The sequence below is a fragment of the Chroicocephalus ridibundus genome, chromosome 1 (genome assembly GCF_963924245.1).
Source record: "Chroicocephalus ridibundus chromosome 1, bChrRid1.1, whole genome shotgun sequence".
Lineage (NCBI taxonomy): Eukaryota > Metazoa > Chordata > Aves > Charadriiformes > Laridae > Chroicocephalus > Chroicocephalus ridibundus.
Genome location: NC_086284.1, coordinates 88,869,377 through 88,938,520, shown reverse-complemented (window position 1 = coordinate 88,938,520; position 69,144 = coordinate 88,869,377). Strand labels below are relative to the sequence as shown.

The 69,144-nt window shown below is 41.5% G+C and overlaps 1 protein-coding gene across 1 annotated transcript; it reads right to left on the bottom strand.

The window, feature by feature from the left end:
- Positions 1-16,427: 16,427 nt before the first annotated feature.
- On the bottom strand, positions 16,428-68,695 carry SMS (spermine synthase). The gene is made up of 11 exons (XM_063343082.1): positions 68,366-68,695; positions 50,762-50,882; positions 40,974-41,067; positions 40,140-40,204; positions 38,242-38,417; positions 36,196-36,350; positions 35,176-35,265; positions 33,979-34,093; positions 33,343-33,422; positions 22,407-22,522; positions 16,428-19,326 (listed from the first exon to the last, which is right to left on the bottom strand). Exons 1-11 carry the CDS (start codon positions 68,418-68,420, stop codon positions 19,284-19,286), a joined length of 1,110 nt encoding a protein of 369 aa, XP_063199152.1. The 5' UTR covers positions 68,421-68,695; the 3' UTR covers positions 16,428-19,283.
- Positions 68,696-69,144: the final 449 nt, after the last annotated feature.

The window sequence follows — 69,144 nt, the reverse complement described above, 5'->3', positions numbered from 1 at the left end:
GTGCCAAAAATCACAGTCATGCAGCACAAAGCAATAATCAGCACAACCTACAGAATAGTGCTGCTTTAAAAGCTAGATTTTTTTTTTTTTTATCCAGGCAAGATATTTCAGTCCTTGATGATACGCAATGAATCTTAGGAAGTGATCCTGTCCTTCCAAGTCAAGTACTACTATGAACTTAGTGGAAAATACCTATTTGGCACTTCATGTTGGTGGGGAATAAAAAAAAATAAAAGGAAAAAAAACAAACTTATTTATATGGATTTCTCATTTTCTGGCTTAGACTTGATGCTTTCTCCAGGTGGCAAGGTTTCCCTGTTCACCAAGTAACAAAATTTATCATTTCAAGATGAATTCTCTAACCTGACTGTGACATTCAGCCCTCTGAGGAGTTCTTGCTTCCTCCAGAGCGGGACTCCCATGCAAAACATGAGGATGCAGGGAGAGGCAGCACCATGCTCACCCTCCCAACAACAGTTTATGTGTCTGAGTTACTTCTACGCAAATTTATGAGTTCTTATCTCAGTCCACACCCTTCCTGATAAAAAAACCACACAATTAGAGGGAAGAAAGGCACATGTCACAAGGTGTGTGTGTGACAGCAAGGCTATCATTTTGGAGAAGGGCTTTTCCCTGTGAGCACCTGTACACAAGTTGTACTGGATCCCAAGGGGGCATAAAGGGAAAACCTACTCCACCCACAAGAAGTTTGAAGGTCTTGAAACTCCTCACTCCTCAATCCCCTCTACAGCCTGGCTGGGGTCCTGCAAACAAAATGCCCTTATTTCTTCTTCCCATCCTCTTCACCATTAAGTTCCAGGAGGTCATTCTCATCTCTGCTTGGCAGAAAACAGGAAAAAAACTTTTGTTTCTTTTCACCTGCGTACTTGTTCCACATTCAACCCATGATTTTTGACATCCATCACCTGAGGAAGAAGAGGGAAATGATGCCACAGAACTAGGAGGACCACATTCCTCCCAGTACAAAAGTTCCCATTCATGCATGAATGTGTCCATGAGTGTGAGCCGATGCCTGGTTATAAACAATTCCCAGCACAAGCCTGTTACCATCACAGGTTTGAGACGGTATGTAAGTGACATTGGTGCTATTGAGTCTTCATATCAGAAATCACTAGGATTCTCAAAGGCGCTGCCAAAAGGGCAGGGTGTTGACACAGAAAATGCATGGACATGCTGTGATCTCAACACTTAATCAATGTTGCCCATGATCCAAATGCTAAGTAAATCTCAAAAGGACACTTTGACAAGGGTTTGCTATTAGTTGCCCAATGATTTTCCTTCTATGTCAGTATTGAAACACTGACAGTACAAATACTCAGACCTATACATACTGTCCATCAGCTTTATATCCCCCCCAAAATATTAAATGATCGCATCCCTACTCCAATTCCCCCACACTTTTGAACTTGAAAGTTTTGCTCCCTAGAGAAGTACTAGCATGTCCTGAATATCATGAACATCAACACTAAATATCATTCACTAACAGCTTTTGCTTTCAAAGTATGACTTCTTTCTAGGACAGCATTGGGCCAGAAACCAAGAACAGCTTTCAACAGTGCAAAGCAGCAACCAGTTGTTTCCCTCAGGAAAATTGTGAGGGGGAAGAGCTAAAAACAGAGATAGAGAAGCAGATAAGAGGGAGAGGCTGGACAATTCAGTCCCCTCTCCCAACCAGCCAAAGAGAAGGTGAGGGCTATGGGAACATGGAGATATCCCAACAAGAACCAGCAAGCTCCAACTACAGGACTCCTCTGGAGAGTCAGCCCTAAGCAGTGCATGATCTTTCTGGCAAGAAAATCACACATCAGCTGCCAGCAACAGAATGACTTCTCTAAGTTTAGGTTTGTGGGTTTATTTACACTGTGGCATAGCATAAGTGTCCTTCCTCTGGCTGTAGAGCCTGGTTGTAGTCAGTAACTCATCTTGGTTTCTCCAGAACATACAGAACTATGCAATTAGGGCTAAAACACAAACAGCTGCAGGCAAAAGCTGCAGAAGTCCTTTTCTGGCAGTATTTGAAAGGTGCAGAGAGCACACGTGAATCAGCTTCTGATACTGCTGATCAGTAACAGAAGTTTGTGGAATTTGATACGTGTTTCTGGTGAGCGTGCTAGGATTTGGTTGCCTTGCTCGTCATAACTCCGGCAGCTCTTCGGCAGGTAAACCATACACGGCCACACTTCCTGCTGGAACTGCTAACAGTTCTGGCTATTACAGCCCAATAAGGCACTTAACAAGGCTGTGCAAGGACTCTGCTAAACATTCATAGAACATTGAATAGACATGGGGTGTAGTGGTGGGGGCAAGTAATAATTAAATGCAACACACTCTAAATCACTCTTCATTCACGCAGAATTGCCTCTGACGAAGATCCCACTCAAACAATGGGATCACTTATAATAATGCCAGGACAATGCAGAAACATTTCCACTCAAGCCCATATGCAAGAGCTGGCAAACCCTCTGGAACATGCTCCGGGCTGAACCACAGCAAGATTGCGCCAGCTTCTAGAAAAAGTCTGTCTGCATATGTAAGTGTCCGTGCATGCACATCCATATTACCTTGCTGTTTCACAGGCAGACGCAATTCCGTCTTCCATCGATTATGCCAGACAGGCAAGAGCGCTTGATCAGAGCTAAAATCAATAGCACTGTGTCAGCTTCTCCTCCTGTAGCTTGGTTTGAGGAAGTTCCCATTTCTTGAAGTTTGATCACTCAATAGACACACAAAGCCCCACGTTTTGACTACTTTTCACTGGCAACAGTCAAAACCACAGGTACGCAGGTGTCACTGAATGTCTGGAGCAACAAAACAGCCCGAGGCCAGCACATGTTCAGCCCAAGCTTGCTGAAAGACCTGCTTGCAATGAGTCTAAGCACTATAAAGCGTTTTGTCTTTCTCACATTTAGCTAACCTCAGAATGTATTAAAACAATTACTGATTCTTTTAATGCGGACAGAAAGAACAGTTCGGTTTTAAGTGTAAAAAACAAAATAATGCATGTAAAACATTGTAGGTTACACTAATACATTAGTTACAGAAGATGTTTCTTCAGAAGATGCTGTCCTCATCGTGCACACTAAAGACTTGCCCTACCTGGGAGGCAACTGACAGGTTACCTTAGAGGAATTAGTTAAGTTTGTCCAAAGCAGTTCACAATGAAAGCATCACAGCTTTGATGATGCCCCATCGAGCATTTTCAGCTCGTGATAAAAGGAATACTATAGCTGCTACCACACTGTTGGAGGCAGAAACACCAGACACAGCTTCAGCAGAAAAAGCAGAGGTATATGCTGGCTTTGTTGACAGAGATTAATTAGCACAGGTCAGAGTACAGGCCGTATTCCATTTTCTTTCGAGTGTTCCACTACGGGGCCTTGAACTGTTTTTTCAAACTATGCAGCTGTTGTAGCCAGAATTGGCCAACTGGGCTTTACATACACCCCATGTGCTTGAGAAAAAACCCGACACGTTACATTTGAAGACAGCTTGACCATTTGTCCTCAGATCTCTGAATCTTATAAATGATACTCTCTCGGCTACAATCCTTCCCCCCCCAGATTTCCGTGCTGCAGCCAACAGCAACCACACTCTGGTCCTTTATTCATGTGACAGATACAGCTGGAAATAAATAACTCCATTGTTTTCTACTGGTACAGCCACATCACAGAAGGTCTCTGTGCAGCTGTGAGAATGTGGGTCATTAATTAAGAGCCAACATAGAGCCAAAGGCCTTGCAGGGCTCTGAACATTGCTGGTGGCAAGCTTTTCCACTAACTATAATTGCAACTGTGGAGAGAACACCCTGCAAAGCAGAAAGCTTTGTCCTCCAACACTTAACTCCCCAAATCAATTTTTTTTTCTTTTTTAGTTCCAAGTAGGCTAAACTATTCTTGTTACTCCAAGAAAAACCTGTCCTTGCTATAGGAAACGTTGCTTTGTCTGACCAAGAGGTGCTTGTATCTAACCCAAACAGCAACTCAGTACAAAAGCCAACATCTGGGATGGTTAAAGTCAAACCACTCAAGTCTGCAAGCTTTTTTAGAGCTGTTTCTGAAAAAGCACTTTAATGAAACAATACATATGTTCTCGAGCAGAAAGAAGAACTGCTTTAGGCCTTCCGGCAATTTTTCTTCAAGAAGCAGATTAATTTATAGCTAAACAAAACACTACTTCTTCTGAAGGCCACATTCACACTATAACAAGAGTGTGTTTACATATAGCCATCACATATATATACTCCTCATCTGTCATCCTACCGTATAGATTAAACCTGGAATCTATGTCCAATGTACGTGCTGACATGGACTGTAGAACGGCATGTTAGTTGGGGATTAAGAAATACATAAAATACTCTGGAGTAAGTCAGAGCAAATTTTTTGCTTTTTTCATGTGATCTAACTGTGAACAGAAGCTGAAAAGGCACCGAAAGAGTTGCTGGGAAATGCGACATTTCCGATGGCCACAGCAGTAGGTGCAGGGGTGTAAAGAGGACACAACTATCTGTTGTGTCTTTAAAATATTGCATCAGGACCACCAGAGCTTTACTCTGTGCAGATGTTTTCTCACAGCTGTCCAAGACTATTGATAGGAACAGTGGAAGCAAGGAAGCTTGGTTTCCAATGAGTTTGAGTCTCATGGACAAATTTTCAGGTGTGTAATGAGACAAATATTCACCAACATTTGAAATCAAAAGAGGAGAGTGTGGAGAACCAGGCTTCTTGGTGCCGAATACAGAGCTACCGTGAGTTGGCAGAAAGTAGTAGGGTCCAATATGAGCAAGAGCGCAGCTTGAGCAGCGTGCCTGTCTTGCAGGGGCAACCAAGCAAGAGTTGCCTAACTTGCCTACCCTTGCGAAGGCCAGGACAGATGCAATGACTTGCAGTCTAGGCTTGCGGTCTAACGCTCGAACCAACTGAGGGACACCTGTGGTGAGGCGGATGCCCCGCAGCTCAATGTTATTTCAGCAAAGCCAGGAGAGCAACAGTGCCTCTGAACCAAACGTTGCGCAAGGCCCCGCCTCTTTGTTGACCGACAGCACAACAAGCCTTGTTAAGAGCCAATCGGCACATGATAAGTGACTTAGCCCCACCTCGCCAAAAGTATAAATCTCACATTCAGAAACCTTCATTTCAAGGACGAGAATTCCAACCACCAGATGGGTCGACGGGCCTGGACCTCTCCCCTCCCCAAGCAGGGACGCCTCTTCAGCAAGACTCACACCTCCGACCATGCTGGATGTTACCTGGGAAAATATTGTCAAATAAAGTGCTGAACTATTAACCTGAGCTCAATTTTTGCAGTAAATGTATTTATCAACAGCAATTCCAACCTTGTAATATCTACAGACTTAATAAATCACCTATCTTTTTCAACTTTGCAAAACTGTCTCAGTGAAAGCCCTTGGACGGGCTCTGAAACAGGCAAACGTTGACTCCAATAAGTGGCTACACCCCAATCCTTTAGACATAAAAAACTGACTAAGTCTGGGACTAAGACTGGATCAAGCTGCACCTTGACTCTTCTCTGAGAAAGAGTTTAGAAAGCAAGGGAACCTCATGACTCAATGGGGGGGTTCACTCAGCCACGTGTCAGACTCATACTCTTAACACAACAGAGAGCTACCAGACACACATGTGGCTGCTTTCAGCATCTACCAAAGAGATCCTCCTACTGTGTCCTCCTGTCTCTGAGGAGCACAACTGCCTCTCCAAAAGCAATGGCTCCTGCCTACTCTCACACTTGAATCTCCAGCAGCACAAATCCATCTTCAGAAGACGCAGATCTCAGAGACAGCCGAAGCCAGGAGCAGAGCAATTACTCCACAGAGGTGCCACTGAAGAGGTAACTGGGGGTACCCTGTTACTGCAAGAGGGTATCCACTCACTTGTGCTAACTTTTGTAAAAAACCTGAAAAAGCAGGGCAAAAGCTCCTCCAAGTGCTTCACTACCCAAGGCAGTAGAGCTCAGCAGTCCCATAGATAGCAGCTCTGGTGAAAGTTCTCCTTGCATGAGGGCCTTTTGGTCACATCCCTCTGCACGACGAATTCTCCTGTGCCCACCAAGGGCTGTACTCACACTGAAGCCTTTGTAGCAGAAACAAGGGACGTTTTCACCCAGGCAAAAAATTGTCAGAATTTAATATCTTTGAGCCCAAACCCCTTCTGTCAAATTTGGTTGAAGCTGGCTGACAAGGTCCAGCATTACTGACCAACGGTGGGTGAGGGGGGGTGGGGGGCAGAGTAAGGGAAAGCACAACAGCATAACCTCTGTTTTCAGAGGAAAGCGGGCTAGCCAAAAAAAAAAAAAAGCAAACCAAAACCAAACAAACAAAAAATCCCAAAACCAACAAGCCACCCAACCCTGCTCTTCTAGGGTATTGCTACAGCCAGCTTGGGATCTTCCTGAAGTTAGTTTTCTTTTAATGCGTTTCACTAAGTGTATTCTTTTTCTTCTCCTTCATCTCAAAATGAGATTACAATTAACTTTGCACACAGCTAAAAGCCAGAAAAACCCCACATTAAATATGATGTCCTAAATACAATGCCCCATGACAACATGAGATTGCGTGTCTCTCATTCAGTGTGGGTATTTCTAGCTATTGTCTCTTCTTGTCCCAGTCTTGGTGCTGTGCCAGTAATTTTGCCCATGGCTAATAATGATGTACAGCAGCACCTCAGGAGGGTTTAAATGCATTCGGTCATCAAGTTCTCGGCAAAGGGGAGGCCAGAGTCAGATCAGGTTGAAACCACAGCATGAGGTCCCACAGGACAGGATCAAGACAAAACATTTGCTTTCCTGAAGTCACAGAACTGCTCAAGAACCAAACAGTTAGGAACTAAATATAATTATCTTTACAAACCAAATTGCTATGTCTCTGACAGCCCTTCCCTGAAGTTTCCAACATCTCTATTTAAAATAAAGCTTTGGGGTTTGGTTTTTTTTGCTACTCACACAAGCCTATAAACCACACAGATTTGTCACTGCCTTACATTTTTACAGATTTATAACCAAACCTGGTTCAAAACAAAATAAAACTTTGAGAAAAACCTGTGAAAACTCACATGGACTATTTGAAATGAAGAGTGTACTAGCTTCAAGCTTATTGCAGTGCTTGGGTAGAGGATTTAGCTAGGACCAAAGAAAAACATGTAGTGATTTTCGTCTTTTGTGACTTACCTGCAGAGCGTTCTGGATTTCTTGGTTTCTATTTCTAGTATCACAAAAAATTTGCATGAGGAGAGCACACATTTGAAAGGGGCTTAAGCAAAAATGTCAAACATTGCTTCTGCTCTGAGCAGAATAATTTAAGAAGACCACTCATACCCCTGTAAAAGGCAAAAATGGAATAGAAACTTAGCAGTAAAGTTAAAAAAAGCATTAGAAATGGTGGTTGCAGCTTGTAAGGGGATCCAAAGACTCAGGGACGGTACAGTGCTGAAGACATCCACAACTCTGCCTTCTTAGCCATCACAGGCCAAAAGAAGAATAAATAGAATAATGAAAATTGGACGGGAAGCTCTGACAAAGAAAGGTGTGAGGCTGCAGCTGCTGAGAGGCTGCAGGACGAAAAAGTCAGTGGCAATACACTGTCGATTTCTTTATCTGCCTCCGAGGAAAAAGTGAAAGGCAAAACGAGCAGCAGAATGAGGATTTCTGTACTGAGCTTTGTGTCAAATGCCCCCAAAGTACTTGTTGGATATCAAAAACTCAATCACTATCTGATAAAATTTTCACTAGAACCTGAGAACAAGTAGCTGGACTAGGAACCCTCTGATGGAAGTGCCTCAGTATGGTTTTAACTAGCTACTTTTAGATATTTAAATAATTGCGAAGAAGTTACCAATACTCTTAGCAAAGCTAGTAACAATGACAAAAAGAGTTGTGATCAAGCATGCTTACAGGGAAGCAAAAGCATATTAACCAAAGCTAAATCCTTTTCTAAAGCAGAAAGGATCACGCTTCTCTGAAAAAAGTTTCCTCAGCTTCTTCAATATACACTTCTCAAGCAAATGACAGAACCTTAGTCCACTAAAAGACGCTGGTGAATTCACAGATCTTCAACAATTTGATGTTATTTCTGCTCATAGTTCTTTGAAATTACTGCAAAAGTGATCAGCCTCTTCTTTGGTTGAGCTGGATGACTGAAATGGGAGATTCATCACCCAATTTTACAACGATAGTTAAGTCAAACTGTCATGAAGATTGTGGGTTTAGTAAAAAGTGTTAGTTGTTGTTAAGTATCTTGCAATTTGGACTACGAACAGAAATAAGATTGGCCAGAGCACACTAATAGCATCTGCTTTACCTAGGCAAAACTCTACAGCCAGGAAATACATTTCCAAAAATGAACTAGGAGTATCACAGCCTTCAAAGCAGCAGTTAATGAGAGAAAATAGAAGCCTGTACAGGCATATTCTATCTCCACAACCCCAAGAGAAAGCACTCGCACCCAGACTGCATCCGGACTAAGACACACAAAAGAATTTCCTGCTGGCTTCCCAAACGTGACTTGAGTCCACATCTGGGCGCAACCCACACCCACGTCCAGGGTGGCCAGGGACAGAACACCACTGGTACAAGACCTTGATGAGAACTGCGGTGTGTTAAGGGCAGCAGAGAGATCGGGATCCCAGGCTGTGCTGTAGCCAGCTGGGACGCAGTCACATAGCCCAGGCTATCAACTATTGTTAAGTGCAAGACCTCCATTTCCTCGCAGGCCTTTCTTACATCTCCTAGAGCCTAAGAGCCGCTCCTCTTACACGGACACTTCCCATCTTCATCTGGTACCAAATCTTACCTCAGAAAAGCAGTCAGAACATGCAGTGCCATGTTCCAGCTTTCCACCGAGCTGCTGGCCTTCGCCAGAGTTAAGTCATTCCCTTTGCAGTCACTACTCACGCCTTTCAGAGCGCCGGAACAGGCTATCAGGAATGATGCCAACGCAGTTGATTTCGTTCTGGGTCAATCAGATAAACTCACGCTCCTGTCCAAGCTTTCATACTGCGATGCTGTGGCTGCACTCTCAGGGCATTGCAGCTTCTGCCTTCGGGAAACATGCTCTTAAAAGGAATCACGTGTTTTCAGCTTCATTTCATAAAATCGCTTGTGGCTTACTGTTCTTATTTTAACCATCTATTTTTCTTTACTGTATCGGGGGATAAAAGCAACTGTAAAGCACTATTTTAAGCTACATATAATACTGAGTGAAACACGTCCACTGCTGCATGAATCTGGAAGCACTATAAAACATTTAAAGCTATTAAAATGTATTTTGAGTGGCATGACATAAAACGTATTTCAGCGTGTCTGAAGTTCAGATGTATTTCAGCATCATTTGCTCACAACTGAACGCTTGAGAAAGGCCGAATTTCTGCCACTCGCTGAAAAAACGCTTCACCTGCTGCCACCAGGCAGCCTGGCAGGTCCCAAGCAGGCAGGTCACAAGCCTGATCCAGACCCAGCCCGTGTTCTTCCGCTCTCTCGAGTTAACACATGTTGAGTAAGGAGGAGCACTTCTGCTAGATGAAGGAAATCACCACGGAGTGCTTCGCCGTGGCCCACGCAGCTTCCTTCCGGCTGCAGCTCACTGAGCAGCTGCTTACCTTTGTAATAACATACAGCAGTACTCCTCCTGCACGCGGGTCTTAAACCACGTGGCTGATTTTGCCTGTAGTGAAAATAAAATTAAATAATAGATCTTGCATTTCTTTCTTTTTAAAGACCATAGCAAAATAAATCAACAGCCAGGAAGTTCACGTCGCGCGACAGCGGTGCTGCCCATGTATTCTTTAAAACAAACCCCTCGTCAGAAAGCGTATCTAAAACTTGAGTGGCATTATCATCATCGTTTTTAACCTAACAGAATAAAATCAGTCCATTTACCTGAAGTGAACTGGGAGACTTAAATTATTAACGTAAACAAAGTTTTATTTAAAATTTTTTGAAGGTGTGAATGGCAATGAGTAATTGACAAACAATACACTTCCCTACAAAAGCTACTTGCAGAGTATTGACACAGATGAAGCTCTCAGTTTCCATTAGATCAAAGTGACATGTGGTTTCTGCTGAATCACCTTTTAGCTGCTCCCAAAAATTCAAACTATTTGAAACTTCTGGATGATCGAAATCATAGAATCCTATCTCAACTTGGAAGGGACCCATAAATGATTCAGTAGATAGGATTAGAGAAAAAGCTACAAGAAAAAAAAAACAAAGGGTAACTCCCTTCGCAGTTCCTCCCCTATATTTCCTAAGCAGGTATAAACTACGACGCTGCAGCCTTTACTTTGAACATTTTTCCCTTATCCTGCACCTTGCTCTGACCTGCTCCCCCCATCACTATTTCCCAGGCCCGCGCACCACTCAGGTCCGTCGGCACAGCTGCGTGTCTGGCAACACGATGAACCACACAGGTCCATTTTAAACACAGATTGCTTTTTCATCCATTCATTTCAGCAGCGTAGCTGAAGTGAGATCAAGTTTCCCATCTCTTTAACATCTCTGCTCGCTCGTTTTTAACCTAATCGGTTTGCCACGTGGCCACAGGGGGGCTAGTTGCAACTCTCACAGCAAAGGAGCTCATGCAGGGTGAGAACGAAGAGGTGGGAGTGTAGAGAAGATGGCTGGGACCATTTACGTGGCGTAGATACCAGAAGAAATGCCTCCACAGCAACCCCTTCATGCAAGCTGTAACGTTGAGGGAACGAGGTTGAATAGATTTTCAAAAACACTCCATTATTCAGCCAAGAAAGCCTGAAATATTTTTGATCTTTGAGAAGTTATGGCTAATTAAATTTTCATACCTCTCTGCATATTCATGTGCATTTGCAGCACATCCAGAAATAGAAGTTCAGAGAGACAGGGGACAAGGGGGACTATACCTTCCAGTCTCAGCAAACCTAGCAGTTAGGTCTGTCTTGTGAGCAAGCTCTTACAGTAGTTCTAGCATGACCCATAGACTTAAGATACACACTACAAAAGAAAGGCTTTGGCAGCAGCTCAACTCATCGAACCACCGAATGGTTTGGGTTAGAAGGGACCTTAAAGATCACCTGGTTCCAACCCCCCTGCCATGGGCAGGGACACCTCCTACTAGACCAGGCTGCTCAAAGCCCCATCCAGCCTGGCCTTGAACACTCCCAGGGATGGGGCATCCACAACTTCTCTGGGCAACCAGTTCCAGTGTCTCATCACCTTCACAGTAGAATTTCTTCCTAATATCTAATCTAAATCTCCCCTCTTTCAGTTTAAAACTGTTACCCCGTGTCCCACCACTACACTCCCCGATAAAAGTCCCTCCCCATCCTTCCTGTAGGCCCCCTTCAGGTACTGGAAGGCTGCTATAAGGTCTCCCCGGAGCCTTCTCTTCTTCAGGCTGAACAACCCCAACTCTCTCAGCCTGTCCTCATAGAAGAGGTGCTCCGAGCATCTCAGAGCAAAGATGCTCTGAGCATCTTTGCAGCCCTCCTCTGGACTCACTTCAACAGGCCCATGTCCCTCTTATGTTGGAAGCCCCAGAAGTGGATGCAGTACTCCAGGGGAGGTCTCACCAGAGCAGAGTAAAAGGGCAGAATCACCTCCCTTGGCCACACTTCTTTTGATGCAGCCCAGGATGCAGTTGGCTTTCTGAGTCACAAGTGTGCATTGCCAGCTATTGTTGAGCTTCTCATCCACCAACATCCCCAAGATCTTCTTGGCAGGGCTGCTCTCGATCCATTCTCTGCCCAGCCTGTATTTGTGCTTGGGATTGCCCCAACCCACTTGGCCTGGCTAAACTTCATGAGGTTCACATGGGCCCATCTCTCAAGCCTGTCCAGGTCCCTCTGGACGACATCCCTCCCCTCCAGCATGTCGACCGCATCACACAGCTTGGTGTTGTCAGCAAACCTGCTGAGGGTGTGCTCAGTCCCATGGCCCATGCTGCCGATAAAGATGTTAAACAGCGGTGGTCCCAGTACCAACCCCTGAGGAATGCCACTCATCACCAGTCTCCACTTGGACATCAAGCCATTGACCACAACTCTGAGTGTGGCCATCCAGGCAACTCCTTATCCACCAAGTGGACCATCCACCACATCCACATCTCTCCAATCTAGAGACAAGGATGTCGTGTGGGACAGTGTCAAATGCTTTGCACAAGTCCAGGTACATCCAATGCTGTAACCCCATCATAAAAAAACAACCAAATTTGTCAGACATGACTTGCCTTTAGTGAAGCCATGTTGGCTGTCACCAATCATCTCCTCCTTTTCCATGTGCCTTAGCCAAGTTTCCAGGAGGACCTGCTCCATGATCTTGCCAGGCACAGAGGTGACACTGACTGGCCTGCAGTTCCTCAAGTCTTTTCCCTTTTTAAAAATGGGGGTTATGTTTCCCCTTTTCCCATCAGTGGGAACTTCACCAGACTACCACAACTTCACAAGTATGATGGATAGTGGCTAACTCTTTAGATTTAGCTCAAGAGAACAACCTATCTCATTATTAGGGATAAATCTTCTAAAAGTTGTCAATATTTTCATGTGTCCAGGCTAAGCAGTCAGCAACTTAAAAATGGCTGGGACTTAAAAATGGTGTTAATGAGGATGTCTCTTTCTCTACTTACCTTGAATAGCACTAAATTAGTCTCTTGCCATGTTTGTCTTCCCAGTCATTCACTTCTCAAGTATCTTTTTTTTTTTTTTCCTCAGGTTGAAGGTGTTCCAGGCAGGCATTCCTGCAACTTGCACTTGGTCCTCCAGAAGACCTCAGGTGACCCGTGTCCACTGTCTCACCCGCCCCCTACCAGCAGGGAACCCATAAACAGGCTGTGGGTTGCAGACTTCCCTTGTGGTGAGAACAGTGGTCTACCCACAGCCACCAGTCTCATTTTTGTCCCTCTTCCCATCCTGCAGCTGTCTCCTGTGCAGCTCACCTAGCACTCCCAGAAGGTAGGCTTCTGGGTGAGCACTGCACCTCACATATCAGTTGGCCCAATATACCCAGTGCTCCCAGACTGCTCTGGTCTTACTGCCCAGGTGCAAACAGCACCCACAGCAAGCCTGCCAACACAACGCAGCAAGAGGTTATTGATAGAAAAAGGGACCAACTGCACGCACTCAGGCTGGGGACAGACAAGCTCAGTGACTTCCCATTCTATATGCTGATGGCTTTGGATTGTTCTCAGAGGCAAGCTCTCCACTGTAAGGTTTTGGGCCAGCCTGGGTCAGCCTTCTGCTTTTGAGGTACCTTCAGCCATTCCTAGCCCACACCCCATACAGTCTCTGGAACAACAAAATACGTGCATAATGAAAACACAGCATCCTGCCTAGTATTAAGATCATCAGGTCTCCCAGAAACGTGGATATTTTCCCTGAGCTCACTTTGTACCTGCAAAAGTAAACAATCAACATGAGAGAGACTTAGCTATATGACTACAAGCTACCCATACTCCATGTCCTTGGTGTCACTTAACTCTGTTCATACATCAGCAGGTAGAGGCCAGAGACATTGTCTTTGCTTTCCTTCGCACTGTCTAATATCTGCTGCAGTCTTAGGCCCGCTCAACCATTTCTTCATTTGAGATAGCCAGAGGTGTGGCATCTGATCCCAGCCACCACAGAGGCAAAAGGCCACACAGGGCTTCACTAAGTAGGTGGTCAAGATCCCAAAGAAGTAGACTTGAAGTGCATCTCAACTATAACGTCTTAAGGCACATGGCTGTCTCAAAACCAACTCCATAAATTACGCACCAGTATTTTCCCTTTCCCTAGTAGTTAACTGCTATATATGGCAAGAATTTTATAATGATAGTACCAACTTCTTTACTACACAACACAGGTAAAAATTTCAAAAGGATGCCACCCTTTTTAAAAATAGAAGTCAATGCACGTTACTTTAATTGTTCTGTCAGTCTTCACTGGGGTTTTAAACAATGAACTGTCAAAAATTTGTTGCCTGAAGAAAACCCTCATTTACAGTAATCCTTCCACCCCAAATAACTAACCAGTGGCTATAAAACTTCATCAAAAACACCTAAGTGTCACAGGAGATGCCAATCATTAGGAAGAAATTTCTCAGAATGTCCTAATGTAAAGTGTAAGAGCAGAATTTGGACAAAACATGGAATAAGATAAAATAATTTTTAAAAAGCAAAAACATCAGTTTTGATTATTAACTAAAGAAAAGTTAAATAGGGATGTGTTAGATAACATTAGCAGCTACTATAAAAAAAAAAAAAGAGCTTCGCATAGCTGTATATACTCACCTTTGTTATTCTCATCTACCACTATTGTTTTAAAATTCCATTGCTGCTTGTCTTTGTATACACAAAGACTACTCACACCAAGATGTTTCCATTATACATCAATAAAATACTTTAGTCTTTGGGTCTTTCAAAGTAAAACATACTAATAGTGCTGCACAGGCAACATGGCACAGAATGTGTTGTGCATTCATCACTGAGGTCATGAAGCCTATTATCCTCCCCAGTAAGATATAATGAAATTGTCATGGCACTTTGAAGTCAGATGAAAAACCCTATAATGGCTGAAGCAGTGCTTTATTTTTGGCCATTTGTTTTCATACATTTGCTGGTTCTGATCAGTTTTCCCAATTCCACGAGCCGAGGACAGCAGAGATGCCATTGGTATGCTTCTGCCTCCCACCCTTCCGCGCTCACAATAACAACCCATGACTCAGTTAAATCCCACAGTTCCCTTTCCTTTGGGCCTCATGAATTTTGTAATTATTTGCTTGGGTAATCTGTCTACCCTAAACACTCCTTAATCTGAATAGTTTCCTTTTGGTCACCATTTCATTTCCAGCGGTTATGTTCTTTTCCTCCTGAAATACTTAGGAGCCATGTTGCAATCGTTACTCAGTAGAAAAAAAAAAAACCTTAACATTTCCAGTCTCTCTTCCTTCTCCATGATATCTACAAATGACAAGCTGGGCAGTGTGACCGGCACTCCTTTTTTATACATCTCAATGTGCTCCCCAAATTCCCACCGTATCTGTTGTGCTATCCTGCTTCTGGTTCCTCCTCCTGGCTCACTCCCCCAGTTCCTTCCCATCTTAACTGCTCTTGCTCCAGCATCTTTTCTTCCCTTGACACAGCACAGGAGTACTTGTCATCATGCTTCCAATGATGGAAGTGCATTTTACCCTCTTCTTCCCTTCCCTTCTACTTTCTCCACTTCTAATCTCTGAAGCTCAAGTTCACCAGTTCACCAAAATGTATGACCACTTGAACTTCTTCACTTCTCATATCCTTCCACTATTCCCATTCCACATTTCTAACTCCTTACTTCCTAAAGCATCCCGCATTTCAAAAAGGCACTTTCCTATGTTGCTCAATGCTATTATTAATCACTCCTGCACTCACTTCCTTTGCTAGTTCTCTCACTTGCTCCTTCAACATCTCCTTCAATGACTGCAGCCACTCTTCTTCTGTGGGCAAGGTTTGCCAGCTTCCTCCTATTAGCCTCAGGCAACATCATCTGCAGTCTCCTATTCCTAAATTAAAATAAGAAACTGAGTACTCTTCTGCTTCTCACTTGTCCCCTCGCCTTGTTCCTTCCAGCAAGCTGTCAACACCTCAAACTCTAAACAGTGAAAATAAAAAAGTAAGAGATACCTATCTTCCCTGCCATGCATGTAGGGACTCTAAAATAACTCTTTATCCTACCCTCAAAGTCTTTATGTGAGACCTTTTTTCCCCTCAAAAAGTTAAGCCTTCCCCCGTCTTTTTCCCAACTGCCAAATCATTTGCTATCACTGTACTTAGGACAGATGTAAATACTTCTCCTTTCCAGTTAGCTGGAACTTATGTACATCTCTCTACAATCTCTTTTAGAAGTCACATCCTTCTTCTGTTGTCTGACATTATTAATCTTTCTGAATCACACCCCAGAGTAACTTCTTCAATGGGCCTGGCCTGTTCATGCCCTTCTCTCTCTTCCTTAAACTTCTGTGCCAAAACTTGTATCACCTTTAATGTCTCACTTCTTTCTCCTAAGCCTATCTTTTCTCTATGCCACACAATGAGTCACACCGCCACCCAAAGCCAATTTGCTGCTTCAGCGTAAAAACTAGAACTTACACTTACAGACCTCCAAAGAATTCACATCTACAGTACTCTACCGAAAGTTGACTCTTTCTAGGCAAAAATCACTGAAGTGATCCTCCCAATTGCAAACATCAGTGTGCCGTTCCATACTATGGAATATTTTATATTATATGGAAAATAACTGAGTTTATTAATCTGAAAGAGACAGGAGATACTCAATAGAAGAACTTTTAACTACCTTTATATTTTCTAGGTGACAAGGAAAAGAAAAAAGAGGTACAATGGTAAGCATCATACCCACCAGTTCTGTCATTTCAACACTGAATCCACAAGATATTTAACAATTCAAACACGCAAGTAATAATAGTGTACCTTTATTTTAACACGTGCACTGCACCGATGCAGTAGATACAACGCCAGCAGTCTTCTCTTTGCACAAACTACTACCAGTCAAGTTTTTGAATACTGAAATCACATTTCTAGGTGGACGCAGCATTTAGTGCAAAGAATAATTAACAAAACCCTAGTATTAACCATATCTTGGGAACTGTTTGCATACATAGCGCAGCAATCACAGCTAATTCCCAACTGGCCTTAAACATGGAAAACTCATCAGCTATAGCAGTTTGCATCTGAAAATTCTAACACAAAGAGGCTTGTTGTCCTTTTAAAGAAAAAAAGTCTACGCTACAGCAACAAATAAATAAAGACTGACAGTGTGTATATATTTGCTCAGAATCAATTCAGCAACTTAAAAAAATATAAAGATAACATTCAGTGTTTGCTGAATTTCTTTATACTGCATCTATCAGTTTTTTTTAAAAAAAATCTACATTAAAAAAAAAGTTTAAAGAGAAAAAAATAATTCCTCCAACTCTCTTTATACTATATCAGTTGAAAAAGAAGGACTTGCAAGCACTGCTGCCTCGCACCTATCGATAAGTAATTCAGGTCCCTGGTTATTCCGGGAACCGATTATAGAACATCCCCGCACACCCAAACATCTCTGTGCTCAGGCAGCCTTGCGCAGCAATGCTAAAGAAAAGTGCTAGCCTTGGTACAGCAAGCACATTATGTCATCTTCCAGTTCCTAAGTTTCTTCGCTAAAAAACAACTGCCCCCACTTCTTGTGGCCGATTTCTATATCTATCAATCTCACTCAGGAACACATATGCCGTAAGCCCCGTCCCAGTGAATGCCTGTGTGCTTAATTTCACCTACACGAGTAATCATACTAGGAATCAATGGGAATATTCATGCTTGCAAAGTTAAGGATACACCTAACTCTTTATAGGACACCTGCGTTCATTCGCAGCTATACAATGTACTGATTGCAGTCCTGTATCATAAATGACGGGTCACTACTAGGTCATAGGCAATAATATCAAGGGCTAAATACTCAGGGAAATGCAAGACACTTCTCTCCTGTTTAGAGAGAGGCTCTGCTCTTTGACAGTATTTAGGATGCACCAGCTATAGGCCATGGAAAAAACTGTCTGCCATGTATATTAAAGAATCAACATTAACTGCAATAATTTAAAACAATGACTGAAGAATACTTCTATCGGCTCTCCAAACTGAAAGCATTTTAACAGCACAACTGTACAATACAAAAATAATTACCAAATCAAGAGCAAATTTTTGCAAGTTTTCCAGTATCACTCTGGAATTCTACATAGGCTACTCAGATTTCATGAACAGTTTACATATATGGGACGCAGGAAAATTTTTCTTTACGTATGATTTAAGAATACAGATCTCAGGAGTGCTGCTTTTGTTTGTTTGTTTTGCTTTCATTAGCAGTATCTTGGGGGAGGGAGGTGATCACCTTCCTCCAATAAAACTGAGAAAATGTTGATACTAGGTGCTGAAGGAAAAAAAAATCGTCATGGTTCAGGATTTGACTGTTTAGGGAAATAGTGCACTTTTTATTCTATCTTGGAAACATACAGAAATGCACAGAATGGTTATGGCCTTCCTACCTCCTTTGAAGTGGTGGGATCTTTTAAACACTGAAAGCAAAGATTTAGCAAGTACGTAGAACATTGTTAGAAAAATATAACTTTTCAGACAACATGACAAACAGTTAAAGAAAAATGCTTTATCTTTCAGAACAAAACTCCAACGCAACCTAGCTTCCATTGATTTTTACACTGAAGTGAATCTAATTCAGCAAGAGGCACACACAACATGATCGATCTAGGGCAACACGACCAGGACTTGCCCTACTGAAGTATATATACATTCAATATTTCAAGCATTCAGTACTGGTGCACGTGAATCTAGATCACACCCACGTTCCTTTGCCCTCTAAAGCAACCCTTCCTTCTTCGAGAACCCAGTGCTTCCCATAAGGCTGAGGAGTGTATGCCCACAAGAACCTCATTACACTCGATTTCTTGCACTGTGGTGGGATGGAAAACCAGCTTTAATTTTCATGCTGATAGAGTTCAAAGTGCCTCTATAACCTACTGTTAAATCCATATCAAAATCCAAATAATCAGAGTGGCAGCAGCTAAAGAATTCCATGAGGTGAAAGGTCAAAGATTCCTCTCCTGCAGAAGACATTACCGCAATGATAAATGAAACGGGAGTAAATAAAAATTAAGACTTTCTTTCTTCCCTTTGCAATGAAATGAAGGATTTGGGGTATCCTTTTAGAAGATCCCCCCCCCCCTTTTTTTTTTTTTTAAGTTATGCCCTTCTCTATATGGAAGCACTGTGGTGTTCATTTAAAAAAAAATCAAACAAAACTCCCTCCATCCTTAAAAAGCACCATAGATAAAAGTCTGGTGGAGAACAAAGCAAAAAAAAACCAACCCAAAAGAAACTCCATGGACAACCCTTCAGGGATGAAATGCTAAAGATGTCTTTTTTAATCAATCAGCTTGTGAAGATCTACAAAAAAATAAAAAGGATCACATTCTAAAGGTTCAGTGCATTCAGCAGCTATATAGTTTTGCTGCTAATTCATCTTTAAGTTGACTTTCAAAAATAACACCCTAGCTCATCAAAATATACATTTTCCATTTGCTTTTAAATTAAAATAATAATAAAAAACATTTAAAGAATTCACAATCAATAGCATGACTAAGTTTCAGGATCATCTACAGCGTATAATTTAAAGGTTCAAGATGCCAATATGCAGCACGTAGCAGGCCTATATGCTCCATGCAGCATGTACATTTAGGATAATCTCAAATAATCTTGATGTTCAGATGTCAGTTTGTTTCTTCCAAATAGTGTAGAATACCCATCTGGAGAAAATACGCAGTTAAGGGAAAAAAAAGCAATGTTTGCAATACACAGGTGGAATGGAAGTAGTTCTTTTCACTTACATTTCGATTCTGAAAACTTCTGGCAGCTCGTAAACATGGAGTAGGTAAAACTCTCAAAAGTGAAATCTCCTGGAATCCTCTTTTTGGCTTATCAGTTCAAAAGACCATGCCATTTCCACTGAAACCACAACCCTTTGCAATCCCATGTTTTTTAATTCCTGCTGCAGATTTTCAGGTGGTGCATTTCTTTGCATTGCAACCACTGAACACAAACTACAGAAGTACTTCGGGAAGAGCGATCAAAACTCTGATCACGTTCACCGAGTTGGGATCCCTCTTGCTCATCTTCTCAACTGTAAAGCAGCAAGCTTGACTAGGAAAGAATTTGTGAACCCCTAATGCAGACACAATCAGGCACAAAATTAATACTGAGATGTTCAGTAGTTGAACACTAGGTGTCCAGGTATCTTACTGGGCAAAGATTTAAATGTCTACTGCCTCTTAAATACCTCACCAGGGGTCCTGTTGAACACTCACTTAACATACGCATCTAAATTTTGCCTAGACTTTTCTCTAAAAGCTTCTGCAGTGTTTGCCTTATGGACTTAAAACGCTTTTCAGAAAGCAGACCTTTATGTCGCCCAGACTGAGCTAAAAGTAAATACAGAACAACCGGCAGCTGTATCAGTGCTCTTTTTGCTGCTTCTCCGGGGGCAGATGGACCCAGCTTCAGCACAGTCACACAGAAGGTATGTTCAAACCACAGTCCTCTGAGGTACTCCTGGCAGGACAAACAACTAATCCTTGAGAGCTCTCTTGCCGTGCTGGGCACAGGAGAGATATCAGTGCTACGTAATTCCACCTGCTTCTGGAGATATGAACACCACCCAACAGCTGCAGAGCAAGGCATAGAGTTCTGGGATTTATAACTTAATAAACCCACATAAAAATACATGCTTTTCTGTTTACACAGCAAGGTCACACATGCTCCAGATGGGAGCCTCCATGTTCACCATAAGGTCCCGGTGGAAACCTCAGATACACATATGCTTTCCTTAAAACAGAGAGCTGGCTTTTATGTCAACAGCTACTTAAATTTCAGACTACCCCCACAGCAACACTGGTAAACACCAGAATTTCAAGTAACAGTTACACTAGATAACAATTCTTGAAGTAGGCAAAACAAGTAACAATAAAAAGCAATAAGCCAGCTTAGCACTTCGGCTGCATTCAGGTACTCACGCAGGTAACTTTTGGTCAGATTACAAAAATGAACATTTGCCTAAGCGAAAAGATTTGTTCAATGGCTCAAGAGATTTCAGGCACTTAAATGAATGTCACAAGTGTGTCACATTCTTCAGAAAGAAATAAACCCCTAACTTTTTGATTACTTGTCACAATTCTACTGTGAACTATCAAATCTCTCAGTCACCTGTGAAACATTTAGGTATAATCTTTCATTCAGAAAATACTCCTCACTTGGAAATCTTTAAGTTGCAAGTAAGATGACAACCTGTACCTGAAATGCAGGTAAAAGCCTATCAGAAGTCCAAGGCCAAATTAGAGTATTCACTTTGGGCTAATCTGAAGTCATCAAGATGACTCCTCCTTTAACATTCCTGTACCTATACTATTATATCATTAACTCATTCAGAAAAAGCAAACTAATAAAGCTTGCTCCATTTCTCTAAGAACTGTTCACTTTCAAGCTCCATTATACCTATTTAACAGCCAGTTTTAATAAATATATTGCTAAAAATATTTCATACGTTAGCAGCATTTAAATGTATTTTTCAAAGGAATGAAGTAGCATTTCAAACTCAATTGATTTAGAAACGTTTTGCATACTTCCAAATAAATAATGCAATAAGTATTTAGAAGACTTTCTGAGGATGCACACTTCAAATCACATACATGTTGCATGAAGGCCTGGCAGTTGTAGAGGCAAAAATAACCAATTTCCCTGAAACTGTAAGCTACAAGGGCAAATATCTTCATATCCTATTTTACTCTTTCTTTCTTGTCTTGAAAATGTTAAGATCAAATCTGACTTTCACTGGAGAGCTGACAGTAATGAGAAATAGGAGGAGCCTGTTACAGTCAGTGTGGAGTCCAGAACAGCAGGCTACAGCATTAAACAGCGTCAAGATTAGAGACAGAGAAGGGAGGCAAAATGAACACACAGAACAGAAGAAAGACGGTGTCAGAGTTTCACACGCTTAACCTATTATGAGTAAGCAGATCCTGGAAAGGTCTCCCCTGTCAAGAGAGGGACAGCTACAGCAGGCATTACCCTGTAGAAACATTTTCTGGGAGATTACACAGAAGTGGTAAACACTCAACGCAAACGCAGCCAGCACAACCACCCTACAGCAGATCAAAATGCTCCTCTAGAGCTAATGGCTTGAAGCCAAAACTTCTAGCTCCTTGTATAACTTGCCTACCACCCACAAAATGAAGACATTCTGAAGAATTGTTTTTAAGCAATGGGATGTTGCCAAGAAACGTGTATACCGCTCCACTTGGAATATTTTTTCTAGGAACACTAACTAGTAATGATTGCTAGGAATCACTTCTTTTCCCTATTAAAAATCCAGTTTGAGCTGTATGTTCAACAATAGATCTATTAGAGAATACTTAAAGATCTGGATCATGCTAATCCATATAAAGTTAGTTTGGGGTTTTTTTTTGTAAAAGTAGAAAGGAAAAAGAAGATACAGCCTTGACAGAATTCCCAGGCAGCGTTACCCTCATCATACAGTTTATCCTACTTCGTGTAAACAATACACTTGGAAACACTCAAAAACATTAATAAAAACATAGCCTGATCTTGAAAGGTACTGATCATTTCACCAGCTGTGAATTTATGGCACCTTTAAAAAAGAATTCCTGCAATTATCCTCAAAATAAAACTGCAGTAGCTCATTTACTATAAAAAACATTAATAGCATTCAAATTAGAACTGCATTCTTGCTCTTGAGTTCATTACCTCCAAGCAATCTAGGTTTGCTTGATTTATTAATACACACTCTCCACTCTTTTTCAGTCTTTAAGGATACAATTCCATGTAGGAGGGAACGCACACAGTTTCTTTTGAAAACTCCACAGGACAATAAAGCCTGCTAAGCTGTTCTTCGTACAGAGTCAAGGCATCCGTCAGATTGATACAGTTTCCCTGAAGAAAAAAAAGAATAGTCCCAGTTACAATCAAACAAATACACAAAATTGCAGATGAATATATACATTTTGATATTAATGGAAGGCTCACACACGCTTCAGAAACAGATACATGCTGTTCTTAATATTTAATATTTACAAGGCAAATACTGAACAGCTTGTCTTCATTCTGCCTACAGCAAACAACAATTTGTATCTTTTCAAGAAAGGGTAAGTAACAGGGGATTATCTATCCTCCCACCAGCAGTAGCAACCATTACATTAGGGCTTCCAGTTAAAACGGACCACCATGTGTTGTTTACCTATAACATCTACGCAATAACCATTTTCTTTATGATTGCTTACATATATTAGTAAACAGTATTACAACATCCAGATTTTCTCAAGTATTTAACATTGCCTGGGTCTTACAACATTAAAATGCATGGTTTACAAATTACTCAGCTTTTGTTTTCCAGGTACAAGACGCCAAATAAAGACCCACCAAATACAAATGTGCTGTTGCTGTGGCACAGCATAGAGACAAGACGTTTTGCGATTCTGGTCAAGGGGAACACGATGTTAATAGTCCTTGGCAAACAGCATGTGCACATCCTGGGGCAGGATGAGACATCTTCAGGAGACGTGTGTCCCCATCCTTCCCTAACGGTTGGGTTTATCAGCTTATAGTATAAATGCCTTTTACCTTGACCTAGCACAAAGCCTACTTTCTTCTTATTTCTAATCAGTAGAAACAGAAGCATTAACTAGCATTTCTCCAGAGCTATTTTCAACATAAAAATTCTCAGCTTTCCCACACATTTTACCACTCCTAGTGGAGGAACAACGAACAATGCTCACCACAGAAGACAAAAAAAGACAATAAAAAAAGGGAACTTTCATGTTAATGAATACTCAGTTCCTACTAACCTAGCATATGAGCCAAAGTCCCACAAAATGATGGCAAGAGACCCAAGGCACAAAAGCTGCTATTTATCTCAGATCACAAGAACATTACCCTAGATGATATGAGCATATGCATTAGACAGAAAAAGGTCTAGATAAATCAAAAAAAATAAGCGAAGAAAGAGTTATTTACTAATACAGCCAGCTTCTTGGTTTCTAGATGACTCTTTCTGTTCATGACTAGACAGGCCAAAAGCCTTCCAGCGTAAGCACTTCCGAGCAGAGTACTGCTTTTGGTCTTTAAAAGCCTTGGACTTTGCAAGAAAGAGAGATATGAACGAGAAAGCCTACAGCAATAGACTACACCTATGGCATGGCAATATCTCCCTCTGCTCTGAATGCCTTCTGAAAAAGTTTGCCCATGCACACACGTGCATAATCTGGGGTTTTTTTTTTTTAGTTACTGAATGAGGTATCTTCTCCCTTCCTGCCCTTAGATAACATGTGTAACTTGCATCTGACTGAATGAATGCAGATGGTTCAACTAAGAAAAAAGAGCTAGTCCTAATTAAAAACCATAGCTCTTACAGTCACAGCTTATTCAATATTTTAAGACCTCTAACTTGAAACTAAGGTCAAGTTCCATAGGACCCCAGGAACAAAGGATTTATTCAATACTTCCAAAATATCTGCACTACCTATGTTTCACATGTGTGTGTTGCTCTGCAAACACATTGTGAAGCTTTTAACTCCATGAGAACGGTCTTTAAGAAAGCTGCGTTTTACTGTTTAACTTCTGCTTCTCGGTGCTCCCTGATTTTTCAAAATGGCCTTTAAATACTTAGGTGCACAACAGATGCAACTGAAAGTTAATTTTCACAGAGCAAGGAACTAAGATGAGTTTAACCAACAAATACTATCTGTGCTCTCAAACACAGTGTACAACGGGCAGAGGCCGTAACAAGCAGAGATCTTCTTGGAAATCAGTACATCTAAACAGCACATTCTGACTTCAGTATTTAAACTATGTTTTCTATTTCTTTTTATTGGTAGGATTTTTTTCATGACATATTTAAAACATTTATATTTCCAGAGGAAGTGAAAACAAACTTCATCCCACTGTTCTTCCTCCAAAATTTTTGCATCATGCTCAAGTTTTCACAAGTGGAAAAGAAAACCTCAACTTAAAAAATCCTATACACAGCATCTTTAAAAAAAAAACAAAACCCTGTATTCCTGAAAGCAGTCTTTCAAAAGAACTTGGATAAAACACTTGTTTGGTTATCATTTTGATCATATTCCGTGAACAAATGTCTACTTGGTTATTTGGTAAAGGAAGATGGTGTGCTTTATATTGAATATATCATTATTTGGATTTGGGTATCAGAGAACAGAAGAGGTTTGTAAAAAGGTATGAGACAAACACTAACTGAGCACAACTGCACAAAGTGCAATGAACAGACTACTGTGGCACTTGTTTAGTAACCTGTTATTATCCAGGGGACTGTAGCAGTTACTCGGCTCAGCCGCCCTTTACCAAACATGTAATTTTGTTTCAACATCAGACTAAATGCAAAAGAAACCTAAAAAACAACCTGTGTGTGCAATTTGAGTCATAAATAGAAAACACTGTGAGGTAATTTATGGAGCATACCACTATTACAGAGGAAGTTTAATAGGATACAATGAGATAGAAGTATCCACAGTTTCTTAGCCTGTCGCTTCAGTATTTCAGCCTTTCTCCCTTCTCCAGCAACAGACAAATCACTGCAGACAGCGTGGAAAGCAAATTACAGGAACAATAAGACATGCCAATAAGCAATTTTAACGTTTCAAACCCGCAACTTCACAATCTCCAAATCAAGATCTTACCTAAAGGTTCAGATACCCGACCTCTTCTCGAGACACACCATAGGATTTTTTCATAGTTCTGGACAGTTACAATTTTTTTGCAATAATTTGGCTTTACCCAACAAAAAGCTAAGAATTGGAAAAAAAAATAAATCTACAAAACTTAGATGAACTTATTTCCATAAAGAGAAAAATTATTAAAAATCACTTTTTAACACCCTTCTGTAAGAAGCGAGCAGCTTTATCAACTAAGCCTACAGTGTTGATAACTATGTCAATCACATTTAGATGTTCTTGTACCACTAAAATACGACACAGGGAACCAAGCCTGGAATACAATACAGTGATCAGTCTAATAACCTGTGTTCACTTTAACTCCCCTGTCTAATGAAAATAGTTATGTGGTAGAGCAATACATGTTTTCTTCCAAACAGCAACCATATACTCAAACAAAACTAATATTGAACAGTGTTTAATAAGGTTTAAAGCTGATGACCTCACCAATTATACTTTTTCAAAAGGAAATAAGCAAAATCAGACTTTCTTTTTCCTCCCACACTGCTCAGTCAACTTTCAACACATACAAACACCCTACCAGGCTCCTCTGCCTGCCCCCCCTTACTTAATCTTTGTACCATGTCAAGCAATTTGATAGATAAGAACACTGAATTTTTTTTTTTCCTCCTTAACAAGCATCTCTCTGACATGAAAGCAGCTGAAGTAGTTTTACACTTTGAAATTAACCAATCTGCATGCATAAGACCTTGTTTAAGACTGATGATCCCTGAGCTGTTTCACAGCCTTTGCATTCGGAGCCTGCTCAGTGCTTGTACGCATTTTGACAACTCATGTCTGTCTCCCAACACCAATTCTTCTGGGCTTTCGTAAGGCATACATTCTGTAGTACCATGGGTCTAGTCTCCATGTTTCCAGAGAATCATGCTGAACAATTTAAATAATAAAAACCGTTTCAGCCAGACAATAAAAAACATTCTTTAAAACGAATAGTAAAAGAGAGTTTGTTTACATTAACCCTGTAAGTTCCGGTTAACTTTACCCACCTATAAAGGGGATGTGTCCATCAACTGATTATAGGTTGCATTTAGGCCACTATGCCTCCTCCAACCTTGGAAAGTAAACTAGTGACCGGAAAGCAGATGGAAGTCCCCTTCCATACTTGCCCATTTCTTACACATGTCATTCTTCACCTCTTACCCTACATGTCACTGCTATAAAACATCCTTGTCTGTCTCTATACTAGAGAAGTTTAATTTTTATTTTTAGTTTAACATTGTTCCCTATTTTTATTTTGTAATGATAAGCACAGGAGCTGAACATGGCCAAGGTTTTTTTTCTTTCCTCACTTCAGAGTGACTAAGAAGCAAGCAGATACACACAGCATGAAAGACCTAGCATCAAAGCTAGGTTTGAGTTGTGGGTGACAGGGATAGCTTTTAAGGAGATAATGGAGGCAAACCTGACTGAAGGTATCTCCACTGGCTAAACAATCAATTAATTTAAAACTGAACTCTCAGTAACACAAGGAAATGAAAAGTCTGTTCCTTAAAGACTCCCAGACTGCCAAGAAATCACACAGGCTCAAAGGGACATACAGCCGTTCTTCCCACCTCCTTGCACACTGCACTCAAGGAGAACCCTGCTCCCTCTTTGGAAGTGCTAATTAGAAAACCCACACAGCAGCCAAAAAAAGGAGCATAACTATGGAGAAACATCACGGTGGTCTGCACGTTTTGAGGGCAGGGCCACGCCGTATTAAGAGAGTGGCCAGGAAGCGACAGCTTGGTGAAGGGCTGGGTGTGCATGTGGCAGACGTCTGATCCCCTGCACCAGTGGTTAGCACTGTTTACTGGAACGCAAACCTGTGAGTGGTCTGTTTCTATCCTGCCTGGGTTGGATGACCCAGACTAGGAAGCAGCAAATTCCTGTTCAGAGGTATTTTTAAAGGTTCCACTTCATAAACAAGCTGAAAATGATAGTTTGCTCAACCTCAAAGGATTAGGTCAGCAGAGCAAAAAGTTAGCACAGAAAAAGGCGTTTTCATAGCTACATGTAATCCACTGACAGGCAGAGACAACCTTACAATCAGTCTCTGCATCGTGCAGAGTGCAGTTTCATGACTGTTGGGACAATCCTCAGGTGCTACATAGAAGGTGCAGGATGGCGACGGTTCAGAAAAAAACCCACAAACGTATCACACTAGTATCTACAAGTACACATATTCCACTGAAGCTCAAAAAAATTACTTAAGCAATCTAAAAATCATACTGGCTTTTAGAAGGTCCAATAGCATAAGAACACTTAATGTTTTCAGAAACAAGTCACTGGGAAGGTCCATTAGAGATGAAACCGGACCTCAGGATATGCCAAGTTGTCACATCCTCAGTGACTCCCATTTCTCTCCCCTGTGATGGCTGGAAACCTGCACCTGTAACTGCCTCCCCCTGAAGAAGGCAACACTGAGCACCTCACAGACCTTGACCCATATTACATCACTAAAACGTCTAAAGCACCAGCTTCAGAAGGAGAAGGAAGAACAGCAAGCCATATGACCCTTAAGCATCACAGTAGCGGGATTATGTTCAACAGTAAGTTTTCGCAAATAAGCCTCAAGTCTTAAAAATACAGATAGGACTGCAAGTCCTGCAGGCTAAGGACACCTCCCTTCGTCCAGGTCTTATGTAGGCTGCAAGAGTCTCACTATGGACAATGCAGCTACAAAAGTAAGGACGTGAAAAGCAAGGCTGCTGTTCATTCAGGTAAGTTTTTGTTCTCATTGCAATTACTATTTATGGATGTGTAGAGCAAGTATGGATGTGTTCTTCTACCTGGTACACTTCAGCACAGACTTGCAGCAGCAGAGAATGAGCTCCATAAACTGCCCTTTCTATCTTTCCAGAACTGAAACAAGCAAAAAGTCCCTCCTTCAACCTAAAATTGGCCACATATGTTCTTCCATCCCCTAGGAATATGAATAAATAGTCTAAAAAGCCTTTTACAGGCAGAATCTCTCTATAAATATTAATAAACTGTTAAGCAATATTAGTTACCAGTCTCCACCTAGTGGTGAAAGGATATTCTGCATTAGCTTTTGGAGGCTGCTTTGAGGATCACCATGGCATCCTGAGGGAACAACCAGGTGTGTTAGAGTAGCATGCCAAAAAAGAATTCTTTTGATAATCTCAAATGATAAGCATACCTAAATAAATTATCTAGAAAAAAAGTAGCTTTTATCTATTTTCTATCAATGTGCATAATATGCTCTTGTATTTCATAGCCGATTACCAAATCGATGAAAACACTAATCACAACTTGCTCAGAAACACCTAGCCAAAAACCCACACCAAAACCCACCACACCTTCATTTTTAAATCTCCCTTCTCCTTTACACAGAGTTTGACTTTTGCTAAAGTTTTAAAAAAGAAAAAAATCTCCTCTTTATCTTCTCCACTACCTAACTTCTTGTTGTTAACTGTTCATTTCAGACCTCTGCTCTGACACACTCCTGAAATTACTAGAATGGCCCTCATGATTTTCAGCTGGCTTTGCATGAGAACTTCTCATTGCCTGGCTGCTTCTGGCAAGATCTCAAGTAAAGTCAGGCACACAGATCTGGGAAAGAAAGGCATGCATGGTGTGTCACGCTTGAGTAAGAATTATCATCATTACCAAAACTCCAAGTAATTTGTGACCTGCAAATGCTGAAGTACATACTACAATCATGAGTGTCGTGGGAAAAAGAGACTACTGACAAGCACAAATACTATTTTAGCTGTACAAAAACGTAACTGATTTACGTTCAGGAGGCAAGCTGCAAACAGATATCATCCCACAAGAAAATGTGATTTCATAATAATATGTTAACAGATCAGCCAGTGAAACCTAGCTTTTTGCTCTCCGCTTGACATTAGTGCACTCCTACCTACATCACGATTGGTTGCTTTTATTGAGCACTCCCAGGAAGAGTTTTGGTTTTGAAAAAATTGTTGGCCTAGGAGCACTTCTCAGCTCTTGGGTCAGGGTGCATACCCCATTGTTAATGCACTTTGGTCTTCATTGAAATAAAGGATATCAATCAAAGGAAGCTAACATACACCAGCGCATTTTGTCAAAGTTTTTTCTTTTGTTGGTAATGCACATACCATCCTAAAAATACACTATCTGCATTAAGGCCTACAAGATCTAATCAAAATCAAATTGGCCTGCCAATCATCTTTAGGAAACCCATCAACTGTGCAGCACCAGACAAGACTCTCAGCCAATTGGAGCAACGACACCAACCATTTTGTCATCTCCTGCAGATGACAAAGAGAAAGCAACATGCCATCTGGACAATGCAATTATGTGAAAACCAGATTATTTCTGTGCACTGAAGCTTTGATGAACTCATATTTTAAGTTAATTAATCAAAAATACCATTATGTAACTAGTAGGATATTAGGAGCTTTTTTCTAGTTAATGCACATGAAATTATTAACAACTAAGAGACAGGAAAAAGCTCTCAAAGTTCAGAGCTGTATCAGAGTGCCACAACAAAAGCCCTAATTCTCAGTTAGGCTGGAAACAGTACACAGAACTCTACAGGAAAGTATCCTGAATGGGAGTAGAAGAGGTTATGCTGCAGTCTAAGGAGAATTACTATTTTCTCTTAGCACTGCAAGGCCTATCATTATTATTTATATTGCTTCCATGTTATCAACCTACTAGCAATTGTTTTTATTTCCAGAACATGCCTATTTTAAAGACCATTTTCCAGACAGTGCTTCTGGACTCTGGAGTGCTGCGGTTAGGCAGCTCTAGACCCTGCCTTCTAACAGCAGTCCTGAATAATACTTGTAGCAGTCTGCTCCTAGTAATAACAGAAAGGTCTAGTATACTGTCTATTGTAAAACACCTCAAAATCAATTCATGTGCTGAAGAGAACACTTTCCAAAACTCGTGCAGAGCTCAATGAAGAGGTGATGAGCATTTCCATTTATTTTTCCCAGCAGTGGCATTTAGAGAACCAGGCAGCAATACAGTAGGTGAAAAGCTGGCATCCTGTGAAAAGAATTTCACTTTTGGGTAAAGCATGTCTTGAGCATTGACATAAATGACATTTTAACAAGACGCACAAGGTAACCTGTGCAAGCAGAACTATCAGAGAACAGGCCACAAACCACAAAGGACAGAAGTTCTGAATATTAGTAGAACATAATGCCAAGGCAGAAGCAGCAACTATAGCTACTGTCCAAGACAATTGCAGGACAATGACCCTTTTGCAGCTTCTCTCCTATGAGACATTTCCTCGTCACAACAAAGGCTCTAACAAATAGGTGGACATTCCCCCAACTGCTTTTCATTATGATATTTAACATATTTTATGTTTTTGAGAACCAAAATGCACTTTAAGAAAGCCGGGGGGTGGGGGGGGATGTGTGCAGGGAGCACACAGAGTCCTGGATTTTAAAAACACAACTGTCTTACAATGCATGCGATTCCTTCAGGAAGTAAAGTATACCCTGCTATCTAAGATAAGCATCCTGGAAGTAGACAGTTGGAGCAAAAGTAACTTAAACTTCCAATGTTAATACACAGAGCTAAAAAAAAGCTCATCATCAGAGCATTCAAAACCTTTTACCAGATCCCAGTTTGTGACTAAGCTCAGCTACCAAAGTCGGTAGTTGTCGCATCTGAACTTCTGTCCATGGTCTAACCCAATCCTTTGGATATCCAGCTTTAATCAGTTTAATTCAAAATCTAATTTATAGACAGATGATTTTATTTAAAGCATCCCTAAAAGTCTGTTCTTCCTATGATCAGATTACTGAGTTTTCGGGGGGGATCTTCTGTTTGTTCCTGTTTTTAAATTAGGATCAACTGGGAAGAGGCTACAAGGACCATCAAATGGGCTGGGTAGTGTATCAGCAGATATAGCAAAAGCTCTGATAGCTGTTCACCCCCATGTTAATTTTCCTTTTTTCAACACCCTCAGGAAGACTAAGTTGCCAGAGTGTACTGCTTCGACACTCCGGCCCTTTCACTGGATACCAGTGGCTATCAGTTAGCCACAAGTCCAAATTCAGTCTTCAATTTTAATACTGTTTCTTTCCCATCCTGCCACCTTGTTGCTTGGGGACTGTGAAACCGATATCCCACAGTTTCTCAATGGCTTAAACCCACCAGGGCTGGTGCAGTACTGGCATCCTTTCTTCCTGTGCAAGCAGAGAGGCTGGAGAGCTGGCTTATCTCCTCCCATCAGGGCAGGACAGGCAGCAGGACTGGGCTAGCCTAAACCTCTATTGGTTTCAGCTGACACAAACCCACCCCCCCTGTACCCTGGCTGCAGCACAGCCATCACTCCAGCTTCTTCCCAGGGTCCTTCTCCAAAATCTGACAGATACCTCTCCACAGACATACATCTACGTACTTCCTAATAAAGTGGGCTAGTCTCAGTGTGTGTGTTACAAGTGTGACAACTGCAACACAAATGCTTGCTCTGTCCAAAAGATGCAGTGTTCTTTCAATATCACAATGTCATAGATATTTCCACTATTAACAGAAGAGAAAAGCCATTAAAATTCACAGTGTGATACAGCCCTTATTTTACATTTCAACCCCCTATTTTACATTTCAAGCACAAGATAGTTTATCTTGCCCATGCAACCATAGCATTTTAAAATAAAGCAGCACATTAAAGATGCCCAAAACCTCATTCTATGAATTTTGCATTTCTTTATAAACCTACCCAATTTTACAGTAAACTAGTTCCTTTACACACCTCAGAAACTTTACGCTGATAGCAACAGAGTCCAAGTGTGTAATTTTAGCTACATTATTTCAGATCTTAACAAGATTGTTTCAAAATGCTGTACTTAGATGCTCCACACATCAGAAGACTAGTTAAGGTATGGTCACGACAAAAGAAATACAACTTCAGAGATTTGTACTTCACACAACCATGTGCTGGGTCCTGTCGCGTTTTTGTACACGTGCATGCAGCTTTGTGGCATTACGAATTCAGCATTACATACAGAAAGTATCTTCAGATGAAAGCTCTACCACTATTATCCATGAGGTGACTATACTGTAGCAAGTATACAAGTCTTAAATTACTTGGTTTTAAGTAGAGTTGCATTAAAAATTTCATACACAAGGGCAAAATCTTATTTATGACTATATTAAATACTTCACAAATGCCAAGCACTGTAAAAACATATTCAAGTGTTTAAAATCCATTTTGCAGAAGCCAAACCAGTGACTTGCATTAGGAGTGGATACCAAGCAAAAAGAGAGTATTTACTCCCAAATGACTCATCTTCTCGTCCCATTGCACCTATGTCAAATTCTTATACCTTTATGGATGACAAATTTTCATGTCTTACACCCTACATTATCTTAAAAACCTTGTATCTGTTTATAAAGTACATCTGCTTTTCCGAAATTGCTTACAGCTAAAATATTCTGTATGCCTAGTTGATTCTTGAAATTATACTTCTAAATTCAAAGATACAAGCGCTACAAATTCAGCTGAAATCATGAAAAAAGACAAGTCAGTTAGCAAAGCCCAAATTTCATGCAAAAATCCCTAAGGAGTTGTTAAAAAAGAGAAAACCAGCTTGCTAGTAAGCCTTGAGAAAAGAAGGCTCAAGGAAGACCTATCACCATGTTTCACTCTTTAAAGGGTGACTACAAAGTAGATGGAGACTCCCTTTTTAGAAGGGGTCACATGTTAAAAACAAGGGGTAATAGGTACAAGTTACTCCTGGGACGACTGCGACTGGATCCAAGAGGAAAATTATTCACAATGAGAACAATCAGCCATTGGAATAGTCTCCCCAGGGAAGTGGTGTATTCCTCAACATTGGACACTAATTCAACTCGACAGGGTGCTGGGCCATCTTGCCTAGACAGGTGCTTCTGCCAAGAAAGGTTGGACTAGATGATCCTTGAGGTCCCTTCCAACTTGGTATTCTATGATTCTAGTAGATTTTTAGTTAGTTTCGTTACCTTTTTTTTTTCCATCTGAAAAATGCAGATTGCAATACACATACAGCAATACTTTTTCACATCCAGATATCATACCTGTGTGAAGTATTTTCCGTCTTGTTTCAGGACTTTCATTGAGAGGTCAAGAATCAACCGCAGAAATTCCCATGTGGAATCTACATATGAAGTATGATTTAAATACAGAAATGCACATTACTGTTTTTTTCACTATTACATATTCACTTGCAACGTATTACATATTCACTTGCAAAGTAGCTATCCTATACTTAAAAACAAAACCCAAAATAAAACAACAAACCAGCAACATCAAAAAAAAACAGTTAAAAATTCCACACAACCCATATACAGTGGTAACGATGGTGGAAGTATCTCTGTTTTTCTTCACGGTAATTTTCCAGATGTTTCCAAGAAATTATACACTGAGGAAAAATCTACTGGAGTGTGAACTCCACAAATACTTTCTCAAGAAATAAATGAGTTCATATTATTTTGGAATAAGAGCACAGTTTAAAAAAGTCCTAGGCACTTGCTAATTTTTTCTAGCGTTCAAGATGAACAGATGTGTTACCATCATTCTTTGCCCCTCAGATTTGCTATTAAAAAGACAAGAATCAAAGTATTTTTTGTTGCAAACTGCCAACCATTATGCAGCGGAGGGGCAGAAATGTGGAAAATCCTCAGAAGTTTAGGAAAATAAATTAGAAGATTAACCTTCTTCTGGAGATGTGGAGATTGGAACAGCCGTCAGATCATTAATTACATAATCAAACATCCTTCCTTCTTTGGCATACCTCTTCAGTACAGGAATACAGTCTTCAATTAGAACCTGTGTAAGAATGAAATACTGTAGCTAGTCCTCAAAATACCCTAAAACTGATCAGGTAAAAGGAACAAATGCAGATTCACAGGAATTCAGAGGAGCAGGAAAGTACAAAATTAAATATGCGTTTAATTTTAGGCTCCATTTTCAACTTTTGACATCATATAAGGAGGAGGAACAGTAGTAGGAATTACGACAATGACAGTGTAGGCACTGCAGGACAGAATTTCCTAGCTCTGTCATTGATTGCTGGGTGACTGCTGTTCTACCTACCAAATGGTAACAACGGTTAGCAGTCTCCCAACACATGAGTAAAATAAGGTATTTGTATGAAGGGCCACTGACTCAGGCAAAGTAGCCTTCCAGTGACTTCTCCGTTAATTTTTTTGCATGCTTTTTTTAGCTCACACCTGTAACCTAGTACCTGTGAGAGCCTTCAGGAGGAGTAATGAAAACAGAAAGATTTCTATTGAGGATGTCAGGTCACACCTGGGCTAGTTTGTAAGCTCTGTCAGATGCAGCACATAAAGACCTTAACTGCAGGGATGCATGGTGGTTTGTGTTTGTTTTGGTTTTTTTTTTTTAATTTTTTAATACACTGGCCATGTAATGGTAAGAGATATTGCCTGCAAATTAAAAATAATTTTAAAATGCATATTACAGATTCAGATATTCTCAAAAGTACAGAACAACTAACTTAAGTACGTTTCCTCTATCTTTTCATCAATTTAATGTCATCAATTTAAAGAATGACATTTAACACTATCTTTACTGCAATTTTCTCTTTATTAGTAAGCTATGGCAATAAACATTCTCTTATTTCATATTCATTAAAAGCTATATATAATTATTTTTAAAAGAATTTGAAGACGGTGAGTTAAAATATTTTGACGCTAATGTATACTTGCAACAGAAATCCCACTGCCAGCTATTAAAATTTAGAAGTATCATAAAAAAGGAAAAAATCCTTCACAAAATTAAGAAAAATCAGAAGACTTTTCTCCCAAAACATTGCCATAGCAGTCTTCCAGGCTAGGTATGACTGTATGTGAAATATTACTTCTAATGAAAGAAAAACAAAGAATTACCTGATAGCACTCTCCTTTCAGATTGTCTAAGACATCTCCACATGTTTTACGCATGTATTTTTTACACCCGTCGATCACCATTTGGTCAATGTTTAAAGCTGGTTAAGGCATTCTACATTCCAGAAATAATACGAGTAACAGTTCCTATTTCTTCAGAAAGAAATTCTCAAAAAGGTGACATTCACAAAGGAATAGCGAGATGTGTATCTTGGTATACATATTGCAATAACTAGCCTCATACGTTTGCCTCCAGATTCAGTCAGAGGTTTAGGAAGTGCTTATTTTCATTTTTAACCAGTATTTCTAGTACCTTAGGTTACCATTACTGTGAAAGCTTGAAATGTGAACAATAGCATGGTGTATCTGAAAATCCCATAAAGCTAAACTAGGTTAAGACTCTTATTTTTAAATACTACACTTTAAAAACAATTATTTTTAATTTCTAGCACGGGAATCCCAAATCCTAGGATGACCAACATTTCATAGGGAAAACAACGGTTTACATTACATACTATTTGTACTAGAGAATGTTGAAAGCTTGTTTTGTATCAGTATTTTTAAGACAGGGCAAGAGTTGGTCATTTCTGCCCCCAACACAATTCGCCAAGTCCTGACATTCCTATTGATTAAACTTTTTTGCTTCTAGGGATTATTTTCTTTACAAAAACAGAAAAACCCAAGAAGGCGGAACTCAGCCCAAACTGCAGACTTGACAGACCTGCCTTCTGTTATCAGAGAAGATCGGTCTCATGACAGAAGTGTTCCTTTCCAGTTCTATGTAAATGGCTACTCGAGAGTTTTAGTATGGATTGGGAACTTGAAAGCACATGCTACGTAATGATGCGCAAATACATAGTCACTGGGTCTCTTTAAGCTGACAAAAAGAAATTTTAATTTTAGATCTTATCTCCTCACGCAAATTGGAACCTGACAGTTAATTCTGCTCAGTGCTAAGACATCACCAGAATACACAGGCTGAAAACTGTTGAAACAAACAATCAGTCATTTGTCAAAGGATATCTCTACCATAGTAACCATCTTTGGCTTCAGTTTGACTATCTCATACAGTATACCTCCATCACCACCTCCTAAAATTAAGACTTCTTTCCCAGTGTAGTCTTCCTTTCCGCTGCCCATTATGGCTTGAGTATATGCCAGGTCACTCTCTGCCAGATCTGAATGGAAGGAAGAGAAAAAGTTGGACAGAAGCATTATATCTTTAATTCTTCTTCTTCTTAATTGATATTAATTTGGTGTTAATGCAAAGGTGGTATAATACAGACCAAAGCAAGAGCTTGTACAGAAAGAACATAGCTCCCAAGAGACAGTCCAGGTAACAGGAGGCTGTTGATTTACCAAAGCTAATGAGATCCTCCTCAGAATCCCACACAGCATTTCTCTAGTTCTCAATGCAAACCCAGAAATGGCTACCTCAGCATTACCAAGCACAGTGTGTCAAGAGAAGCAAAGTCGTAGTGCTTTGTAACTGTGTAGAGACACGGGTAGTACTTAGGACTTCATGTCCACAGTTGATACTTCAGTGGGTTTTCACCTCAGGCTAGTGCTGCAAGAGACAAATCTGGGGGTTTTTTGAAAGCACACTCTGCACCCCAAGTAAAAAGAGCAACCTAGATGCACCCCAGTGGATTCCTGGATGGAAGCATAAGGATGACCGTTAACACCTAACTGCTGAAGGGCTCTGAAGCGTGCGTTCTGCTGACTTGCTCACCATTAGGTTCAGTAACATTCCTAAGCTGTAATTAGTTGTGAGCTACAAGGGCACAGCTTTGTGCAGTAGCACATCATAGCATATCCTAACATTCTGCCAGGCAATCAGCACTTTGCTTCTAAGTGCACAATAACGAAATGACACAAAGCAGTATTTTAAAATCCCATGGAAGGTAAGAAAAGTAATGGCTTACTTCCCTTTCTATGAGGTACATTGTAACAACGTTCAAGCAAAACCCCATCTCCATATGAAACTCTGATTAAAATTTCTGGCTAGAAGTACGGAATACCTAATTTGGTGATTTCAAATACAATTCTAACTGAATTAGAAAATACCTTGCTAATGAATTCAGTAACAACACTTTTCAGCTGCTATCTGCACAGAAGTACCCCTGACAGTTGCAGAAAGCTAACTGAATGGTTAGAGCTATTTCTGGTGACTTCAAAAAGCTATAGTCAAATTTCTTAATTACTCTACCATTAGACTGAAATTAGGTATTTTATCCCTAGACAGCAACGTCCCTCATTTACCCCAGTCAGTACTTTTCAGTGTAAGTACTGAGACAGTTTACAAAGCATACTCCTTGATGCCTAAATTTTCTAGCAAACAGCATTCTCATCCAGCTTAAAAGAACGGTATCCCATCTTTTCCCAAGTTCACTTTCAAAAGTACAAAGATCAGCAGGCACAGAGCACCACATCTAAAGACCTTCCCATAAAGGCTGGGTCACTCTTCTTAACATAAGAGTTCAACTGAGCATTTTGAAGACGACAGAGTCAGAAGATGTTCACCAACAAAACAGCTAAATGGGTTAAGATACAGCTGCTCTGTATCTCACCAAGCAGGTAATTCCTTTAGGGCATCAAGGGAGCAGCAGAATTATCCCCACGCACATGCTAGCTCTTACTTCTTCGTATTTCTTTAGAATTCCACTGTGTTTTAAAGACCAACAAGTAGCATGTTCTACTGTCAAACAGAAGCCTTCAAGAGGTTGAACTTGCAACAAACAGGTAAAAGCTCATATGAAAGAAAGGAGTAGAATAAGGTCTGCTAGAGAAGACTGACTTCGATTCTCTCTCTGTGCCACCTTCCACAGCAAAGATGACAACTTTGGAAGAAGAAGAAATCTTTTTTTGTATTCTAGATTTTACATTGGTCAGCCTTTCTGATTAAAATACTTTATATACGGGAGCAGGTATATGTGTACATGTATATATGCAGCTTCCTTTACCAGAACCATGATCCTTAGTAATCTATTAAAGCTGTGCCATAGCAAGATAGAAAACAACACTTCCTACAGTTTCATGCAAAAGATCCTCAAAGGAGATCATACTTACTAACATCCCCACTGAGGATAAGAATATTCCCAAACTGTTTTGAATGCAGAATTTTAATATTCTGAAAAGGTGAATCTTCATCATAAACAACTTCATCTATGTCGTACTCCACCAGGCGCCCATCAGCTGTGGGCCAGTATCTATCAATAACACCCCCTCTCAAAATGGCTGGCAATCTAGAAAGAAATAACAAGAAAAAAAGATCACAAAGCATTTGAGAACATTTACTATAAATTCCCTCTAAACATCCTGTGGATTCACCATAATAAACAAATAATATTAAGGCACAGACGAAATAAGCAGTTCTTCTTTATGACAACTTCTACAATGTGCACATGAATCTATTTCTACCCTAAGAGAGGGGATTTACGTAACATACCAGCCCCTGCAGAAGAATCAGCTCATAACTAGAAATGGATAAAATAAAAAAGCAGAACACAGACCCAAAAAAACCATGGCAAAACCTCTTCCACCTTCAGCTCACTTAAGAACGCCATTTTTTGAAATTAGTGGATCCCACCATTCTAAAGTTGTACTGAGAGACATTTTAAATACATACACAAAAAGCAAACTGTTATAGTGTTTCAAACTGAGTCAGGTCACCCTGCAAAGCATAAACATAATCCTTGAGATCAGCTGACAGTTTGCAGATTTTTAAAAATGGTTCAAGCAGCTGCATAGATTGTTTTGGGTTTTGTTGTTTGTGTTTTGTTTTTTTTTTTTTTTAATTCCTTTTAGAAGTACTTTGGTTCAAATCAGTATTTCACCTGTAAAGACAAACTACATTTGAAATAGCAGTGAATGATCAAAATCAAATCATTGCATTCCATTTTATGCAAAATGTGCGGACAGAGTTCATCAGATTTCCCACAGACACTTCAGAGTTATGGGCGAGTTTTTTTGTAGAGGAGGCTGTAGCAGAAGAGCAGACATAGACATGTTTCCTCTAAATGCACTAGTGATTCTCAATGAACTCTTCAACAATACTTTCTACCCTCAGTGAGCCGCAAGATGGCAGCACACGGTGAGAGGAAGAGCCTCCATTCACTACCTGAAGATAACAAAAAGGCAGTTACAACTTTTCCAGCAGCATTAATTCTAGTGGAGCTGCATATGTGAAGCAAACACTAGAAGGATGCAAAGCCAATTTAAAAAAAAAAAAAAGTTGAAGGGTATGTGACAAGATCCATGCCAGATCCACTGTTCTAGGAAGTTCATCTTCTTATACTAGACTAACCAGAATAATCTGGATCACTTCAGGTAGACTTTTTCCTGACCCATTTTTAACAAGTTCCTATCACAGGGATTACACAAACTTCCAATATTGTATTTCAGTATTAGAATATCCTCAAAGAGAGAGCTTCTCCCCCATATACACATATACAAGCTTATCTACATTTGCACACTGTGCGCCACATGAGGCTTTACCAGAACAAAGAAAGAAAATAACTACCTCTGTGTTTTACATACAGCTATAAAACGCAAAAACAACATTCAAGGTATAGTGTCACTTTTAAAATCACCGGTGGGATGGGGCCCGGTGGGTACAGTTCATAGCCTGGCCTATGCCTCTGCCACCCCTGGCTCCCCAGCCCCTTCAGAGCAGTCTGGCTCTTGCTTCCTGGTTGCCTTTTCTCCCACCATTTCATGCAACCATTGCAGCAGATTAAAGAAATAATCCTTGTCCAAAAGAACAATACTGAAGATGAAGCTTAACAAAGTGACAAACTTCACAGTATCTTCAATTCTGCAATAAAACAATGTTAAAATATTGGGGAAAAAACCAAATGCATAAATTCATACTCCAGGCTATTCATCACAGTACGGCAAAGCATAATTTGATTATCTTTAGCAACTATGCAGACAAGCCACATTCAGAAGTAGATGCAAGAACTTACCGTTTCACCCTTTTTATATTACCATGAAACAATTCTTTCATTCTTTCTTCTACTTTGTTTAGAAGCTGAAAAAGTAGCAAACAAAAGAGGTGGAATTTATAGATGATCGCTTAATGTAAAAATTAGGCTACTTGGAAGGCAATAAATAGTAGCACCTGCATTGAAAGTCTTTGAAATGTAACATTAGAAGCCTATGAATAACTAGCTGGTCACCTTAGCCTCTTTTACTAGCAAGAGTGTGCATATTGTAGCAGCTGTCATCGCTGTGTTTAGCCGTCCCCCAGGATAACATAGCCAAACCTTTCAGGGACAGCTGAAGGGGGAACACGAGAACCCTCTAAGGTTTCATTCCCAAATCAGTGGCCTATTCCCCTGCAATATCCAATTTCTGAAGCCTTCATGTCAGGGAAGATGAAATTATCTTTCTCCGTGGGGAAGAGGTTTGAGTATAGAGGCTCCCCACCTCTCAGATTAGAGAGGGAAAAAAAGTCATATACTGATACAGCAGGTTGCAGGTTGGACATCACTTCTCCCTCACTGCCTTGGGTATCTGAAGAGACCTGAGCCCTAACCAAGGCTGCTTATGTCTTTACAACTTTTACAGCAAAGAACACGAGGCCCAGGACATGCAAAAGAAAGTGTGTTGTTTGTGCGCAAACACTCATATGTATGCAACTACAATAGGTGTTACTACTCCTCATCTGTAAGCATTCAGGTTTGATTTAACTCTGATATTTAAAAATCTTTTACCAAGATATATTTTGATAGACCTGAAGAAAAGAAGGAGCTCCCCACGCAGTTTGATAAGCCTAGTAAGATAAGCATCACTCATACCTGATCGACTTCCTCTCTTCCTTTCGTATGATCATTGTAGCTCTGCAGATCCACCAACACTAATCCATGAGGGTGAATTCTCAAATTGGCAAAACTACAAAATAAAGAGACAGGGATGATGATTCTACTATCAAAAATCAGAGTAAATGAGGAAAGACGGTCTGAAACGAGTTATATTAAATTCAGAATGCATGTTTCTTTTTCCAGTCGTCTGTAACTGTTGGGAGTGCCAACTCTGGTCTTCCTCTGCAAGTCACAGAAAGTTGCCTAGTCACTCGTTGCCGGTCACTACATAACTAAAAATCAGCAGACAGCATGGCAGGGAAGCAGGGTGTTTAGAACAGAACAGGTACGGTACAAGGGGAAAATACTTAAAGAGCTGAGACTAGTAGGCAGTATAAGGCCTGCCTGAACAGGTGTGTTGTGTTGGTTTTGTTTTTTAATTGAAATCAAGCCTTAAGTAAGCAACTGGATGCCTTCCTTCCCCTGTATCTCCTTTCTCACTTCTTGGGGGTTTTTTGTTGCTGTTGTTTCTTTTTTAAACATTATAGCAATTATTCACACAGACAGTGTTCACATTCAAAGCTGAATAAAAATTTAGAAGTGAAAAACAGTAAGTGTCCTGAAGCAAACCATTGCTTTGGCAAAGAAATCACAGCAGCAAACTCTCATTGATGAATACAGATGCAAGACAGACAAAACTCCTACTGTATACTGTATTTATTACAGGAGCATTTAAAGCCCAAAGAGTAAGGCTTCACCATGCTACGTGTTAGGTGGACAAATAGAGGACCTTCAGGAACTTGCAAGAAACAAAAGATAACAACTACCGGGAAGGACACAAGAAAATGAGAATAGAGTAGCAGAGGCTATGCATTTCCATACTGGGGAGGGGAGAAGACAAAACCAAACAAGGCTACAAGGGGATCACCTAAAGGAAGGGAAGCATACAGTGAAAGAAGAGGGCAGAGGAGCAGATGGGAACAGAAACATCCGAGGAAAGAAAGAAGGGTATTCAGGGATGGAAGTTCATTAGTATAACACAGAGAAACCCCAGATAAAGCTGTATGCAGTTCTCTGAATGCCCCTTTCCTTGCTTGTCTGCTCTTATCACCCCACTAAGCCTCTCAAGGGCAAAACACAAACCAACTCTTGTTGAGACAAAAAGTTGAGGTGACCTCCCATCTCCCCACCACTCCCACCTTTTTTTGTCCCTTCCAGAGCTACTTTCCTAAACTGTCTGCCTCAGTATTAACACCACCTCACCTGTGGTGATGGGAACTTTGGCCAGCAAACACCCTTAACTGCAGTGAGAGAGAAAATCCTGAATATTCTGTGTTATCTGAAGATAATAATTGTTGGTAACTGTCAAATGATAAAACGATGAAACTGACTGAAGTGAATCAAGAACAAAAACACTCTTGCTGGCTTTGGACAGCAGTGATCTGTAGCTGCGATGTGTTTACAGTTGACAGAGAAACCAGATCATCACCCACTTCTCTTCAGAAGACGAGCCTGGGGAGTCTTGGACTCTTCTGAAGCCTTTACGCACACGTCTTGCCTTCAGGAGGAAAGACGTTTCTATACAATATGCAAACGTCCACTGTGTTTCCCCCTCTCAAGTACCTGCAGATTGTCAGTCTTCAGTGACTCTCGCTACATCTCAGCGGTCGTCCACTAGGTGTCCTCCCGACAAGTGTTTTTGATTAGGGACCAGAAAACGGGTGTACTCCCAATGGCCATTAAGTGAAAACACAGAAAAGCCTTAATACATGCATTCCCCCCACACCAGGAAATTACTCCTGCATAAAATAAAACACACTATTTTACCCTGATGAAGAGACGGACAGAAGATAGTCAAAAAGTAAACAGCGACGCTTTTTTCTTCCCTTTTTTTTTTTTTCTTTTTAACTACCTGATAGAATGCTACCACTTGAGAGACCACATATAAGAATACAAATAGACAGAATAAAAGTGTTTTCAGTATTCAAGACACTTCTATGGCAGCTTTTTGCTTCTCTCATACAAGCCATATAAGAAAGTGCTTCGGAAGAACCAGCAAACTCATTCTAATGTACTCCTGCCAAAAGCAAAGTAAACAGAGGATGCCATTCTGAACTTTGGCAGGTAAACACTCTACTTGTGTGTTTTGGGATGCCGCGCCCCACTCGCTGGTGACTAACACAGTTCAGTAATTATGATACATGGGCCACTTCATACTTTGCATAGTGACCACAACATCTTACAGCTTAAGTTGATGTTCCCATCAGCGGCACTAAGACACAAGTAGGACCACTAAACAACAACAAAAAAAAAAAAGAGGTCAGGACGCACACACTTCCACCCCCAACCCCACCATGGCTTTAGAGTTTTTAAACACTTCTTTCTGTGACCTTACAACCCCTTGAACCAAAAGGACTCAAATCAGTTGCGTGCTTCTAAGAGTCCTCAGCATAGGAGGAATGGCTACTGCAAAAGACAGCTCTGGAGAAAACCCTACCAGGATTCTGTTTATATGATTTTCACATCAGCAAAGGTTTATTTTGTAATGTGCCTAACATGAGAGGAAAAAACACTCAGGCATAAGTGTAAGAACAAACAGCAAGCCTCCAGGAGTTAATATCTAGGGTTTTTTAAAGGAGAGAAAGACAAAAGAGCAGAGCTCGCTAGATGGAACCACTGCTCACTCCAGCAGGTTTTGGACGCGACCATTCACAACGAAAAGGGACACTTCTGGTGAAGGCAACAGACCTGCTCCAGGCCCTCAGAGCTGGGGCACTACAGACAGAATTTGCAGTTCATGAGACAGCATAGTTACTAAGGTCTCTGAGATCTGGCACAGTACCAGAAATATTTGCACTGTTAGAAAAACTTCTTATCAGTTTATTCCCATATTCGAGGGGTTGCTATTTACACAAATAAGCCACAGACTGGTTGTCCCACGACTCTAGTTCCCTTTTAAATTCCTTTCCTACAAGAATCACATAGTGTCATAAGATTTGACAGCTGGCATTGTCTTCACTTACCCTGTGACTGCATGAAGCATTTCCTTAGTATATGATGTTACTGCCTTTGCTTTGGGGTCTTTTCCTGGATGAGAGGCAAGGAGAGGTGGGTTGCTCTGAAAAGCACAACCACACAACTTCATACTTACCATAAATTATATGATAGTGTTAGAATACGGAAGACAGTAACTGCAGAACCATCATTCATTTCGTCAAATTGTTACCTCTACTGAAATAGCACCGTCCTAACACCTGCAGGGGGGAGAGATGAAAGGCAGCCACCAGACGGGAGCAGTGTAGTGGGGCAAAAATTCAAGTTCTGAGAGTCTGGCTGAGAATCTCAGACAGTTAATTTATGGTAAACAACCACGAATGAAATTCAAAATTCTCAAAGAAGCTGATACAGACCCAGGCTGGTTATACTCTGGTTAAAAGTCACTTGGGTTGGAAATTAACCCCCAAAATAGCTAAAATGCCTGCAAAGATTTAAACACACAGCCAACAGTACAAGTGTACATCCAGAAAGGCAACCAGACTAGTAGCATTAAGGCAACAGCAGCAGGCCAAGGCTGAACACACAAAAGACTTAACTAGCTTCCATCAGTGGAGAGCAAAGGCTATGCTGGTTTTTGTTACTTTACACTTGTCTGGTTGGCAGAATGCATGTGAATGCAGGTTTTCAGCAGCAACTCTTACAATATCTGGGGGAGGGCTTTAAAGACCATGATAATACAGTCTCTATTTTCTACCTATGAAAATATAGCAAAGATTACTTTACAATCCAAACGAGGGGAAAAAACCTGTGAAAAACTAAGTTTTCTTCAGAAGTCTCCCCTCCCGCATGTTGTCTTCATGAAAAAAAAAAAAAAAACCACCTGCCACACTTTTGCTGTGGGCTTGCACACATTTTCATAAAAGCAGTGAGAAAAAAGTTAAGGAAGGAGGGATGCTCTCCTTTCCATTAGGCAACAATATCTGCACATGAGAAGTGGCCCCCACTGTAACAAGGCCCCTGTTGCTGCACCTGCATCCTTGCCATGTCTTCCAGGGCAGAACTCAAGCTTTGCATGTTTGCATGCAAATGCGTTTAACTACAGAAACAATTCTATTGAGTGCTGCATCTTACCACCTGAACAGGGTACATCAGATGTTAAGAAATAAATCCCTATTGCATAAGTCTAAAGGTAACTCTTTGAAACCGAGAGAGGTTTTGGATGAGCATACTCTTTATTTAAAAAGAGCCAGAAGCAGGGAGATCAACACATTCTAAGCCAAAGTGTGTATCCTACCTTAGTTACATGTACTGAGGAGTACGAAACATTGTAATGCCACATATTTGAAAAAGGATTTCCCCCACACTGCACCCAGGGAATAAAACAGGATAGACAGACAGGTACCTAACAAACCCCTCTTCAACTGTCAAAGCTTTCACCTGCTGATAAACTAACTTTGAGTCACTACAGAACACATGGAATAGTTTGAGTATTTAAAAAACAGACTGCCAATAAAAGTATCACCTGGAAATTGGAACCTGCTAATACTAGGAAATCACAAAATAAATAAAAGAAATCATCATGACATTGTTTCAATAAAGCATATTCTCTCTTTTTTTAAAATGCTTTTCATGTTAATTACAAAGTACTTAAGGAACCTTAAGGAAATAAGCAGCCACTATAGCATTATCCCTATTCTCTTTTTACAAAATAAGGAAATTAGAACGATGGTAGCTTTCATTGGTTTAAACTGCTAGTTCCTAGCAACCGCTTCCTGTTCTTCAGCCCATTTTTGCACTTTGGGTAAGTAACTCCATGAAAAAACTACAACATTTTAACCTGAAACAAAGAGCGGAGGAACGTTCATCCTGCTCCTTTAAAATATGCTGACTAGCATGTAGAATGGTTAGCAAAAGACTAACATAGCGTCCTGGTTTCAGCTGATGCAGAGTTAATTTTATTTCTAGTGCTTGCTGTATTTTCAGATTTGGTATGAAATGAATGTCAACAATGCATATTATTTCAGTTGTTGCTAAGCGATGTTGACATTAGCCAAGGAGCTTTTTCAGCTTCCCATAGAAGCTGAGAAGGAACACAGACAAAAAATTGAATGGCCAGTGGAATATTCCGTACCATAGAGACAATGCTTGGTATTTAAGTGGGGCTTGGCAGGGGGTGGAAATTGGCTATCTCTGCTCAGGTCAGGCTGGGCAACCAAATCCACCAGGCAGCAGCAGCAACTTGTGTCTTGTATATTCTTTTACCATTTTTATTTTCCTTTTCCATTATGGTTCTATTAAACAGTCTTTTCCCCTTCCCCTCCTTTTCTCCCTACCCTTTTTGGGGGGTGGGGGTAGGTAAGCAAGAGGCTGCATGGTCCTAGCTGCTGGCTGGGGTTAAACCACAACACATAGAAGAGAAAAAAGTAAAAACACTCACCCCTCCCTTCATGGCGTTAACATATTCATTATCATCTCAGTGACATATAAGCCAACTTCAACTGCGTAAATCTTGCACTGTTGTGAACAGCGAAGTCAAATGCCAGTAGGATTACATTTCTTTAAACAAGAACTCAGACACAGGGCAGAAGCTAAAAATGGATGTGTGTATAGGGGATGTCAAAGCTTTTCTAAAAGTCTTCTGTAGAAATAGTGACCCTAAGTTTCAGGTTTTGTGGTGTTTTAAATAACTTTCAGGTGGAACATGACAAAAGAGGGAATGTGGATGCACAGAGGTCAAGAAAAATCCCTGGCAGGTGTACACACTATATAACAGAAGAGTACTTACTTGCTCACAAGCAGTGATGCTATCAAAATGTAGTATTAGTTGAGAAGATACTCAACTATTTCCAAAGATCAGCTTTAATGATTTTCTTCTTACCCAAGATTTAAGAACTTTTTTTAAGCTGTTAAGATATACTGGGCCTCGTGACATTAAACAACGTAAAAAAAGTTAGGAATGTGAAATCTTTAACTGTCCACTCTAAGCTAGGGTAAGCGACACTTCAACAAAAGCATGCTGCTTTTACTGAAACACTTTTATGAAAAGTGACCCCCAAAACATTCTGGGAGTGATCTGAACACACACAGCTCAAGAAAACGAGGCTTCTGAGGCCCCAAAAAAACTCAGGGATAGAGCTCCTCTCCCGCCTGTGCTACTGTTCCCCCATTCAGCGTTTGGGCAAGGGGGCTGGCAAAACAGAGAGAAGCTATCCGTCGCCACCATTACAGACAGGGACTTGAGTGGCTCAAGTGAGCCATTTCCTGCCAGCCTCGAGCCTTGTGTTGACAACCCCATCAGTAAATGTTTTCAGCTGAACTTCCCTCAATTAGGTCCTTTGTCGGAGTCTTTCACAAAGTAAATGGACCAGGTAGAGTTGCCACATGTGACTTTTGCTTGCTTAACTTCAGACAAAGGAGAGCTGAGCTCTGTTGCATTGGTAATGACAACAGGAAAGCACGGCTTAATCCCCAAATCAGCTCCAATTCGTTTAACAACCGCAGCCCTCCGCGGGGCTGTTCACACCGTGTCTTTGTCAGAGACAGTTTTGTCAACAGCCAAACAGATTTGCCCACAGTCCAGCAATCTGTAACTGGGGACAGCCTGCAGGCTGCGGGTCTGCGTTATCTCTGCAGATTTCGGATTGTAGACACTATTTAGCAACGTATCACTATCATCTCAAACATTTTTTTCCTGGGATTAGTACTCGGCTTGTTGCATCAGCTGCACATCTTTGTCTCGCAATGGCTCAGTCCCCTTTGGCTGGTTAAAAATGTGCTTGTATGTGCAGCCTCACACCATCCTCTATATGTTCACCAGTTCATTCTTACCACTCATGAAATGTTTGTTTCTGTTTTTAAGCGTTCACACCCTCAGTTGCTTCACTTAACTGAAACTCCATCAACTGACATTAACAGAAATATGCTGTTTAAGGCTGCCTAAAAAAAAAAAGTACATGCAGTTTAAGTGATCGAAAACTCAAGAAAACAAAACCGCTGAAGTCCCAAAACTCACAGGAAGTTCTGCACATGCTGCTGTTCCCCAATTCAGTATTTTTTTCAATGGGCATGGCTAAGCACAGAAGAGTACTTTAACTCACACCACTACAGTAAATTGACTAGTAAAGTAAGTAATTTCCAGAGGAAATAAATCCAGTATGCTCTGGTGTTCAGACAGCAATGAATATACCAAGAGAAAACAATAATCATTCTTTATTAATTGACATTTAGCAGTGCACTAAGAAAAAAAAAAAAACACCAAACCAGCCACTTGCAAAGGGAACGATATCCTCTTAATATTGAGCTCTTCTGAGCACGCTCATTCTTCACTTTTGAGGCTGCATCACAAACTGCAATTTGTTATTATGCTTAGGATGCTCTTATGGATAGCTTCTCTTAGAAGGTCAACTATTTCTAGATCTGTATTATATCAGAACTTTGAGAACTTATTTCTTAAGTGTTAAGAGTCTTCATTAGCAAACAATTTTGAACTGACAACACTTGTAGACAATTTAATATTAAGCTGACAAAATATTAAAACTAAGGTCAATGAAAGGTTTTTGACAGTTATCCACATTCCTGTTGGGCAGCGCATTGATGGTCGGATTAGCAATACAGAGAGTGAAGCACAGTACACATGGGGGAACAAGGAAAGGCAAGGTTGCAGCACTGCATATTTACAGAGAGAAGGGGAGACTTCTACATCTGACTGATAAAAAACACACATCAAATGGAGCGTGACAGAGCAAGTCAATCAGCCTATGCAAATCAGGAAAGGCAAAAATGGTGCTGCAGTACTAGAAAGCCCATTCATGTCTTATGTGGATGCCTCAGCATTTAGATCTTAAACTTCACATTTTTTCCTGAAGCTCAGTGCACAGCTCCCCAGCTCTCCTATGCAGACATGTCAACTTTTACATCCTTTTTTCCCCCCTTCAATCATTCATTAGTATTACTCGAGCACTTGGGGAAGACAGTTATTTTCAGTTGACAGTGTACTAAGAGAAATCAGGTTAGATACTTTAAGATTTAGATTTATAAGGACCTTACTCAGAGATGCTTCCAGATGCCAGGTCAGCTATCTCCTGGAAATGTTATACAATAGAAGACAGTCTTCCAGAAAGTTCCTGGAACATGTCAGAAGACAGGTAATTTAAGTCTGGAAATGGCTCCTTTAGAAGAGGCTGTCTTCTTAAGAAAAATGACCAGATGAGATTGCCAAGGGGAAAGCCAATTTGAGAATTCACATCTCATGTCACTTTCAGACTCAAGGAAACACAGGTAAGCAAGATGAGGCCATGTAATCAAAGAAAGCCAACCTTTAAGTCTTGTAAGTCCTTTTTACTTTTAGATATTTTACCTTCTAATTATTCAGAGTTTGTGTATCCTTGGCATTATCTTTTTAGGGGAACAAAGTACAAGCTTAACCCAATACAGAGGAAGGACAGCACCAGAGTACTAAATTACCAACTTGGCTATCTTTTCACCGACCTCAGAAACAAAAGCTTCTACAGAACTGGAATCTTTATTCAGGAAGAACATAAAAGCATAAGTAACTAAAACCAGAATAAGATAGACCACACAAAAACAAGAGAAAAATAATAGGCACATCAAGTATAAAAAACCAAATAATTTTGAACAGAAAGAGACAGTGTCACATTTGAAAAGATGACTGAAATACACTTAGAACTTCATAGAGCATTACCAGGAAAGATATGAACATAGGACTAGACTCATGCCAGCTTATTTGTTACCTTAAGTCAGGCCCCAAGTTTACCAGTGTAACTTGTCTACACCACTTATATATGTAAAACACATATAGAGCTGTACACACAAATATGTTCAGTACATACAAATATGTTCATACACAGTAAACAGAGACAAATTCCAGCAGGCAACACACTTGCCTAGGATCCAATTTTCCTACTAGATATATCAGTTCTCTCTATGTATATAATGACAGAAACAATACAACTTGAAAATCCTTAGGTAATTCTCATATATTAGGAACGTGGCCAACTGAGCTGCTTAACAAGACACCCAGGAGAAGAGAGACAACAAATTAAAGGTTATTTAGCTCAACTCCAATCTTGAACACAGAACTAGAGATTTCCAGAAGAACAAAAGCAGCAACTGCCACAATGAGTGTCAAGAACAGACAACTGAGTAACTGTAAACAAATAGGTGTATGCAGTAATTAACTAACCCTGACACTGTAAAGCAGCTTCAGGAAATAAAGTGAATTTGGTTTTGCTCACCAGTTTATCCCAGTAGACTCTGTTTATGCAAGTGTCACTAATGACACCAACCACCTTTATCATGGTGTTAAGTTACTTCAGTCACTGCTTGAGAAATTAGAGTGTATAATAAAGTGTTTAAAAGCACATACAACAAGACAGAGACAGAAATTTTTCATCATTCACATGCTAAGGTTAGACTTGAACATATTTAGACATATTCAATTGTCATAAGAATTACAAATACATTTAACTGATTTGAGCTTTCCTGCATCTGGAAGGACTGGCCCTGAGACCAAGACATCATACAATGTCACTGCGTCAATGCAGACCAGAATTCAACTGTTCTGATATCCAAACAGCAAGATGACATTGCAAGATGACATAGACAAGATCATCAACAGTATTATGCTTTATTTTAGTCACTTCATACACAAGGCTGGTAAAAGAACAGTTTGCCCTGCCTCCACCCCAGAAGGAGATCCAACACAGGGAGAAATAAATATTTTTAAGAGAGAACAGAGGACATAATTTATAGGAAGGAAATCTACTCACCTGCCATTTTTTTTGATGTAGGTTGCTAAATAACCATGGTCTTCCCAGTTATGAACTGTTTCTGTCATTCCCTGCTCCTGAAAAATGGGCTGTAGAGCTTTAAGAACAGCATTGCAATCAGCTGTGAGATTAAAGAGGAAAAAAATTAGTAAGGATTTTTTTTTTTTTTTTAAAAGGCTCAACAGTTTTTGCTGGCAGCCTGGAGTACATACTCTGAGTTTCATCTGCACAATAGCTTTCCTGTACCTTCTCCCCTCCCCACCTCCATCCCGAGATATGTTCTTCAGTGAATGGGCATCCAAACAATTTAAATCAGTCTTTACCCCTGAGCAAAACTGGTTATCTACAATGGATGTAATAAGAGTACTTTTATATGGCTACTATTGGTCACCAACTGTATCACAATCCAGTGAAGTCCCTACTCATGTGATTTTTTTTTTTTAATCTCTTAAAAACACACAAACAACCCCAGAAAGAAACCACAGCACTGACAAGAAACTTAGTAGTTTCCCTGTCTTATGGCTTGACATTTTTTCCAAAGGCATTGAAAACTAGACAGGACAAGACACCCGATCCACTCTGCCCTATAGAAACATCCTTTTTCTAACATCTAGGACAGAGCAAGCCCCCCCAGCTGAATTCTTCATGATGCTATGGAAAAGGCCTCACAAAAATTCCCTTGGAAGTAACTAAAGAAGTTACTCTGGTAATTATCTTCAAAAGCAAGCTGATTATTTGTCCATAAAGATGTTTCTTCGGTCAGAATGTGCAAGTGTCAGAAGCCCCAGGTTTGCTGTACACATTAGTTTTGTGAGGGTTTTGTTTTTTTTTTTAAATAATCTTCATTACAGCCATTTTAGATGCACCATTCAAATAAGCGTCCCAAAAACAAGTTGCAAGTTTTGTCAGACTTTGGAATTGATGAGGCAAGTTCATAGAGGATGATGGTAAAGGCACACCTACCCGAACAGGAACAAAACTGGAAAGACTGTCATACTGGTGTATCAGCGAGAGATCTACCAGTATTACTCTACAGGCTGTCCCAGTAAGGGAAGTATCATTTTTGCTTCACAAACACAGAACTAAGCCACTGCAGTCATGCAATATATCAATAATGTAACCAGGATTTAGAGTCTTTCTATCAGAGAAATCACCTGCCACAGCCACATTAGAAGCACAGTTTATAACCAAATGCTTCAGCACTCACTCGTTGTTCCCCTTGCCCCAAGCTATTGAAGAGTTATTCCTCAGGTAATTATTTTGTTTTACTCCCTGCCCCCAAATGCATACACTTTGGAAACCAGTAAGTGTAGCCTACAGACACAATCAGCAATAGTCTCCAGGATGTTACTGATCTGTACAAGCTTCAAACAAGCACACAAATCTATACCAAGTAAATCACAAAATTTGGCTCATCTATCTTCTTTACACAACTCCACAGCAGACTAAACTGAAAACTTTATTGCTTGAAATCTATGTTTGCCCATCTGTAAAGCCTGGACTCTATTATCCCTGTATGATTTAACAAGACAGGCTGAAATAACAGATAAAGCATTCACTTCAGTTTTCCTCTACACAAAGCCAAGAGCGAACCAGTTCCCCAATACCTTGCCAAGGATATTTATTAAAAGCGGAAAGGGCCTGCTTCTTACTGTTCATACTATCTGATCTTGAATGCATTTTCTGAGATAAATATTTTTCACCGTCTACATCTCACTAACTCATGTTGCAAATCATGGGGAAATAAAACTAATGAAGAATAAGTTCTGTTGGACAACAGTAAGTGATCTGACTGCTGGCCTTTTCTCAGTAGCACCATTGATGATTTTTACCCTCACTGATGAGACACTCCACACACAGTCCACTACCACTGTGAAGCTTTTTTCCCCCCTCCTCACCCTCCTGTCAAAAACTGTGCCTTTTGTACCAGTAAGTTTTTATATTTCCTGTCCAGCATCAGTCAGGTACCACACCATGGCACAGGCAATAATTAAGGCTCCGAGTACACAGTTTATGTGCCCAGTAACTGTGGTTACGGTAAGTGGCCAACAATCAAGCCACCATGTTTTTGTGACAAAAGCACAAATAAGCGGGGCCTTAATTAGAGCCACAGTTCTTAACCTGATTCTGGTCTCATGCACTGGGAAGGCAACTTTGCACTGCTCACTTTAAACTTACAGTTTCCGGCATGCATCAACACTCTTTTTGGGGAGGATAAGAGCTGCTGCTCCAGCGCCAGTATATTCAAAGAATTTTTGTTACTTCAGACGTGTGGTCCCCTCATTTTGCTTGGCATTTGCTTCCTTGCCCCACTCCTTCACCTTATCCCTCATCTCTTATGAAACCCATGCTCATTTCCTCTCCTTACTTATTTCTTATGTTACCACCACAACAATGTTAAACAAGAACCGAGTTGAATAATGCACAGCATGCCCTTCCAGGCCAGCAAATTAGCACAAAACCCAAACTGAAGCAGTATGCACCTAACACCCAGACCACTCCACCTTACAGTTCCTGCAAGATATTGAAGTAGTAAGATGGAGAACATACTCTGGAAGAACTGAAGTGCTCATACCACATTTAGCCTGGCTGCTTTCAACAACTTCAAGGATTCCTGCTAGGTGCATCTTGGCAGAGACTGCAGGACAAATCATCACTGATGTTTTTCTGCTCCATGAACATACTAGTCCCTCACAAGCTGCTCGTCATTCACCACTACGTTTCTTTGCTAAGCAGCAAGGCACAAGCTTGATTGAGTTCTTCCTATTATGCGATTAACTTTAGGAAATTAAGATGACAACAACAGGCTCTTTCATCAGATCTCCTTTTGGTTATACCACACAAGATTTGCCTCAAAGGGCTAATTAATTCTCCAAAGTTGAAGACTCCTTTTTAAAGTGTTTGAGGCATCAGTGGTTGCTTGAAGGCATCAGGAAGCTTCAGCAACCTCAGGATCTCTCACCCAAATCCACTTGCCACCACTCACTTCAAACTCAGATATCCTATATCAAGCATTGATAAGCAAAAAGGACAATGGTGATCAGAACTGTACAGACACCTTTGAATCTACATCAAAATGTTAATTCAAGTAGTCATTAATTTTTTTTGCTAATCAGAAACAAAAGGAAACATAATCTGGTCACCAAGTATGAAATACTGTTTTAAGTATTTGATAATTATTTGTCAGAAAGAATGAAGAGGCCCAGAGTTTCAACTGTACAGAACAGAAACAAAAACACTGTACAAGATTGAGATCCCTATTTTTCAAGGGAGTTAATGCCTAGTTAAGCCAGACAATTTTGGCATTTCAGTTGAAGAGATGATCTCCAGCAGTTGCAGATGTTCCTCTGAAATTTTAGCAGCAGAGAAGACATTATTTGACAGCAATCTGTGAACATAAGCACAGCTCAAAGTCCAGAGCTACTGTAAGCATCCAGTCTGGCCTCCTGCATAACACTAACTAATTTCACCCAGATACTCTAACACTCAGTTCAGTAATCTGCTATTGAGCCAGACTATCTCTAAAAATATTCTGGTTTAAGACCTCCTCATACCAGAGGATTGACAAAAATCTTAGTAAGCTATGGGAACAGATTAGCTCTCATTTGAAAATATTCACCCCATTTCCGACTTCAAATTCTTCTTACCCTGATTTTGAATCATTTCCTCTAGCAAGCAAGAAAGAATGCAATATAACCAAAACAGGACACATCAAAGCACTTATATATGCTTCCACATCTCTGACTGTATTTTTCCCTTGGTAGCTAACACTTTCAGTGGAGAAAGGTGAAGAAAAAAAACATAAGTGAACTGCTTCATTAACAACACATTATGAGTTAGAGTACATTAGGAGCCAAAACGCAGAATATGCTAATAGTAAACAGCAACCTGAATGACTGACATATTGTTTCAGTTCAGAGCCGTTTAAATTAATTGTTTCAATATATTAAGTCATTGTGTTGTGCAAGTCTGAAATTCTCACACATGGGCACTCTCTACCCATCAACTTCAATTCTTCAAAAACCTCACAGGAAAAAGGAAATATGCAGAGACAAGGTGGGAAGGTGTCAGGTACAACCGATGAAGGGAACACACCTGAGAAAAGAGATTCATCTCTAGCCAGGTGAAGTCCCAGGGGCAGTTCCAGAGGCAAGGAGCAGGAGGCTGGTCCTTCAACCTGCTGCAACTGCACACCTCACTGCTCTGGCCACCAAGCCCACCACAGTCACATCAGGCCACCCTCAGCACCTCCCCTCCACCACCACCGACTGGAACTACAGTAACCAGGCTTACAGGTGTTCCTCTCATTCATAGACTAATCTGAGGTATAATATTGACATTGGAAAAATATCAGTCTTAATTATGATAAAAACTCCAGAATTAGGTGTGTGCTGCAGAAATGCTTAGTGAGCAAAACATTCATAAATTTTAAAATCCAGAGACAAGGAGAAACTTCAGGCTCCAGTGCCTGTATTTCACATGTCCTAGATTTCCTTTAGGCACTAAAACAAATGGAGAAATAACAAAAAACAAAGCGACAAAAGTCGCCATAGTTTATGGAAAGCCAACAGCCTCATCTTACTAGCCCACCCTCTCCCCTACATATATAAGTACAAAGCAGTACAGAATAATTTGTAGATAACTGGTGATTATCATTTAGTCATCAACTCCTGCATGGCAATCTTTTTCTTAAAACTTGAAAACTTAACAACCGTACTCCTTTTGTCTTGGTTAAAAGGATCTGCCAGCATGGAAAAAAAATCAGTGCGCAGAGCACACTAGTGTTAGACTATCCAGAGAAGTTTCCACAGAAATATCACTGGCTCAACTATGAGTTCAGAATGACAACAGTTCCCTTAACTGGTTCTTTTCCTTGAAAAAGGACTACAGAATAAATGCATGCCTCACAAGAATGAGAGGACTTTCTCCAAGAACACCCTGAAGCCCCTGCTTGCATTACTCCCCAGGACAAAGAAGCTACCTTTTGCCTGACAGGTTAACAGATACAAATGAAAGACAACTGGCTTTAGAAACATGCACCTCCCAGGTACTAAGTTTGGAAGTCTCCTGTCAGAACCTGCATACACACAGGAAGAATCCTTTGTTTTGTCCTTGCCATTTTTGTGAAAGCAGAAAACAGCAGGAACCAGAAAGCTATATTAAAATTATTCCTTCCAATCAGTTTGCACCTGTGAGAATCAACCTCTTCATGCTGACTCATGCACAGACATCAACAAATCATGCATGGCTTAAAAAAGGGGCAGCAGGTGGAAATAGTCATCTACTATTCACCCACCCATGAGAAAACAGATCAAAGTTTCCCTGTGCACTTCCTCCATTTCATTATTCTGTATTACAGGAGGTTAAGAGCAGAAAGCTGCTTTTTCTTGAAGTTTCCACAGAACATCCTCCACACTCCTACTCTGAGAACTTCCAGCTACATAGTGAATACAGGCAAATTAAGCCATACTGTGCCCCAAGTGCATGTTCAAGCAAGTGCATGAACTCACCAGCACATCCATGTCATCACCACAGTCAATATAAATCACACACAGTGCATCCAAGTGTCCGTTAGAAATTATACATAAAGCAACCACAAATCAGAATGAGCTCTCCAAGTATTAAAGACACCCAGCTACCAACAGGCTGATTCAACCCTCATTCTTCTGCTGCACTACCACTACCTTTCTATCAGCTCAGATTGCCAAGAATACACACAAAACACACCCATATGAGATAACAAATCTCTGACAGACACTAGAAGCCTTTAACACAGTATTTGCAGCATTTCTGAGAGCATGATAGGTTTTTCGTCTTATATCCAGCTAAATACATTACTCTTGCAAGAAACATCTTTCCTTTCTTCCAGCGTTCTGCACAAGTTAAATGTGACCTGCCTCTTCCCTTCCCACCCACGCTCCACAGCTACCAGCCACCTTTTCCCCAAAACATCCAACCAACTAGGGACTGAACTCCAGATGTTTTTCTGTGTTGACCAATGCCAAGCTAAAGCTGCACTGCCGCCAAACAGAGCACTCCCACCCTCTCTCATTGCTGCCTCTTCCTGTACATTCATGCACCAGACTCAACTGGGGAGGTAGGGAGGTGGCGTGGGAAGCATCCAAAACCAACGTGCAACATATATTTTAAGAGCTAGTGCTGACATAAAAAGGAGTGAGAGGGAAGGGTGAAAGAGTGCTTAAGCCAATGATGTGACCATACCCCCTGAGCAAGCCTGTGGTTCACCTGAGGTACGATTTTCCTACCTAAGTCAATTCTGTGTAGATCCCTCTGGCACAGCTGGGTCAGGTAGATACTGCAGAATGGAAGGCATTGGAAGCAACCTCTGGAGATTGTCTCATCCAACCCCCTGCTCAGAGCAGGATCAACGACTACAGGTTGCTTAGCACCACATGCAGTCAGGTTTTCGCTCTCTCCACAGAGTAAGACTCCACTGCCTCTGTGGGTAACCTGTTCCTGTGTTCAATCACCCTCACAATGAGAAGCGTTTTCTTATGTTGAGATCAAGTTTCATGTGTTTCAATTTGTGCCCACTGCCTCTTGTCCTGTCACACAGGGCACCACTGAGAAAAGATCAGCTCCGTCTTCTCTACTCTGCCCATGAGGTTTGTTGTTGTGGTTTTTTTTTTTTAATGTATAGATGTAATTCAACACAGTGCTTAGAGACATGGTTTAGTGGTGGACTTAGGTTAACAGCTGAACTCTATCTTAAGGGTCTTTTCCAACCTAAATGATTCTATGTGGGCAAGATCCCCCTGAGCCTTCTCTGCTCAAGGCCGAGCATTCCCAGCTAATCTAGGCCTCTTTGTATGAGAGATGCTCCAGTCCTTTAATCATGTTCATGACCCTACACCAGGCCTACTCCAGTAGGACCAACTCTCTCTTGTACTGGGGAGCCCAGCACTGGACCCAGCACCCCAGATATGCCTCACTGGGGCTGAGCTGAGGGCAAGGATCCCTAGGCTGAAGGCAAAGCTGTCCCTATCTTGTACTTGTGTATGGGGTCATTCTTCCCAGGTACAAGACTTGGTACTCCCTTTGGCTGAGCTTCATTGGGTTCCTGTAGGCCAGGAGGGCCTACAGTACATCAATCATCCCTCCCTGGTTTGTGTCATCTGCAAGCTTGCCAAGGATGCACTCTGTAGCAATACCTAGGTCATTAATGAAGATATTAAAGTGCATTGGCCCCATTACCTACCCCTCCTTGGGCACACTACCACTGACTGGCCTCCAGGTGGACTTTTTGTTGCTGATCACAACAATCTCTCAGGCCCAGCAATTCAATTTTCAGTCCACCTCACTGTGGATTTCACCAACTTGTACTTTCCCACTTTGTCCATGAAGATGTTATTGGAAAGACTAGATGAAGTCTAGATAAAACAGCAACCGCTACTCTTCCCTCCTCCATCAAGCCCGTCTTTTGACCACAGAATGCTATCATGTGGGTCAGGCATGATCTCTCCTTTGTAAATCTATGTCAGCTATGCTTTCTAGCCCTCAACAGGTCTAGAAATAGTTTCCAAAACTACTTACTCCATCACTTTCCCAGATATCAAGATAAAGTTGACTGGCATGTAGTTCCCTGGGTCTCCCTTCTTGGTATTTTGAAGACAGGAGTGATATTGATTTTCTTTCAGTACCAGATTCTTTACCCAGATGCACCAAGTGCATCAGCATAGGGCCACACACCTACAAAGAACAAGGAACCTGGTCCTGGGCAGAGTACTACGCACCTTCACAATTTACACCTACCTTCTTCCCTCATCTTCCCCATACGCAGAAGTCTCCCAAAGTTGAGTTGTCTTCCCTCTGCCCCTCACCAGAATGAGGTCTGTGGAAGCACATCTTCAGACAAAGGAATGCAAAAGGTGGGGAGGGGCAGAGAGGAAGAGAACCTACTTCAACTTTCCTAAAACCACCTTTAAAAAGCTAAACTTCGCTTTGTAGTTTTAAAAACACTACTGTAACTTTAGTAGTAACAGTGATGAAATTAACATAAAATATAATAAATATATGTAATATAATAAATTTTATAATGAGGGGCCCCTTTTTTTTTTTCCCTCCTGACAGCCCACAGACTGATTTCCAATTAATATATTCTTGACTTCTGGAAGATCAAAGCCTTACTGAAGGCATTTTGCATTTTAAGAGCACTCAGGAAGAATAGATTTACGTCCTCAATTGGTCAGTAGGATTTATCTGGGAGACTGTTACACATACAGACACACACTTGTGTACAGATAGTTTTATTAAGTCATTCAGAACAACTGAAAGAAGGCTTAAAACAGATCACTTAAGTGAAGCAGCTCAGCTTTGTTATTAAACTTTTACCACACGTAGTAATAAATGTATTTACTAATCTCTAAAATTCTGCCACACAGAATCTCCACCCGCTTGTTAGACAAGGAACATCAGCCAGAGTTCAGGAGGACAGCAGGTATACATGGCTTCTGCGTTATGCCATGGTCCTGCAGAGATACCTGTAAGAGCCAGGACACATCATCCACAGAAGTCTCTCTGAAAATTTGTACCAGTGCACAGAGACAAGCAATTAAACAGACATCTGCCTACATATAAGCTCAATTATTATGAGCATCATTAATAAAATACCCACAGACAGGAAAATAAACCTGTGACTGTAACAGTGAATGACTACAGCAGAGCCAGCAAAGTCAAGGTTAAAGTATTTGCAGCATGTCTGAATCTGAAACTACTTGAAAGAACAAAGACAAAGGATCAGCTTCCAGAATCTACCTAGATTATTTTTTTTTTCTTTTGCAGACATATTTGATTATCATCTGACATGACTTAGGAGTTACTTGGGAAACCTAGCACCACAAGCACAATTTTCCTGGCTTGTTTACTGCACAAATACAGGGTTCCTGCTTGTGGATTCATCAACATCAACAGCTCACTCCTGATGAGTCCTGCATCACAATGCACTAGCGTTAAGTTTAAAAAGAACTTGCCACAGGGACCTATAGAGGGGTTTCTCCTTGCTAGCTTTTGGCAAAACTTTTTTTTAAGAGTCCCTCATTGCTGCTGGAAGCACTTGAGGAACCATTTTCAGCTGGCTATTAGAGGAATGTTTTTCAGTTAGGTAGGACAAGTCCTACAAGAACATTCCATAAGACAAAAATAAGTTTAAGACAGCAAGCGTGCCGAATTGTGACAGCCAGAACAACTCTGAAGACGAAACTTAGTATTGCTCCTTCAAAAAGAAATTCAGCAAGATGATAAAAGCAACAAAGAACTGCCAGGTGACTATATACTTTTCACAGTAGTCACACACAGAATTAAAGAATGTTTAAGAAGGCTCTACCACTCACTTTGACATTTACAAAGTATTCATTTCTGTATTTTTTGATAAAATAAATGCTTTAAAAGCAGTTTTCTTACACCTGGCATCTAATTGCAACTAGTGATGTGCCATCCTATTATGGTTAACAACAACTTTTTACATGCAGATCTTCTGGAATGGTGCACAGCAGCTTACCAGAAGTCCTGCTACTCTACTGTAACTCTGGAAGAAAAACCATTTATAGGCCTCCACAAGTAACAGTGGCTGGCATTCTGTAAGTCACATTGCTGCTTAATAATCACACAAAAGTTTAGTTAAGAAAGAAATTTTTAACTTTCTTCCTTTCCCTAATTGCTACTTTACCCTGTAAGTTTCTTACTGGTTTTTCCACTTCATACAAATTCACTGTTCTTTAATATAGAAGCAACATTTGCTTATCTAGAAACAGACACATGAGATGTTTGTCACACTGTTCTGGACAAACCACAAACAGTATCTTTCACCTTTTAAACATCTAAGTCTCACAGACTCTTCCAGACTTGCTGTGTGGTCAAGTTTAGTTTTCCTAAGGAAAGACAGCATTTCATTGAACTTCTTGCACAACTTCATCCCAACAGATCAGAGCTGACCAACAGGCAAAGAGGTAAGTCAAAGGCATTTACAAACATTCTTAAGTTTGGCATACCACCTTTACACAGAGTATTTATGCACTCAGAAATCTTACTTCATATGATATGTAGCTTGAGCCTTAGCAGCAATGAATTTTTTTTTTCAATGCCCCAGTTCCACTAACTTAATTTGTGTCTCCCACTAATGCATTAACTGAAATCCATCAACTGGCATATAAAGACTGTTCACATAAACACTCTCACCTGTTGAAAGAGCTGTAGCCCTTCCATTCAAAAAAGCAGTAAAAGACAAAATGTACTTGGTAACAGAACTTCAGCATACCCAAACAGCACCAGTTCTCCCGTTCACTTACATCTCTCAAGCCACTTTCATCACCTGGTATCTGCCCATCTTCTAGAAGTGTATTAGGTAAAGTGATTAGTCTTGTCATATGTACTTCTCTCCTTCCAAGAATTTTGCTATTAAAAAGGCATGGTCAGAGAAAAGTACCTGAAATGGGAAATACTGATGTGTCAAAAGCAGCCTTTACTTCCTGCAGGAATCTGTTCCACAGCCTCAAACTACAGCCTCATGGAAAGTGTCTCCCATGCTGTCAATGTTCACCTTTGCAGGTGACAGTTCCTTCGTGTCTGAACAAGGAGCCATTGAGTACTTGACATCATGCTGGAGAATCAGATAATTATATTTTCAGAGTTCCACTCATAAAGCATTTTAATCTTCAAAACTGGAAATCAACAAAAGCAGGGAACGAGGTCACAGCAGTCCTCGCTGCTAAAAACAGAAAGCTATTAATTCCTGTATTAACTCCTCCTGACAAGCCCCATTTGTGCCCTGACACACAGCAGGCCAGTTCTTGGTCCAGGCCTGTTAGAACTAGATTATGGAGACCTGCAGGGCTCAGCTGGGACCAGCCCAGCCAAGCGCACAGCCTGAGCCCACGCTGCTCACAGGGGCTCCTAAGGGAGCTCAACTAGCACAGACCCATTCCTGAACTACAGCTGCAAGCTGGAGGCAAACACACCTTTAGCCAAGGCTGATAACAGTTGCAAGATTTACTTGAGTTTCGTTAAATCTTTATTTACATGGTCTTCACATACAGCTCATAGCCAACGAGTCAGCAAATTCTGATAACATACCATAGATCAATATGGTAAAGAGATAAGCATATCATCTGCATGTTATCATTGTAATCAGATGTTTCAGCACTTCAGACAACCCAGTACTTGACAGAACCAGACAAATTGAGCTACCAGGCTCAGAGATACTGTTACCTCCAAACATGTTCAAAATATACTTAATGTGTTGTTACTGCTAACTGCAGCCACCTCCAGTCATAGAAGCCGATCTGCCTCACAAGAAATAACAGAGCTGTAGAATATCTAGGTACATCAGGCAACAAAAACACCCATTATAGAGAATATCAATTTAAAAATAACTATATTCAGCCAAGTGCTCAAAGGTTATAAATGAGAAAACTCACCAATAAAATCTTAGAAATTGCCAAGTATTTAGTATTAGTTTAAGCCTTTCTCCTTCATACACAAGATTCTGACAGATTTGTGGAAAAACTCTGCAAGAGACACCAAGTTTTCAATGCCAGACACCTCTTCCTGCTTTCTCTGGTATTTCCACACTTAGTGCAGGATGAATTATGACTCAGAACTGCTGATTATCTGCTTATTAAACCAAACCCGCACCAATTCCAAATTGTCTTTACTACAGCAGGATACAGCTTACCACACACAAGCAGCTGAACTTGTGAAGTGTTTTCACAGGTAGAAATTCAGAGATTGCAGAAGGGAAAAGCCAATACAGTCATTACAGTAAGGAAGCTCAACTACAAGGCTGCAAAGGGATGTAGAACTAAACTAGGCTTTGCCAACTCTTTCCTCCCCTCCAAAAGTTTAGATCGGCACAGCCAAAAAACAAGCATAGAATTGTGATCCTGCTCTATGAAGAGCATTACAACTTCAAATCAAAACAAAGACAAGAATGAAATTATCAGCTTAACTGCATGCAATTCAAATATTTAACAATTTGATAGCCTAAGTAAAAACTTCAATACTGAAAGAACTGTTAGTATAGTAACTTAGAACACCTTATAGTCAAGATTCTTCCAGAACACAACATGTATGACCAGTTAGTTATCATACTTTTAAGGATGTCAAATACTAAGGTATATCATGCAGTATTATTAAACAGTTGTAAACAACAAAAAAATCTTTACACCCCTGACTGCATATAAAAGCTTCACCTGGCAGCATTCACGTCTGCTTAAAAGTAGGCCAAAAGTCTAAGATTCAGGATTGCCAGAAGAGTTAACGGCACTTTCTTACATTGTAATGGACACTTCAGCTGAGACATTTTATGTCTTTTTAATTAACTTGTAAAGCATTTAAATGCATCCCCTTGCAAGAGCCTCCAAAAGAAGTTTTGTAATCGTTTGTCTCCAATAAGTGCAGTTATGCAGCAAAACACTAATCAAAGCATAAAACAATTCACATGACTCCAGTTAGATTTTTCTTTCACATAATGTATTAGTAAAGAGTATCTCTTAATATATTGTCTACATCCAGCAACATTTAGACGTAAGTACTGCAGCCATTAACCATCAAACAGGCTTGATTTTCTCACCAATTTTTTCCCCCCAGTGTCAGAATTGAGCAGTGGACCCTGCGGGACAGGAACAAAGCCACTGACAAAGGGCCTAAAGAGGAGGCTCAGCCCACAAAAGGTCATTCCCCTCTTCTTTCTACCTCCATGAAAACGTTAGTTTGAAGAAAAACAGGCCATGTGCACACACGTGCCTACTTATCCTTTTTCTTAAAAACCCAAGCATTGCCTTACCTGCATTACTGCCCTGGCATTCCCAATGTATGTTAATTCACACACAAGTTTCATATGAATTTACTGCAGTAATTGGGTCAGTTCAGGGAATCACTGCTCTCCTCCACCAGCTCAATCATCTGTGCCCTGGCCCTGAATGTTGTCAGCGCAATTGTTTGTGCAGCTGTACTATAAACCGTATAATCCCCCCCCCCCCAAGCAATAATCCCAAACAGTAAACTTTAATACAGTTAAAACTAATTTTCCAACAAGTTCTTACCCTTTCAAAGCAACTTTCTGAAGCAAATAAGAAAAACCCAAATCTAAAGTCTCCATATTATCTCCACCCCCTTAAAGAAACTTGAAGAACATTAACCATTTTAATCCCCAACAACCAAGAAAAGCAAGCTTATATGACACATTCATACATGGATGGAAACACTCCCATATATGAGCAGATTCACAACATACAGTAATCTAAGCTCAATTCTGTATAGGTGTAAGGCACCAAGCACCTACTTCCATAATAAAGTCCTTACATTAAGTAACTCGAGGAGTCTCAAATGCCTCATTTCTGACTGACTAACAAAGATGTCACTAGCCCAGAAGTGAAAGGAATGGCTAAAGCCTTATATATGCACCAATTAAGAAAGGTGAGCAATCTGTGTCCATTTTCATAAATGTTAAAGCACTCTTGTATTTCAGGATAAGGAACACTATGCTCTTTGCCTTCTGAAGTTGTCCACTTACCTCAAGGGCCACAGACAATAGCTAATATACCTGCTTATATCTAATTGCCTATTGTTTTAAAAAAAAAAACTGATGGGATGCATAATTACAGGATGTATAGTTAGGAAGACAGACAAAAGGGCCTTTTTTCCTGTTAACTAATTTGTAGATTTTGTAGTATATTAAAAAATGTATTGAAGAGTTTGAAGAAAACTGACAGCTTTTAGTAAAGTGGCTTCATTCCTCTAATGCAGCCCCACCCCCAAGAGTGTTATGTGTATCCTCCCAATCTCAAACCAACACAAGAGGACTTGTTTTCTCCTCCAACACCCTACACCCATGTTATGTTTTCACTGACATTGGTTGGCATCTTTCAATACCTCCAACAACCTTACAGAAGTGATGATGGTAAACACCAAGAGGTACCAGTATTCCAGTTATCATTTTCAAGATCCTTGCTGAACACACATTTGAATCATGAAGAACGTACAGACATGCAGCACAGTCCAATATCCCAAGAGAACTGGACTGCCTGAAGAAAACAAGGCTGCTATCAAAGGGTTTTGGCACACGCCAAGGAAGCCAGCCAGTGCAAATGACCCACCAGAATCTACACCATTCTGTAGCACAAGCAGTTGCTAGCTAATAGCTACAGAAGTATTAACACATGACAAAATCCCATCTTCCTAATGCAGAGTTGTGCCCTCCAGATCTTTTCACCGAAATCCAAAGACAGCCTCCCTCCTCTACTCCCCGACAACCTCAAAAGGCTGAGGATGAAGACAAGCCACACACAATGCAGCACATAAAGAAACAAACAGATCCTAGAAGAATGTTAACACCCCAGAAACACTATCCTATCCTTTATAGTCATGTTCAACCTTGATTGTGGACAATTAACAGTGAAGCCTGTTTTTCCTTCAGGATTGGGAGAACACCTGATAGCTACTCTGTTAAGTGGGAACACTGAGAACCATATTCAAAAGATTTCAACCACCATATATGCAGCACCTCTCCTATGAAGACAGGCTGAGAGAGCTGGGGTTCTTCAGCCTGGAGAAGAGAAGGCTCCAGGGAGAACTTATAGTGACCTTCCAGTACCTGAAGGGGGCCTACAAGAAAGCTGGGGAGGGGCTGCTTGCAAGGGCATGTAGCAATAGGATGAGGGGCAATGGTTATAAACTAGAGCAGAGTAGGTTTAGATTAGACATTAGGAAGAAGTTCTTTACAGTGAGGGTGGTGAGACACTGGAACAGGTTGCCCAGAGAGGTGGTGGAGGCCCCATCCCTGGGGACATTCAAGGCCAGGCTTGATGAGGCTCTGAGCAGCCTGATCTAGTTGAAGATGTCCCTGCTTACTGCAGGGGGGTTGGACTAGCTGACCTTTAAAGGTCCCTTCCAACCCAACACATTCTATGATATAACATCTCTCATACACAAGCAGATTCTTAAGGAAGCGGACACCATAACCTTGTACAGTTATTGCACGATGCACTGCAATGCATCTTGCAAACTACTCAACAAACTTGCTTTCATAGACTAAAGTCTTGCCTTCATAGAAACTGGCAAGTTTAACAGGTATATTAACACCTACCAAAAATACATATTTTTCAAAAACTGAGGACACAGCTAATGTTTTGAGGAATAAGGAGTATGCATTTACCAAGGTTAACAGATCCTATATTCTCCACAATACAAAGATGCAACAACTTCAGATGAGCTGTAGAGATAATATGTCACGAGATCAGAAGGTACAAAAACACACCTCTTATTTTACTAAATGCCATTTCATGGCATTCCCGACCATTCAGAAGTTTTATTGTCCACGTAATGTACAGTAAAAGCCTCAACTAGTTGATGATCCATGATTCAGCATTAAGCTTTAACTCTTTTAACACAAACTACAAACATACATTCACCATTTTTCCTCTGGAGACAACCCTTTATGCTTTGGGCCATAGGCACTAGATGAGAGGAAAAAGTCCACATGAAAAGTAGAAACCAGCTTCAGAGCTGTCATGAGTGGAAGAAAGTTCTTCACATCTCAGTAAAGATGTCTATTGTGCCAAAATTAACTTAAGAAGGGAAAAAGGTTTCTTCCCCTCCTTTGATCTTCACAGCAAGACTTCTACAGTTGGTCCATCCCCCGTCCACATTCAGGTACATCCATCTTGATTGGAGAAATATCAAAACATTGTCTTCAAAAGTAAAGGCAAACAGAATAGAGAACCAACCTGGAAGCCAGATAATACTTAAGATTGTTACCACACTATTTTATTAATAGCATAGTTTTTGTATCTTAGAGCAGCTAATACAACTGCAGCTTATTTTCAATACACATAGTCCTACTCTTCCCTGGCAATTCTGACTCTTCTGCAGAAGCCAGTTAGTTACTAACATAACCCTTGAACCCATGATAGTTCAAGTTAGTAAACAGATAGGGTCACTGCAGGGGCTGGCTGGTATCCATGAAAATTGGTCTTAGACTACTTTAGCTTCTCAATTCTGCTTGTGCTAGATCAGTCAAGCATGAGGGGTAACGGTTTTGAACTGAAAGAGGGAAGATTTAGATTAGCTATTAAAAAGAGGGTGGTGAGGCACTGGCACAGGTTGCCCAGGGAAGCTGTGGATGCCCCATCCCTGGGAGTGTTCAAGACCAGGCTGGATGGGGCTTCGAGCAGCCTGGTCTAGTGTGAGGTGTCCCTGCCCATGGCACAGGGGTTGGAACTAGATGATCTTTAAGGTCCCTTCCAACTCTAACCATTATATGATTAGGATTCTATGAAGATGCAAGGAAAATGACAGGATTATCTCATTTGCCATTAGGTCACCATTAGAGTGGCTAAGCTGCACTATAAAAAATCTCACTGTAAAATAGAAAGACTTCCACCACGAAACACATTCCAAAGCACACTGTTTGAGAGCTACTCCACTGATGCCTTCCCCCTCTCCGCTCCTGGCTCCCAGAAGTGCAAACGCAGCAATGTCACAAAGGACACAGTATGCAGCAGAGGCCCTGGGGTCAGGAACAAAGCTGTGGACAGATTTTTATCCGTAGATGAAGGGAACTGCCTTCACACCTACTTCCCTCCCTCCAAAAGGGGAAACGAAGAGGAAGGGGTAGGGCACAGAAGGCCAGGCCCCCGAGGCCCGCCGGTCCCGGGGCGGGCAGCCCGAGCTCAGTGACCACCGACGTCGCCAGCCAGCTTCGGCGACCATGGCGGCTTTCCCCCCGCCGCCTCCCCCCAATTAAACCTTTTCACCCATCTTGGCTGTTGAGAAACGTGGTGTCTCCCTCGGGTTTCTGGCTCGAACGTGCCCCCTACAGATAACGGCGGAGTAAAGCTCCGAAATAGCCGGCGGCTCATCCGAAGCCGAGCTTCATCGCTAATCACTTCCTTCGCGCTTCCGCGGCGGGGTTACAGAGACACCGCGGTGACACGGCACTCACGCGTGGTACCGCGGCTCGCTCCGCGGGGGAGCCCAGCCCGCTCCATCGCCCCCAAGCGCGGTGCGAGGGCTGCGCTAACCGGGTCCCCGGGTCCAGGCGGGCTTCGCGGGGAGCCCCGCGGCCCGGCCGCTCGCCAACAGCCAGGCCCTCCCTCCCCCCAGGCCCGCGGCGCGGCACCTCCCGCCCGACCGCTTCCCCCTGTCGCCGGCGGGGAAAGCCCGTCCCGGCGGCCGCCCGGGGCCCGCCGCAGTGACCGAGCAGGGCGGGGGGCACCTGCGCGGCCCCTCCCGGCCCTTCACCGCCGCCTCGCCCCAAGCCAGGCTGCCCCCAACGCGGGGCGGCGGCACGGCGGGCTCTGGGCGGGAGGCCGCAGCGGGCCGCCCGCCTGCCCGGGGCGGCGGCATAGCGGCCCGGGGGCACCTGCCCGGAGGCGGATGCCGGGGCGACGCGGGGGGACACACGGGCTACCCGGAGGGAGGCCCGGGGGAGGGGGCGACCGCGCGGGGCCTGGCAGGCGAGCAGCCGCTTCCTCAGCGGCTGAAGGGGCGAGGGGAGGTGGGGCGCGACACACCGCCGAGGCGGTGGGGGGGTGGCGAAGGGACGCGTCCCCCCCGCCTTCTTCTCCTGTCCCCCACCGCGGCCGTTACCTGTGGCGCCGAGCAGGAAGTCCAGGGTGCTGTGCCGCGCTGCTGCTGCCGCCATAGTGAGGTAGAGCCCTGTGCCATGCCTGGAGGAGGCGGCGGCGGCGGCGCGGGGAAGCGCGGCGGAGCAGCCTATATGGGCGCTGGGGGCTGCAGCGGCGCCGCGGGGGCGGGCGGACGGGCGGCGGGCGGGGCGGGGTCCGGCCGGCGGGGCGGGGGCAATGGCGGCGAGCTGTGGCGGCCCGGCGTGGAGGGAGGGCTGGCGGCGGGGTGGCGCGGGAGCCAGGCCGGTGGCCGTGAGGGGAACGGGTGCCAGGCGAGGGTTAGTTGGTTGGGGGCGAGGGGCAGTTGGTTAGGGGTGGGGGGGCCCTCGGCGGGCCGCCGGCGGGAGCGCGGCCGCTGCGGCGCCTCAGCCCGGCGCTGGTGCCGGGCCGCCAGCTCCCGCCTCAGGGCCCCCGGGGCTGGGGCTGGTCCGTGCGCCCGAAAAATGCCCAACTGAGCCCGGAATTTTATTAGGATTCAGTTTACGCCCCGTCCTCCCCACCTCATCCACCGGTGGAATCCGTTAAGGAAGAAGGTCCAGCAGCAATGGTGGCTGCCGCGCCGCCGCAGGGTTTGCTTGTCGCCCGCTGGGCAAGGGGGCTCCTTTCTTATCCCGCTGTTGCAGAGCGACCGCCACCAGAGAATCTCCAAAGCCAGTTATTTAAAATCATTATATATATATATATAAAAAAAGGATAGCTGTAAACTAGCGTGCCCGAGCCACAAATGACACAAGCCCCCTG

Coding starts and splice junctions, on each gene's coding strand:
- SMS (XM_063343082.1), bottom strand. CDS start 68,420: ATGGCGGCAGCAGCAGCGCGGCACAGCACCCTGGACTTCCTGCTCGGC. Junction 35,266..36,195: donor AGATGGTTACTATGGTAGAG/ATATCCTTTGAC, acceptor CCAGCTTTAAAC/ATTGACCAAATGGTGATCGA. Junction 33,423..33,978: donor CTCCACATCTCCAGAAGAAG/GTTAATCTTCTA, acceptor CTTCATATGTAG/ATTCCACATGGGAATTTCTG.